The sequence below is a fragment of the Dermacentor variabilis genome, chromosome 7 (genome assembly GCF_050947875.1).
Source record: "Dermacentor variabilis isolate Ectoservices chromosome 7, ASM5094787v1, whole genome shotgun sequence".
Lineage (NCBI taxonomy): Eukaryota > Metazoa > Arthropoda > Arachnida > Ixodida > Ixodidae > Dermacentor > Dermacentor variabilis.
The window spans coordinates 133,726,196-133,798,284 of NC_134574.1; the positions used below are offsets into that span (position 1 = coordinate 133,726,196).

At 44.9% G+C, this 72,089-nt stretch overlaps 1 protein-coding gene across 1 annotated transcript; it reads left to right on the forward strand.

Moving 5' to 3' along the window:
- Positions 1–12,379: 12,379 nt before the first annotated feature.
- On the forward strand, positions 12,380–38,405 carry LOC142587141 (anticoagulant protein rhipilin-1-like). Its single transcript, XM_075698028.1, has 5 exons — positions 12,380–12,529; positions 22,881–23,021; positions 26,168–26,233; positions 33,608–33,793; positions 38,263–38,405. Exons 1-5 carry the CDS (start codon positions 12,469–12,471, stop codon positions 38,322–38,324), a joined length of 516 nt encoding a protein of 171 aa, XP_075554143.1. The 5' UTR covers positions 12,380–12,468; the 3' UTR covers positions 38,325–38,405.
- The last annotated feature ends 33,684 nt before the right edge of the window (positions 38,406–72,089 follow it).

Below are 72,089 nucleotides of genomic sequence, written 5' to 3' on the forward strand. Positions count from 1 at the left end.
GATTTAACTGCCCGTTAAAGAACCCCAGGTGGTCGAAATTTCCGGAGTCCTCCACGGTGTGCCTCATAATCAGAAAGTAGTTTTGGCACGTAAAACCCCATAATTTAATTTAGTATTATGTGTGTGTGATTCCTAGCCCAACTCACGAGATGCCGAAAGAAAGCATCGCACAGTGATGTATCGAAGCATTGTCGTAGTAAGTTTGATAATACTACTGAATTGTAACTAATATATTAAAATTATGTAACTCTGTATTTTGTATTTGCAGCTCCATTTTTTCAGACCTGCCACACCATAGGTGGCTTACAGTAACCGGCTTTGCTTCTCCTTTATTTGAAATGGGATTAAAGAAGGCACAACAAAGTGGATTAGGCGCAGAAGCACGCTTGTTGTAATAATTCAAAACACAACTTATCCTAATGCAGTGTTGTTCAGGAAGATTTGTATTACACCTGGAACCAGAATGGTCAAAAGCAAGGCCTGCTTTTACATACAACCTTTGGCGGAAAAGTTCCAGAAAACTTTCTTTTTCTTTCTGAGTTTTGTATATTAAAAAGCAACAATTGTTCTTTTTTTACGCTGTGTGGTATGCCTTCTTACTCTACATCACCTTGGCCATGTTTCCGCGCCAACTCACTAGGTGGCAGGGCTGTACTTAGCAACACATTGTTCGTGGTATTGTTGTATTGGTTGAGGTGACACAACAGATGCCGATTGTAAGCAAAGAGGGAACATGAAGTTCTGGGTTAAGCTCGGGAAAATGCCAAGTGAAACATGGAACATGATTAAGCAAGCATACGCAGGCGAGGCACCTTCAAGATGTTGTGTTTTCGAGTGGCACAAACGGTATCGTGAAGGCAGGGATTCAGTGCAGGACGATCCCACAGGGCTGGTCGCGGCCTACAGTACATACCAATGGAAACATACAGCATATAAGGCAGTTATCGCAAGAACATCGTAGTGTAACTGTGCGTATGATATCAGAAGAAGTCAATTTGAACGCGATGTGTGTCATAAAATATGACGCGAAAATTTATAGAAACGGAAACTTTAAACCAAAAATCGTCCCTCACTCACTAACAGATGAAAAGAAAGAGGAGAGACGACCAATTTGTGCTGAACTAGTGGATAGAGGCTGACGTGATTCCACATTTGTGTCAAAAATTATTGCAAGGTTTGAAAGTTTGCGCTAACAGTATGATCCTCACAAGAAGCGTCAAAGCGCTGATGGCGGAGTCATGGATCACCAGCCTCAAAAAAAGTCAAATGAAAACCTTCGGGAACAAAGACAATGGTTGTCACATTCATTGATAGTTAATGATTGGTTTACCATGAGTATGTTCCTTCAGGTCAAACTGTGAATCAAACTCTTAACATCAATGTCTTTCGAGAATTCGAGGTTGCCGCCCTGATTTGTGGCATTCTCAGGACTAGTTCGCACTGCCTGAAAATGGAAGTGGAAGACCCCATACTGCTTTATTTGTTAAAGGGTATCTGGCCAGACAATCTGTTATTGCCATTTCATATCCACCATATTCACCCGACATCTCGCCGAGTGATATTTTTTTTTTGTTTCAGCGAGTGAAAAGGCAACTGAAAGGAAAGCTTCATCAAGATATCGCTGACATCCAACGGGCTGGAACAAACGAGCTTACAAGTATCGCAATTGCAGAGTTCCCTGCTCGGTTCCAAGAACTCCACAAACGTTGGAAATTGTGTTTAGATAGCCAAGGGGACTACATTTATAGGTGCTAGAATCAATACTTGGTAAGGGCAATTTTTTTGCTACGTTTGTTCTCGAACATTTGTGAAAAAGACTGTAGCTCTGTGTTTCTTGGGTGGAATTGACTAATCTGGTACTATCGTACGTTTTGGCTATTTCTTACCCAAAAAGCTGCAACGCTAAGAGTGTAGCCGAAGTTGCAGCGCACTTACGTCAGGGCGCTATATCACAGCAACCGGGAAACAAAGCTAGGAAAAAACGACAAGAAAAAAAGGAGCACGATGAATTGATAGCATGATCACATTTCACGCATCTTTTTTTGAGGCTACGTTGTCACGGCAATCATTGCATCCCATTCTTTGACAACTTCTTTATACGGGCATCTTCCGCGCTGTGGACATTCGCCACCAGTGTATGAAATATCAACAGTGTATTGAAATATCAAACGTAGAAAGCAGACCGTTATATGTGGCCTTTTTGACATTACATGAGCCTATGATAACGTAGACCACAACATTTGGTGGGATATTATGGAACTGGAAGGCTTAGGTGACGATTGTCTACAGCTTTTGAGAGAGATTCGCCTAGAAAATACCATTTGCGTTGAATGGGAAGGGTTGAGGAATGAGGAGAAAGTTCATATCAACAAGGGATTGAGGCAGGGGTGCCCTTTATCCCCACTGCTGTTTATGATACACATGGTGAGGATGGAGAAGGCACTCGAAGGAAGTAATATTGGTTTTAATCTCTCTTACAAACAGGCGGGTGCAGTAGTAGAGCAGCAGCTTTCAGGTTTATTTTATGCGGGCGATATTGTGTTGCTAGATAACAAGCAAAGTGATTTGCAACGTCTGGCTAATATCTGGACGTCCGGACAGGTAGGCAAGAATGTAAGTATGAAATTTAGTGTTAGAAAACCAGCTGTTATGGTATTCAATGAAAACAGTGAACAGACAGTGGTGATACTGGGCCAGCAAATACCTCGTGTAACAGAATATAAATACCTTCGTATATGGATAAACGAAGGCAATAGATGTATGGAAACAAGGGAAAAAAACAACAGGGAAGGCGAAGAGAAATGCAACCATAATGGAAGCACAGAGCGCTATGGGGATACAATAGGTACGAGGTGCACCGAGGTATATGTAAAGGTGTAACGTTTTCAAGACTTACTTTTGGAAATGCAGTTGCTCGCTTTAAATCAGAGGTACAATCAGGACTCGAAGTGAACCAAAGGTCAGCGGTCGCCTCGCATTGGGCCCTCAAGGGAAGACTACAAATGAAGCTGTGCAGGCTGATATGGGCTGAACTAGTTTTGAAGTGAGGGAAGCTCCCATTAAAGTTGAGTACTAAGAACGACTGAGGAATATGGAAGAAAGTAAATGGGCTGGGAGGGTGTTGAGGTATCTGAGGTATCTGAAGCGGAAAGTCAGAGAGGCCGAAATAATCTCATGGGTGGCGCCAATGGAAAATAAGCCTGCCATGAGTAACTACGTAAGAGGAAAAAACGAAACCAGGAAAGAAACAATTTATGATAACTCAAAGGGAAGCTCATTACTTTTCGAAGCGAGATCGGGATGCCTTAGATCACGCACCTATAAAGCGAGATATAAGAAGGAAGAAGACGGATCTGCTCGCTGCGGTAAAGCTAGAGAAATTATGGGGCATGTTTTATTAGAATGTGAAGATGTCTAACCAGCGGTCGATTTAGGCACCACTGGCCTCCTTGAAGCCCTTGGGTTCAGCGAGAACAATGGAACAATAAACATGTCCGCAATAGGGATTAGTAAGAAGCGATTGGAGGAGTGGTGAAGTAAAAGTGAGAAAATGACAAAGAACGGAAACGTACAAAAGCACAGCCCGCAATAGGGGATCAAAAAATTTGGTTGTGGGAGTTCATAATGTTTTTTTATTGTTTAACCTATATACGTAGGACATTAGGGAGTATAATAGCAAGAGCTTGGTGGCGCAATTCACCGCCTTGTTCCAAAGGGCACACTCATAACATCCATCCATCCATCCATTCATCCATCCATCCATCCATCCATCCATCCATCCATCCATCCATCCAGCACATTCGCGCATTCGTCACAGTTAGAGCAATAGAAGAGACGCCATTAGAGAGTGAATAAAATATTTTTTCTGTACTAATTAAGCAAGTAAAGATAAGGTAAAACTGCATAACTAGTTGTCATTACCTCAAGGCTGGGTCAGCGGCACCGGTATTTTCATAGGAATGGCACATGACCACAGTGTATTGCCCATGCAGGGCTGTTGCAATGCACTGCATGGGCCCAATATCGGGTCTTTCTGCACGCGTGTCGTCTACGTTGCTGGGTGACGAAGTCGACTAGCACCAAGTGACAACTAAACGCGCGCTTTTATCGCACAGATTCGTCACGAAGGAAGGGAAAGCAATAGAAGCTGACATACAAATAAAAAATCAGAAAGAATCTTTGCCTGCCGACACTGCCAAATATATTACAGAAAGCGTCGCTGCCTAACCTTCATAAGTGCACGCTTAGATTAAAGCACATCGACGTCGTATGAGCGTTCAGCGCATCTTCTTGACATCTTGACATCCGGTAATGTAACGTCCCAATGACGTTCCGCACGAAGTCAAGAGTTTGCTTTCAAGACTATGCATACCACACTCTCACAGAGATGAAATGCAGGATGGTGCTTGCAACTGAATTTCGGAACCTGTTATTAAATCGAAGATGAAGATGTGATAGCACAGAGCCTCTAACTACCGTGTCCGCCATAGCCCATGCGATGACTTACTAAAGTAAGGCCAATCGTCTCCATCAGCACAGTTATCAAACTAATCGTCTCCATCAGCATAGTTATCAACGTGAACGCTTCTCTTATTTACAAGTTTAATAGAAACACCCGTTCGAATGGCTTTAGGAATACTGCCGGAGCACTGCACGCAATACACACAACGGTTCAACATTTCACATTGTTTAGGCTCAAATCAGTCCAAGTCATCGATCTTATTCCACCGACGCATCGTAATTTTCCATGGGCATCACCGCACGTATATAGTACCAAGCCAATGGGGGGTATCCATGTGCTAGTAGAGGCCGTTCTGTAAGCATTCGAACGCCGCATCGCAGGACAAAGCTTACCTGGGTCAGGAGTAACACTGCGGGATGACACCGGGCGGATTTTTCAAGTAAAACATCCTAAGTCACTGAAGCAGCGTAGAGGTGAGCACGACGACATGCCGGTATATGAGCTTTAGATGAACGTAAACATGGCAGTTTCACATATAGGAGCAAATTCTGTAGTTGTCACCCGAACGCTACAATCAGCGCTTTCTTACGGCACACAAAAGCTCAGCCGCTTTGTCCAAACACTTTTCTTGTGTCGTGTGCTCCTGTCATGTCGTGTCCTGTAGAGTGTGTGTGTGTGTGTGGGGGGGGGGTGGCAAAGTTACCACTAATGTGCTATCGGGCCCATCGCCTATTCACTATAAATAGGGAAATAATATAGGCCTCAAGAAAGCACAGATAATTGCCCCGATATGAGGTGGTACTTTACTTGATGCTATTCTTTTCAAACCAAACCACTCGCCAGCAGATTGCATCAGTGAAAGGCAGGCGTCACGTCACATTCTATATATTGGATTGAAGTCCGCATTATTACCTTAGCCTAATTTTATCTATTACATGACGCTTCAAGGTCACATGGATCTTTGTACTCTATTAGAGTTGACCAAACCAACAATTTTGATTGCTGAAAAGCTATCCGCACAGAGGTGTACTCGTAAGCTTTTCCTTAGCATGGTTGGCTACCAGAGGGTTCATGCGACGATTAATCTTTTCATTGATAAGGTGCGTTTTATAGCACAGCTACAGCCTTGCTCGAGAATTCCACGTACTTTCGTAATCTGGGGGGTATGCGATTTCAGTCGCCATGCGATATTTTGATATGTTATCACAATGATGTCTCATTTTGTGCGTGTCATAGACACGTTTGCCGTCCATCGTATACATGAGGCACACTGCGGGCTGCAGTATGAGCAATACCACGTGTGCATACACTGCAGTGTTGAGTCTTAGTACTGAAATGAAACAATCAGCAATATAATGGAAGGATAAGGCTAACAGCACGCATCGTACAGTTTTGATCTAACTTTATGTTTTGTGAATCGACTTGCGCTCTCTTTAGGCGCAATTGCTCAAGCTCCCACCTGTGCTACCGTTGCAAACATGCGTGTTGCGCGTGGTGCGCAACTAATGGCGCCACTTCAAACGTCGTTCTACTGAAGTGAGCGAAAACAGTCGCCTTTGAGGTGTGTTGCGCTGCAGCTGGCATAGCTGCAATTTCATTCGTTTGCTCGCGCATCAATTGCATGATGACATAGGAAGGCGATCTGAAGTTACTCTCTAGTTGATTTTTTCGAGTAATAATTCTAGGCATTTCACCTTTTGAAGCTAATATAAGTTAGAACTTTATTGTGCGTTCAATGAAACCGTGACCTTCGAAGCTGCGGTTTTATGAATGGCTGAGTCAATTGACGAGAGTCTCTAGTGCTTTAGAATAGAAGCAAGATTTGAGGCTCATTCGCGTAATTCAGCACCTAAATGGCGTCACTGTATTTGAATGGAAAATCTAAACTTCACTTATTTCATTGACTTCCTGCTACATAGCCAATCTTGCTGACGAAAAAGATTGAATAATTTAATTGGCAAGCCATTGCTCTAGAACTACTGCTAGTTTGTAAACGCTTTGTTGGGTGTCGCAATCGTCAGACGTGCTTTACCCTATCTTCCTGGAAAAAATCTCAGTATCACTTTTCAGAGCAATAATTTAGAGTTAGCCTCGACTGGCATGATAATACGTTCTAGGCACTCTAGCAATCACAAATATATTCGTAAGGCATCACTTTGTCAAAGTCAGAATAAAAATGTCTTATTGAGCGAGAAGAAACCTGCAAATTAAGGAGTTTCTGAGACAGACATGGCGCGTTCCTTTTAAAACAGTTTGTGATCTCCTCAGCGTTTCTTAAAACTTCAACTACTGGTTTCGAGTGCTAGAAAACCCAACCTACTAAATTGTCTTAGTTTGCAAATACAGATGACACGGTTACCTAGCTAAATAGATTGAACGCCGTTCACGGAAATGTCTGTCCGCAGTTAAACCCTAGTTTTGTAGCACTATAATACTTAACCGCACCGCTGAGAAGCGAATTCAAACCTCCGCGTAAGAAGCGGCGTGCGCTAAGCCGACGAATTTCAGAAGAGGTCGAGCTGAGGGTAGAACGCAAGTTTTTGCGTGGTGTTCGTCAGCACATTGCAACTTTGTCTCCCGAGAAAAGGCGCGATAACCAAGGCATGAAAAAGAAAAACGACAGGAGCGCAGGCAAGCAACTGAATTTTATTTTCATAAACAAACATATGTACAATAGCACAACCGCACACACCATTGCACGCACAAAGACTTACGGCTAAATAATCCATCTTTAAGATACGCAGCATCACGGATGGCCTGGGCATGTGCATGTCAGCGAATCTGAAAATAATGAACGCATCTGGAAATCTCCTGCGGAGAGTTATATTTGTGCTATACATATTTGTGCTATACATATTTGTGCTATACATATTTGTGTCTGAGAAAATGCGCTCGCTAGTCTGCACTCGTTTCGGGTTTCTTCCTCGTCCCTTATTTATAGCGCCATTCTTCGTTAGTATAGAATACCAAGTCGCCAAGCATTCAATACTCCGAACCGCTGAAATCATGTAGTGGAACCGTCCGCGGCAAACATTATAATGTAGACAAGGATGAGAGTTTGTCTATTGTCTGGTACTACAGGTCGCTGATTACCGTAAATTCAACGTATGTGCGGCTTTAACATCACTTTTTTTTGCTAAAGCTTCATAAGCACTTATCCTAAGTGGAAAAAAGCATGAAATGCCCTTAAACTTGGGTCATGACAATCAGCTACACGATTCGTTTTCACAATTTTCTATTGCTTGTGAGCGCGTTTGGCTTGTATCGTGCCAGATCATTTAGCGACGTTGATCCGTGACTAACCTAATGCGACATGGCTGCCAAATGCTACATTGTGTCGCAATACCGCTGGAGCACTGAATGCATTACAGCCCCACATCGTACACCTAATTTCTTGAAGCCCGCATCACACATCCCTAGAGGTATGGCTAAAGCTTTCTGTGGCAGTCAAGTTGAAGCGCCGGCGATCAACAGAGATTGCGACCTACCCCACAGGGAGCTTTCGACATGGAAAACACCGTATTACCACGCTTGATGGTAAGCTAAAACCCAATACTGCAGTTCATCGCCCAAGACGGTTGGAAATCTACATATTATTATTTGACCACATTAACATAGCAGTGTTGACAAGACAGCCGCGCTGTAGAAGAACGAGTACACAATGATTGCTAACTGAAGTGTCCCGGAGCCCTCCACAGAAATCGTAATTCCGACAGCAAGTCTACTCGATTTGTCGCGGAGTAGTGCTCGAGAATGTTTGGTATAATTTAATATTAGCTTGTAGTCTCACTGCACTCTTAAAAATGTAGTAGTGCAGTCGAGGGACACCTCAAGCAGCATAAACTCCCGGCAGGAGAGTCCCCCCGCTGGTATCACGTGCAAGATATCAGTCTATGATATCCCGCAGATTTTTGAGCCTAATAGCAATATTTCAATTAGGTAGAAATGACCGCTTCAAATTTGCCTTTTTTTTACAGAACTTTCTCATTGTTTGAGTGAATTATACGGCGTCGCAAAGTTTCCATACGCAGCCTCCAAAGGCGAAAGTGAACACGACACATGTCGCAACTATACGACAACTGTTGTTTTGTTGCTTCTGTGGCATTACCGCCTTTACGTGACGAGTGGCGGTGCTGTGTGAACAGCGCGGCTACCGGGTACACAAGAAGCAGCCAGGTACTCACCACGCAGTTATTATGCGCTTGCAATTAAAGCCGTCCGAAATGCTATGTGTATATGGCAGCGTCTCGCCAAAAACGTCGCGCTAGTTATGGGATGTGGTGAGTATTGCCCAATAATTTGTGCCATTCATGGTAGACGAAGCTTTTGTACAGCTGATTCCCCCAGTTAGCAATAGCGTAAAATCAAATTTACTACCTAAATTTATTTAATGGGAGGCCGTAACAATATCCTAGTGAAATCGATCGCTCAAGAAGTAGGTATGTGAAACAAAATGTCTTTGTTCAATCATTGTAATACTGGGAATTCAAAGGTCATTTCAATGCAACCACGTTCATAAAGTTTCATTGTCAAACTGAAAAGTAGTGCCAGAAAGAAAGAGTGCAAGAGTAAAGAGATAGAACATCATTTACTTAAACACACAAATATATGCCAACTTTAAAAAACAAGAACTTTTCTATACTGTAGCTAGAAACTTTTGCTAGGGGATAGAGCCACAAACAAAAGAATTTGATCGTCAAACATGCGTAGGCTCACGAGCAGCAAATTTATCACCCTCTTCATCTTCTGAAGAAGGACGGTCTTCACGCTATCACTTAAATAAACTTCAAGAAGTAGGGCAAGGGTCACGACAAAAAGGGTTACCGCACATTCTCGCTGGCCTGAGAAGGAATTAATACAACAGGCTGCTTAACAAGGCGAAAATTGGTATCGCCCAAGAAACTGAAGAAGGAACATTGCGTCGATCAATAGCTTCTTCAGCATAAGTTTGAGCAAAAATATCTTTTTAAGACCATCGAAAAACCAACAAGCACGTCTTGAGACTGCCTCTCTAATTTGATAAAATGACGCAAACATTTTAATTCGTGGCGTGCCAAATGGCAAGAGCAGTAAAGGAATATTAGTGACTTTTTTTTTCTAAGAAGAGGTCAAATTTATTTCAAAACGGACGTTTTCTTTTTCTAGCAATAGGTCACTAGCAATATTTCTTGTGGTGCTTCGGGCTTTTGAAATCCCAAGGAGTTAATGTTTGGACTATGAGGGGAGTCAATACATTGTGATGTGGATAAGCTGCGGTCATATTCAACGTAGATATCTTGTAGGTGCTATGGACAACGCCATGATTTAGCTAAAACAATTTGTTTGCAGTTCAACTCCTCCGAAAGTTACAGCCATTTATCCAGCTCGTACGCTTCCAATCGAAATTCTTTTACATCAAAGGCGCTATAACGTAAAGCTATTCCAATTCCGCAATCATTCCTCTGCGATTGGTCGAAAACATTTTTGGACCACCCCCATTTCACCTGTCCCTCACGCGACGTCACAAAAACCGCGAGAACTGATATGACGTGTACACTGATTATGCATGCTTAGAACTAACAAAAGAAAAATAGTTATTTCTAATTCGACACCTTTTCGCCATTAAACCTCGGCTATTTGTCAAACGTTTAAGGGCTGTATCCACTTCACCAGCCTGTCACGCGACGTGACAGGCAACAGCGAAAACTCGTCGCGTCAAAGGGACGTGTACTGGTTACAGATGCAATATTGTGCCGAAGAAAACAGATTTTTTTTTTCTGAATAGGCGCAGGCTGCCCCGTTGCCAAAGCATTAAATGATGGCTGCCGCCGATCGCTCAGGCACTGGCTAGACGCACCTGCCGGAGAGCATGGGTTTACTTCCATACAATAAAACTTTCTGCGTCGCCGCGTAACGTTTTCGAGCAATTTCGGCACGTTTACGACCTCGCTATACCAATCCTTCTTTGCTGAGGATCCGTTTTGGTGCATTCTTAACCTTCCGTTGCACGCCGCCGCGATTTCTGACGAGCCGCCGCAAGCTAAGTAAGAGAAAGCGGACCAATCGCAGACGCCGGCACCACCCTCTTCATCCGGTCATGTATATTCAATGCACTGGCTCGGCGCCATCCAATCCTCCTCCACTTGAGCATGCTCCTCGCCTCTTGTCAGGCAATTTGCTAACACAAGCCACTCAGTGTAGGCAATGATATTCGTTTCTAAAGCAAGCAAAAGTGACATCCTGTGAACAAGCAGAGCGTTTGATTGGTTTGTTCAGGCAACGGTGTGGGTAACCTTCCGATGCTTGCGTCCACGGTTACGTAATATTGACGTCAGAGGATTGGAATAAAAACATATTTGAACAATTTTACGTTATAGGGCCCCAGAATCCAGCCACTAGCTGTCACGCCAAAGAAAATAGAGCATCGGCTCCAAAGAAAATTGAGACAAAGGAACCCGGCTGTATGCAGGGCTCATTACATGACGCGTTTTGTGATCAGAATATGATGTACATCTGTTTTGTTTCTATGTTATCGACGTTAGCGTCTACATTCATCATAAGGTATGTTCAGCCTGAATTTTGGATGTAAGATTAGGTAGTTTTGCTGTTTGATTACTTATGCTATCATAAAATATATATATATCTAGACTTCCAAATGTAACGCCAGTAATCTAGGACTACAATTTCCGCTTTAATATCATAAGATTTTTCTGTTATACGGAATCATACCTTTGGTTCCAAGCACATTGGTATTGCTGATTGGGGTGATTTGATCTTGACTCAGATGATTTTCGCAACGGCTGTGCTATGATTAAGAATAATCCGGATTTTTTTGCTAGGCAGACATGAAATAGCTATTCTACAATTTAATTAGCCACTCCAGCACAAGCCGTAAAGAGAAAAATTCCAAAGAGTAATCGAGAATTGTTTCTTGACCTGTATGTCACAATTGTTAGTGTAAGGAATGTTCTCCCATTCGCGTAACCCTCTAAGAAACCGAAACTGTTACATTGTATGCTCGCTGTGATAGTATCAAAGTTCGCTGAAAGCAGCAAAAACTGAAGATATTGAGTATGTGTAATTTTACAACAAAGAAATTTCCGAATTCTCGGGACAACGCTTCGAAAAAAAAGATATCAAGTCATACGTACATGGATTGAATAAAACTTTTTAAGAAAGTCATGGCAACATGGCCACTCCTATAGACTTATAAATCAAGGCCTCACTCTAGCAAAACAAACTTCTTACGCCACCATAAAACTGAATTCCGTATTGTCCTCCTGCGAAATGGCACATATCCACAGTGGAAGTACTCATAATAACGACATGATAAAGGCATTTTGAAGAAACAATATACTGTCGATAAAATCAAACGCCTGGCTTAAATTCGAATTTTATAATTAGCTATAGAAGAAACATATTGATCATGTAATATCCATTAGCTTTATTATAAATTCGTCATTACATCTGTACGTCCCTACGTGACTATGCTATGAGAAAGGCATGCGCGTTCAGGTGCATAACCCCATCAGCATCATTGTCGTAGGGCACCTGTCGTAATAAATATAGCACTCGCACTTCAGGCCTCGAGGAAGAGCAGCAGTTTGATTTGTTGTATGTATTTTTCTTTTACTGTTTTGCTTATATTAATGAAGATTCGGCTTTGAACTGAAGGTCATCTTATACTTTTTAGGGGGTACCATAACACTGACAATTGCATCACGTACACCATAAAAAAACATCGTACAGAAAGACATAACAATGTTTCAGTGCACTGCGTGTACCGCCGCATCCATCAACGTTTTCTCAGGAATACCTACGCTTGCACCATCTTCAGGGACCTTCACATGTCTGCGTCGATGTAGTTATTCACCTGTCACCGGTGCTCCATAAGTTGAGCAGGCAGAGCTGTGGCACGTTGTCCGCCGATAAATGGGTTTGGTTGAAGCGTGGTACGCATTTATTATAAAGTTCTAAGAAATCGCTCGTCTCTGAAACAGCCTATTCCGGGGCCAAGGCCGACGACAATGAGATTTTTCCAATATGCTCTCCTGGCCTGCTTCATCTTCGGCGTAATTGCCGAGGAGGGTAAGGTTTCACGATTATTTTGTATGTAGCATGAAGCTACAGTTTTTTTAGGGAATGTTTTAATCGCGGACATGCGTAGGGGGAAAAGCTCTTGAATTTGCGGTGAATAAATAAATATTTCAGCTCTTTCAAAATTTATCCCATTGGTCTAGGCCCTTCGCATTTTACTACAAATTAGTGGAATGACATACACAAGACAAAAAGGGCTTCAAGCTAGAGGAATAGTTTAATAAAACAACTACAAAAAAGTAACACTTACTTTACACCTTGAGTTTGGTGTCGTTATCGCTGGATTAAGAGAGCTATTTCGAAGCTCTTGCTATTTCTGCAAACTTATAGGCTGCATAGGTAAAGCGCAGCTATTCACAGCGTCTTTACAGGAGGTATTTAGAGACCTGAATTGGGGAGAAATGGGGATAAGAGTTAATGGCGAATACCTTGGTAACTTGCGATTCACTGATGCTATTGCTTTGCTAAGTAACTCAGGGGACTAATTGCAATGCATGCTCACTGACCTGGAGACGCAAAGTCGAAGGGTGGGCCTAAAAATTAATCTGCAGACAACTAAAGTAATGTTTAACAGTCTCGGAAGGGAACAGCACTTTACGATAGGTAGTGAGGCATTGGAAGTGGCAAAGGAATACATCTACTTAGGACAGGTAGTACCTGCGCATCCGGATCATGAGACTGAAATAATCAGAAGAATAATAATGGGCTGCGATGCGTTTGGCAGGCATTCTCAGATCATGAACTGCAGGTTGCCATTATACCTCAAGAGAAAAGTTTATAACAGCAGTGCCTTACGAGTACTCACGTACGGGGCAGTAACTTGGAGGCTTACGAAAAAGGTTCTACTTAAATTGAGGACGACGCAACGAGCTATGGAAAGAAGAATGATAGGTGTAACGTTAAGGGATAAGAAAAGAGCAAATTGGGTGAGGGAACAAACGCGAGTTAATGACATCTTAGTTGAAATCAAGAAAAAAAATTGGCATGGGCAGGACACGTGATGAGGAGGGAAGATAACCGATGGTCATTAAGAGTTACGGAATGGATTCCGAGGGAAGGGAACCGCAGCAGAGGGCGGCAGAAAGTTAGGTGGGCGGATGAGATTAAGAAGTTTGCAGAGACGACATGGCCACACTTAGTACATGACCGGGGTAGTTCGAGAAGTATGGGAGAGGCCTTTCCCATGCAGTGGGCGTAACCAGGATGATGATGATGATGACGACGACAATGATGATGATGATGGTTATGGTGATGATGATGATGCTGATGTTAAAGCACGCAACATAAAGCTTATGAACGTAGCATTTCAACATATTTATATTCCTATACCACAACTTCACCGGTACTCAAATTTCAGTTAAAAATTTGTGTCATTTATTGCTGCCAGCATTGGTTTTGTTTTACCTCTTCTTGAATTTCGCCCGCTTATATCTTGCGTGTCGAATTTAAATTATTTATTGAGTTGTAGTACTACTTAGGCGCCATAAAGCTATAGATCCTTAAAGGGACACTAAATGTTACTATTAAGTCAACGTAAACTGTTGAAATACCATCACAGAAACCTCGAAACGCTTGTTTCGTGCCAAGGAGAGACTTATTTTAAGAGAAAATGCGTTCTGAAGCGTCCGCGTACCTCTAGCGCAGTTCAAATCGCCCGCCCTCCGATCGAGGAGTACTGACATCATGGTGTCATAGTGACGTTGCGCCATCGGTGAGTAGAACGGCGTCCGCAGACGGCGCTACGGCTTTTCTGCGCAAAACGCGAACGCGCGGCCAGAAACAGAGCCAAGACAGAGCCGACAGTAGAGCGAAAGCGGGAGTATGGTGGCTAGCGGAAGGAGAAACGAATTACGTCCCACATTACGTCCCACGGCACACGGAGAGTCCGTTTTCGTTAAACTATAGGCTGCGGCGAGCTCGCAGTGTGGTCGGCGTGGTCTGTGAGAAGCGACGAGCCTTTTCGCACTCGCAACAGGGCATAAAAATGTGCGAATCGACGCAAAACTCGGCCTAGAAACGTGCTTCGCCACAGCCAGGGCTCAATACGACCCAAGCTGGCACGACCCAGATGTTGTTTCCCGCACCGCCACCAGGCGCCGCTACTATACCTCAAACTCCAGCGCAAGACGCCCATAAGCTGGTACTTCATTCTATGACGCTAACTTCGACGCTCGTCGCAATGGACCCTGACACCTACAGATTGGCTCGCGATGGTGGGCTCAACTTCAGCGATTTGAGCACCGGCGAGCGCGACATGCTGCTGAGGGCTCGCACTGCCGGCGTCGTTGCGTACTACGACGGCGGCCTCGACACCGGCTCTCCGGAGCGGGAAAGCAACGAGGGCTTCCCGCGACATCACATGGACGTGGCATTTTCGCTGCTTGTTCCAAATGAAAGTTTCGCGAGCCAGCAGAACCCTCACAGCACGACGCGATAACGAAACTACTGAAACTCCAAAGCGTGCGCGGCGCAGAGTCGAGCGAAAACGAAACCTTTCGAACACCCATATTACTGAAGGGTAACGTCAAAATGTTATTTTTTCTTAGAATCGAATAGACGTAGACAAGTAGCATTTTCTTCCGTCTTATAATCGAATGAAATGATATTTTTAATACGAGTAGTTGAGTATTAGTAACAGAAATTATGAGGAGTCCTTTCGTCATCGGGCTAGTACCGGAATGTCGCTGGGGGGTCTCAAATCGTGTCATGCATTTACCTCAATTTCTCGGTTACTAAAGCTCTGTTCGCGATTATATTGACGCCTTAGACGTTCTAGAACATTGCTCTACCACTTTAACTTGAGTTTCTGGTAACCTTTAGTGTCCCTTTAAGAAATTGATATCGTCAATGCATGCGAACTGCATGAACCTGTGCTTTAGGTAATTTCCCGTGTCATGTAAAAATTTAGGCGTTTGGTAAAAGAAGGCAAACTATACTTTGAAATATTCCTCGGGAAGAAAAAAACAACTTTACACCGGCTCAATGTTTCCCCAATATTTCTAGCATGGCACGAACGTAAGCGTAAATAAAAACTTCGCCAAAAATCATGCTGCTGAATAAAAAATGGATAACTTATTTTTCTTTCTGCAGTGAAGTTACATTAGACATATAATTGCATTCATTGTTCTCGAGCTATTCCTTCATTTTTTCATGCAGCGGTGACGCAATATATTTTCATTATCTGCATATTTATAAAAAAGAATGCATTATAAGAAATTCTAAATTGTTTAACGAAGCTGTAGTTTGTGTGAAGAACATTTTCAGGTTTACATATCATGCAGCACGGCGGTCAATTTTTAATGAAAGTGCAGAATTTCTTTTTTCTTTGCGTAAGTCTTTCTGCCCATTCGATTGCCGTCGTGGAGAAAGTTTGTATGTAATGACGCAACAAAGAATTCATACACTATTTCAATAGACATATTTTTCTTTGAGACAACATATATCCAAGTCCTGTACTCTAATAATATTTACAACCAAATATTTACTTACTCTTAGGCGAATGATTTGCCCAAGCAAAATACGCCATCTCTGTTGCTTGCCGTTACTTTCCTGAAAGCTTTTTTCTCCCAGCTTTCCTGTGAAGAACGTTGCGAACGTACGCAGATGGTGCTCATTTCGCAGACAGGCAATGATGATGATGATGTGTGTTATTTTGTGGCGCAAGGGCCAGGTTTGGCCAAAGAGCGCCATGACAAGTGGTAGCGTTAACGATGTATTATGAAAGATGTGACTTGGCTGTAAAGTGGCCTAAAAATAGTCGCTGTAAAGTGCGTAAAATCTACGTTCTATAAAATTATGGCGATGACTATGAACATTAAAATCCATCGTAAAAGAATGATGCATTGTTTAAAATATGCGAGATGTTAAATTGGTTACAGCACTACTGCCTCACCCGAGCCCTTGAACCACAAGGGCCTAGAGGCATGTGCTATTCTAAATAACTATCGCAGCGGCATCCTCTGGAGAGAGGAAGCGCTACGAACGTGTGGGGCTAATAACATGCAACACAACATCTTTCAAAAAACCTAGGACGGCGCTGGTGTCAAAGAGTGGTTCTGGACCTAGTAACATAACAGGATGAAGGGGGATGTGGTGGCGGTATGCTAAGAGAAAATGTTTTTTTCTTTCGGATTCGGCTTCCCGACACTCCAGTAGGACGTGGAGGACGGTCAGCCTTTCCCCGCATCTACCACAGGTTGGAGGCTCGTTTCCCGTGAGTAAAAAGTTATGTGTGCCAAAAGTGTGTCCTATTCTTAGACGGCAGAATAGGACATCTGTCCGGCGGGATTTTGTTACAGGAGGCCAGAAACCTAAATGTGGCTTTATTACATGCAGTTTATTATTTATTTCTTCGTCCCACATGCGTTGCCAGTGGTTTCGTAGTTTCCTTCTTAAGAAAGGCTTCAGGTCTGTGACAGGGACCGAAGCAGTAGAGTTAACTGCATGCAATGAGATTGATGTGGCCATCTGGTCGGCTAGAACGTTTCCCTCGATGCCCCTATGTCCAGGCACCCAGCATACGATCACATGTTGGTTAGATATATATGATTTGCACAGTGCGGAGTAGAGTTCATTAAATACTGGATTTTTGTGATTTCGGAAAGACATCAAGGCCTTCACAACACTGAGGGAGTCCGTGTATATAACTGATTTCGGGAGTTGTGATTTATTTATATGTTTCACGGCCGACAGGAGTGCGTAGGCCTCAGCCGTAAAGATGCTAGTTTCCGGATGCAGTACGTCGGATTCCGAGAAGGATGGACCGACGGCTGCATAGGACACCCCGTCGTGTGACTTTGATGCGTCTGTGTAGAACTCCGTGCAGGAGTATTTGTGCTGGAGTTCCCGGAAATGCATTAGGATTTCAATCTCTGGAGCATGCTTTGTGACTTCCACGAAAGATATATCACATTGTATGAGCTGCCACTCCCAAGGAGGTAGCAGCTTGGCTGGATGCATTAGGCGAAGCTCGAGGAGTGGAACGTGCATTTCTTCACTAAGTTCCCTCACACGCAGCGAGAAAGGCTGTCTTACGGAGGGACGATTGCGAAAGAGAGTAGCATATGTCATGTCATTAATGGTATTAAAACAGGGATGCTGAGGATTTGAGTGGACTTTCAGAAAATATGTATGGCTGATGTATGTTCTCTGCAGATGAAGTGACCACTCATTTGATTCTACATATAAACTTTGTATGGGACTCGTTCTGAAAGCGCCAGTGGCCAGTCGGATTCCTAGATGGTGCACAGGGTCTAGCATCTTTAGTGCGCTCGGGGCGGCAGAGTGATAAATCACGGCACCATAGTCTAGTCGCGATCGAATGAGGCTTTTATATAGATTCATTAAACACTTCCTGTCACTACCCCACGTAGTCTGGGACAGAAGTTTCATTATGTTCATTGTTTTCAGACATTTTTCTTTAAGATATTTAATGTGGGGGACGAAAGTGAATCTGTAGTCAAGTATGACACCTAGAAATTTGTGTTCTTTGTTTACAGGTATCTGTTGTCCACGCAGTTCTATGCAAGGATCTGGGATAAGTCCTCTCTTTCTTGTAAAAAGAACACAAGAGCTTTTGTTAGGATTGATCTTAAACCCATTCTTGTCTGCCCACATTGACACTTTGTTCAGGCCATGCTGTACCTGTCTCTCGCAGACTGTGAGGTTACAAGATTTGAAAGCTATTTGAATGTCGTCCACGTAGACAGAGTAAAAGATGGCGGGTGGTAGTGAAGCACGAAGCGTGTTCATCTTCACGATAAATAGGGTGCAGCTGAGCACGCCTCCTTGGGGTACACCCGTTTCTTGCGTAAAAGGACGTGAGAGTGCATTGCCGACTTTTACCCGGAAGGTACGATTTGACAGATAGCTTTTTATTGTATTAAACATATTACCGTGGATGCCCATTTCTGACAGGTCTCTTAAGATTCCGTAACGCCACGTTGTGTCATACGCCTTTTCCATATCGAGAAATACCGATAGGAAGAACTGTTTATGTATAAATGCGTCCCGGATATTCCCTTCAACACGCACGAGATGATCGGTTGTGGAGAGCCCTTCTCGGAAGCCGCACTGATAAGGATCAAGCATTTTGCTCTGTTCAAGGAAATGAATGAGTCGCCGATTTATCATTTTTTCGAACACCTTACAAATGCAACTTGTGAGGGCTATCGGGCGGTAACTTGCCACTGAGGAAGGGTCTTTGCCTTTTTTCAAAACAGGGACTACAATGGCTTCCTTCCACGCGGTTGGAAGGTACCCTGCATCCCAGATGGTGTTGAAAAGTGTGAGTAGTGTAACCTGCGTGTCATTGTGTAAGTTTTTGAGCATTTCATACATGATTCTATCAGATCCTGGTGCGGAACTCTTGCATGCGCTCAAGGCAGCTTTCAACTCGGCAGCACTAAAAGGACAATTGTACGGTTCATTCTTTCGGCATTTATTGATGAGTGGCTTGCATTCTTCTATTTGTTTATATTTTAGGAAGGATTGCGAATAATGATTTGAGCTTGATACACTCTCAAAGTGCTCCCCAAGTGAGTTGGCCTGGTCTTGCAGTGAATCGCCCTGTGTGTTTACCAGGGGGACTGAGTATGTTTGCCTACCTCTAATCCTATTAACTCTGTTCCAGGCTTTGGCCTCATCCCTAAACGAGTTAATACTCGATAGATACTTTTGCCAGCTTTCTCTTCTGGCCTGTCGGCGGGTTCTCCTACCTTGGGATTTTACTTTTTTAATGTTTACAAGATTTTCTGCAGTGGGCGAAGCGCGTAGCATCTCCCACGCTTTGTTCTGATTCCTACGTGCGATTCTGCATTCATGGTTCCACCACGGGACATGCCGTTTGCATGCCGAGCCGCTTATTTCACGTATGCATTTAGATGCACCATCTATTATAAAGGCTGTGAAGTACTCCACAGCCGCATCAATTTCTAAAGAAGACATGTCGTCCCATGATATACTAGTTAAGTTTCGGAACCTCTCCCAGTCTGCTGTGTCTATATTCCACCTAGGAGCGTGTGGTGGATATTCATTTTCTTTAGGTGATCTTAGCAGTATAGGGAAGTGGTCGCTGCCGTAAGGGTTGTCGGCAACTTCCCATTCAAGTTCAGGCAGTACAGACGGGGAGACTATGCTTAGGTCTATGGAAGAATAGGTTCTATTTGCAAGAGAGTAATATGTGTGTTCCTTTTTATTCAACAGACAAGCACCAGAAGAAAAGAGGAACTGTTCGAGAAGACGTCCTCGCGCATCTATACGAGGGTCGCCCCACAGGTAGTTATGTGCATTGAAATCGCCAAGAACAACGTAGGGTTCTGGCAATTCATCAATAAAGGACTGAAATTCATGTTTGCTTAGTTTATAATGTGGGGGTATATAAAGTGAGCAAATAGTGATAAGCTTGTTTAGCAGAATGACTCGAACCGCCACTGCCTCAAGGGCCGTTCGTAGCTGCAAACGTTGACAGGCTATGCTTTTTTGAATTATAATTGCAACACCGCCCGATGATGCGAGAGCATCATCGCGATCTTTGCGAATAGTAACGTGTTGTCGAAGAAAATTTGTGTGTTTTGGTTTTAAGTGTGTTTCCTGTAAACACAGCACTTTCGGATTGTGTTTATGGATAAGTTCTTGCACATCATCGAGATTCCTAAGAAGACCTCTGACATTCCATTGAATGATTTGTGTATCCATATTTAAAGAAAAATTTGTGCTGTGTTTACGGAAATTGAGGTGATGCCGCTTAGGTTACAGAGCTCTTTCGAGGCCCTGTAACGGGGGTTCTGCCCTTTCTGGAGCGTTCGAGGGAGCCTCGCCGCTCCTTAGGCGCTTGGTGCGCCTTGAGAATAGGTGTAGTGTCCATTGCCTCTTGTGAGGCGCCGGACACCTGCTCTTGCGAGCGAGAAGTTTCCCGAGAGGGTCCCGCCTTGGAGGGCAAGACCCCTGCGCCCACCAGCCCGGAGGTCGATGGGGCACCCTGCGGGATTTGGCTGCGCCGGCTGTTGCCAGCGCTGGGAGGGGCCGGGGAGATTGGGGCACCCTCTGCTGCGCCCACCTTCGGGGTCGATGGTCCCCCCTGCTCTGTTGACGGAGCAGCGCTAGCTGCGACCGCCGCGGGGGCAGATGGCGTAACTGCCGACTCACTGCTTGTGGGTCGGACAGCCGCCGGAGGCCTTTGTGACGCTGCCCCCTTACGCGCCACATCGGCAAAGCTGCTCTTAGACAGGTATGACACCCGCCTCCGTGCCTCTTTGAAAGTGATATTTTCTTTTACTTTTATGGTCACAATTTCTTTTTCTTTTTTCCAGGACGGGCAGGCGCGCGAGTATGCGGCATGCTCGCCATCACAGTTGACACAGTGTGGGGTGTTCTGGCACGTTTCGGAGGAATGTTCATTGTCACTGCACTTGGCACAAGTCAGCCGGCCTCGACAGTTCTGTGAACTGTGGCCGAAACGTTGGCACTTAAAGCATCTGAGAGGATTGGGAACGTATGGTCGAACACGAAGTTTGATATAACCAGCCTCGATGGACTCGGGAAGTACACTTGAGCCGAAAGTGAGTATCAGGTGTTTCGTCTTGATCTCTTTTCCATCTCGCCTCATCTTAATTCGTTTAACATTTATAACATTCTGGTCACTGAAGCCCTCCAAGAGTTCAGCCTCAGTGAGCTCCATCAAGTCATCGTCAGAGACAACACCACGGGTGGTGTTCATCGTGCGGTGCGGGGTTATAATTATCTGGGTTTCCCCAAATGACACTAGTGTTGACAATTTTTCATATTGTTTTTGATCGCGGAGCTCCAAGAGGAGATCCCCGCTTGCCATCCTCGACGCCTTATAGCCAGGACCAAAGGCTTCAGTCAATGACTTCGAAACAAGGAAGGGTGAGATAGTTCTTACTGGTTTATCTGGTTTTGCAGAATGGATAACATGGAAACGCGGGAACGATTCTTTTTGGCGGCCAAAAAATTGAAAGACTTCATCGGTGCGCCCTCTTTTCTGAGAGCGATCAGGTAGTGAAGGGAAGGAAGTAGCCATGTGTGGACGTGTAGTTTTCGGCAGCAACGCCAGCCACCCACCATGGAGTCCAACAAGGGGACGCTGCAGGGCCTGAAAAACAGGGCCTCCAAACGCCAGCTGTACGTTGCCACTATAACCCAATATGACATAACCAAGGTTGGCTACTCACACAAGGTTAACCCTTGCTGCCAAGAAGGTCGGAAGTAATAAAGAAATGAGAAGGAGACAGGAAAGGCGGAAAGTAAGGGAAAGACGAAGGTAATAGGGAGAGAGAGACAGGAAAAGGCAACTACCGATTTCCCCCGGGTGGGTCAGTCCGGGGGTGCCGTCTACGTGAAGCAGAGGCCAAAGGGGTGTGTTGCCTCCGCCGGGGGGCCTTAAAGGTCCGAACACCCAGCATCGGCTCAACCCCCAGGATCCCCTTTTCCCCGGACACGGCTGAGCCGCGCACGGCTACACGCGGGAGGGTCCAACCCTCGTGTGCTCGGGTACGTGGTGTCGCAACACACCAAACGCCTGCTGACGCAGACGCCCCTGCGGGGCGCAGACAGGCAAGGCACGCGATATAGATGATTATTATTTTTTGCCGACAAGGTAAGCCCCAACAGGTGAAAATTGATTTGTCGACTCTGTGCAGTCAAAGATGCAACGTACACAAGCGATGAACGAAGTCTTTCGGTTAAAGCCCTTTTTTTTCTTCAGGCCTTCAGGAATAATTAAATTGAGAATATTTTGTTCGAAAGCATCACTTCCCGGTGAGCAGCAAAACTGGATGAAGGATTTTTTCGGATATGAAAGGAAGTGGCCCAAAGCAAGTCCAGCCAAATTATCACATGCAATGTGCCATGAGGGCGCCCGTCGACGACTGAACCAGCCGCTCGAAGCGCATCCATGGACGACGTTGCACTAATGAACTTAAAGAATCATTTCATGGGTTTTGTGTGTCTAAGCTACGATGGGATCATGAGGCATGCCGGCGTCGGGGATTCCGCAGATTTCGGCAGCCTGGGGATCTTTACCGTGCACGTTCACGATCACAACAGGTGAAGTTTGCCCGTGTAAAAAAATGCAAATAAATACCTAAAATACAACGAATTGTAATACGCTATAAATAATACGTGAGGATAAATATATTTTACTTTATTGGAAAGATTAAAAACCTTCAATAATGAATATTTTCAGTGAGTGGCTTTAGGCACAAAAAGTACGATAAGTAGAGAATCCTTCCGTTTAGCCACGTATTTTCGCCTGAGGGGCTGGCACCTTGTTTTTCAGAATAACAATCAGCAGGTACAACATGCAGTCTTGTATTCATTATAGACGAAGAAGACGAAAATGGAGGGGCTGATGGTGGCTCTTTCAATGCGAAGCTTCAAGGCGGGCCCAATAAAGCGCCCAATCCTGCAGGAAATCCTGCCGAGGAAAGTCCTACCGAGTCGGCTAAGCCACCAGGAAATATTGGTAAGCGCTCATCCCAATTACCTTTGTATACCATGATACTTCAGCCTATATAAAGAAGAACACAGCACAGGGCGTCGCCATTTCATGCATTAGTTATGGAAGGCTCCCCCATTTGTAGCATTGGAGCCATCGGCGTTAGCATGGAATTGAGAAGTTGTCGTAATTCCGAGCTTAACATGGAATAAAATCAAGTATCATCAGGTTTTCAAAAATTGTGTTGTTTGGTTAAATCGCATTCGGTAAACTATTCAACTTCAATGATAACATATGATACAAAATTTGCCTATTCGGATTAATAAACGCCTCTTCGCACCTAATCATACTTACATTTATTCCGAATTTTTTTTTATGGCGGGTGTAGTTAGACCTATTCGTCAAGCTTCGTATGATCTGCGCTAGTGGTGCCTCGCCAGCTTTATTTGTGGCGGAAATACAAAGCAAGGTCTTCGCTTCTACAAACATCTAGGAAGGCAAGATCTAGTGGCGGTTGTTTAATGATATTCCCAAAATGTTGCTGAAAATCAACTTGGAGTACAGCAAAAGCTACGAGGTGCACAAAAACATTGTCACGTACTCCGTGTGCTTCCTATAGTACGCACTAGTGCACCATTTCGTGTTTCGGTGATGGTTATATTAGATATACATTGGCTTAGTATTGTCAGCCGCTGTATAAATGTTTGAAGGCTGAAACGTCCTAAATAACTGTTTCTTGATTGTGCTTTTTTCGCAAACAAAGAAGTGACGGTCACGTTGTAACCCCCATCAATGTTGTCCCTCTCGAACCTTGCTTGTTGTAGACCACGTTTACAATATCCGCGGTAAAATGTTTTCGAATGAGCAGTGAAATTACAAGCGACTTCCTCACGGTTAGCTTAAAATGATGGTTTGCGAATTTCTTTGTTGCGACGCGGGGCACTTGGTTGGTTACGAGCAGAAAAACATCGCTAAACATCAGGACGAAGAGAGGGACGTAGACCATAGCGCTGACTAACAACCAAGTGTCTTTATTCTTTTAGTCAGCACATATATATTCTACCACTATCACGAAGCACACAAAAGCAACAGAAATTCGGCATGCGCAAGGGAAATAAATTGCAATGAATGAAATAGGAAGGCTAGCTCCACTGTCTAGACTGATCAGCCACCAAAGAAAAAAATTGCACAAATAGAAACAAGAGGAACAAAAATAAATAAACAAACAAACCCACGCTTTTTCCTTTTAAAGTGAACCTTTATTTGCCTACAGTTTCTTCGCTTCGCTTCAGTCAGTAAATCGGTCGGTCGCTGGTTGTCTTGTCACCAAGTAGAATTCTCTACAATCTTGGCAAGAAATTTTCAAAAAACGAGCAAAAAAAAAACAAAAACTGGCTGACACGCTCCTTGGGCGTTCCCCCGTTGTGTATATGTTCCATGTATGCGAATCATCTTCGTCAACACGCAATCATAATCACTATGAACTAGTTGGTGTTCGTGCAAGAAAATTATACGTGTGATCGCTTCCAAAATATACTGTTGCTGTTTTTTTCATACACATACGAAAAGTGATAGTGGCTTGCTAGTTAAAGCATCAGTCTGATGCGTTGTGGGATAGAGTTTGAAATTGTGCCTCTCGACACGCACCTGCTTTTTAAAGGGGGCGAAAAAATCTATTTTGCGAGAAACCCACAGACCGATATAGGTGAAATCACGGGATTATAGGTGAAGAAAGCTTCGATTTACTAGGCATTGCAGTATCCACAGCTCAGTTACTACGGGCGTATAGTTCTATTTAACGTGAACTGGCATTGTGCACCTGTCAATATATTAACGTAAAAAATTAAAGAAGGTTAACAAAATTACCAACCATGTTTTTTTAGGAGCGCCTAGAAAAAGCACTCTGAAAATTTCTTACTTGATAAGCGTACTGCATACTTACGATTGATTAGGAGAAAGCGTTTGATTCAGTCGAAACTTCAGCACTCATGGAGGCGTTACGGAATCAGGGGGTAGACAAGCCACATGTAAAAATACTGAAAGATATCTATAGCGACTCCAAAGCTACCGTAGTCCTACATAAAGAAAGCAACAAAATCCCAATAAAGAAAGGCGTCAGGCAAAGAGATACGATCTCCCCAATGCTATTCACAGCGTGTTTACAGGAGATATTGAGAGACCTGGATTGGGAAGAATTGGGGATAAAAATTATTGCAGAATACCTTAGTAACTTGCGATTCGCTGATGATATTGCCTTGTTTAGTAACTCAAGGGACAAAGTGCAATGCATGCTCACTGACCTGGATAGACAAAGCAGAGCGGTGGGTCTAAAAATTAATCTGGAGAATACTAAAGTAATGTCTAAAAGTCTCGGAAGAGAACAGCAGTTTACGATAAGTACCGAGGCACTGGAAGTGGTAAGTGAATAAATATTCTTAGGGAAGGTAGTCACCGCGGATCCGGATCGTGAGATTGAAATAATCAGAAGAATAAGAATGGGCTAGGGTACGTTTGGCAGGCATTCCCAGATGATGAACAGCAGCTTGCCATTATCCCTCAAGAGAAAAGTGTATAACAGCTGTGTCTTAGCAGTACTCACGTACGGGCAGAAATCTGGAGGCTTACGAAAAGCGTTCTGCTTAAATTGAGGACGACGCAACGAGATACGGAATGTAGAATGATGGGTGTGACGTTAAGGGATAAGCAAAGAGCAGATTGGTGGAGGGACAAACGCGAGTTAATGACATCTTAGTTGAAATCAAGAAAAAAGATATGGAGGGGGGGGGGCATGGGCAGCGCACCTAATGAGGAGGGAAGATAACCGACGGTCATTAAGGGTTACGGACTGGATTCCAAGGGATGGGAAGCGTAGCAGGGGCGGCAGAAATTTAGGTGGGCGGATGAGATTAAGAAGTTTGCAGGGACATGGCCACAATTAGTACATGACCGGGGTAGTTGGCGAAGTATGGGAGAGGCCTTTGCCCTGCAGTGGGCGTAACCAGGCTGATGATGATGATCATGATGATGATGATGATGATAGTTCAGAAACCAAAAACGGGAAACCCTGATTAATACGTTTATAAATATTTGATCGCTCTTTTTCGTACACCATCGAGCTACTTGTATTTCACAAATGCTAAAGTGAACACGCTTTTTTCTTGCATCCAAAACAGGAGAAATCCGTCCGGAGCAAACGGGTGCGAATGGCACTACTGGGATAAAGCAGCAACGCGGTAAGGGTAAGTGCCCACAAAGGCAATCCCGCTCCAAAGCAGTTGTAAATCCTGCCAATGAACAGAATTCAATACAATGCTTCTTGTAATTCCCATAAATTATTTGTGTGCCTTTGTAGTCAGGCTTCTATGTGAACACTTCTATGCGAAGGCACGCACAAAGAAGTCACGGTTTAGGCACAAAAGTGAAACTGATACCGACAACGAAGTAGACGACAGAACTTTGGGTTGGAAACAAGTAATTCAAGCAAACTACTCACCATTGGTATTCTCTGGCGTTCTGGAATTACATCATCAATTGCACCATTTTGGCGAAACATACTGCTCTACATTTCTTACGTACGCTCGTAAATAGAATACGAATTAACGATGTGGGACTCTTACCAGACTATAGAAATGAATAAATTGGAGGCAGTGCAAGAATGCTACGCCGAATTTCTTTTTATTAACTACTATAGAACGGCCATCAATAGAATATAAAGTCATTCTCAAATAAAGATAGTGAGAAATGATTGCAGTTTGTGAAGGTGGATAAGCAGCGAAGCTCCTGAGCACACCTCATCGGTGGTTATCGTCGCGAGTGGTATGCAAACACATTGTCATCTAACCTCTGCTGTTAAATGCGTCCGCGGCGTAAAACAATGCATGGCTCATACCGCCTTAAGCAATGCTTCATACCGTCGTAAATAAAAAAAAAATTAGGCTGCCTCCCCCCTACGACAACCGAAAAGAAATTAGCTTCTCCGCATCGGACTGTAAGACAGCTCACAAGACAACGTGAGAAAAGTATTAACTCCAAGAAATCCTGCAGCCATCGCCGTCAAGCGAATGGGCAACACAACACACGTCATTGTACTGTTCGACTGATTCAAGGTCCCAAGCTACGTGAGACACCGTGCGGCGTTGTTGCGGTGTACGCTATACAAGAAGCAACTGGACATGTGCTACCAATGTGGACGATTAGAACACAGAGCGGATGTGTGTCCTAAGCCCGACGAGAAGATTTGCCGAATATGCGGGATGGCGGACCCTCCCAAAAAGCATGAATGCAATGCTAAGTATCAACAATGCTACATGGATCACCCTACAGCAGATCGAGAATGCAAGGCAAGACGCCAGATCCCCTTCCTGGCGAAGAAACGTCGCTAGCAAAGAATTAAACAAGAAAGAGACAAAGAATAAGAAAACTACGCAATCCAAGATGAGCCGCAAAGCCTAAGCGTTCTAAACAATCGGCAGGAACCCCCTTCGAAACCTTCGAAAGAAGGGTGTAGCAGAACCAGGTCCAGGAGTAGAGCCAGGTTCAAGGCCAAGGAAACCCGGAGTTCTGAAGGCATAACGGCAACAGCAACAGTGAGCTGTGCAGGGGCGGTCAAGGGGAAGCACGCCAAGGCGGAAGCTGTAGCTAATCATAAAATAGAGCAAAAGCTGGCACAGCTAAAGCAAGTCGTTGCCGCAACGAAACAACAAATGATAGTATTGATTGAGGAGAATTAGAGGTTAAAGGAAGAAGTTCACAAACAGCAAGTTTAAAAACGAAAATAGAGCGAAGATACAACAAACACAATGGCGAGCGAGATTATGAATATGGTAGAAAACAACGATACTCCTCAACTTAAGCGCAAGACCGCCGAGATTCCTGAGGACAACGAGAGCAAACCCAAGCAAATCAACACCACAAGCATAAGAAAGGAAAATCTAGAAGAATTTGAACACAGACTTGAGAAAAGATAGAAGAGCGAATGAGCCAGATGAAATAATCGATTAAGGCGGCCATGGTTAGCATAGTTGCACAACAACTACAACACGTACAGTAACATCTTGAGAATATAAAAGCAAGAGTAACGAGGTTAGAATATAGAATGGACGCTTTAGCCCCTGCAAAGGAAATAGAAACAGTCCAGGCAACTCCCAAGTCTTCCTTACTGCTGAAGCCGTCATCTAATATCACAGCATAATCATGGACAGGCAAAGAAAAATAGGTATACCATAGGCTTATAGAATTGCAGAAGTTACAGAAATAAAAAGGTGAATCTGTATTAATACGTATAAACTGGAGACCAGCCAGACGTAACAATTCTAAAAGAGACGAATGGCCTCGCGGTACTATCAGGACACCAACCCATAGGCAATGCCGTAGGAGAAAACAATACCCTTACCACCATAGTCAGAAGAGATCATATGGTTGTACAACATGATACATCAGTCACAGACCTAGAAAACATAGTAATTGAAATTATACCACCAAGGAAGACAAATAATAGTGTGTTTATTGTAAACGTACACAGCAGTCCAAAGTTCAAGAAACACAGATTCTTAACACTACTCCAACGCACGTTCAGCGTAGCAGGTGACCGGAAGGGGATAATAGCTGGAGGCTTAAATGCCGCACTCACCAGGTGGGGGTACAAGTACATCCACACCAAAGGCAAAAATCTATGGCTTGACTCCAAACACGACGGTTGGGAGTCGAGCCAACTCTACTAAAATTAGACGATTGGGTCAAATTCAGGAAAATAATGGAAAAGAGAACATAGAAACCTATACAGATATTGATCAGGGGACAGCCAACCTAAAGGAGGGCATCTCCAAATCAACGCAATTGATCCCACAAGAGGCTGAGCTAGAAATGAGACAGCAGGCTCTCGCACTTGTGGGAGGCCAAACAAGGGCTGCAGAAACGATGGAAAACGCAGAAACATAACAACGGATTAAGGAAGAACATAGCCCTACTAAACAAAGAAATAGAACAATATTCACAACAGCTCCTAACATGAAAATGGGAGGAACTATGTACGCAGATGGATGAGCAACTGAGCACGAGCAAGACGGGGAGGTTACTCAAATATCTCCTTTACCCAGAGGAAGCAAAAACGGTGCACAAGAAAAACATACACAAGAGCCTGTACGCGTATAAAGACACACAGCAAGAATTCTTTAAAGAGGTCGAACTGAAATACATATCGCAGGTATTTCCGTGTATTCCATCCGAATGCCAGGGGGAACAGAACTCCGACCTCACAGAAGTGTTTAGCGAAGCATAAATAACAGAAGTCGTGCACAAACTCAACAACAACTCGGCACCGGGCCCAGACGCCCTCACAAACAAGACACTCGGAAACCTAGACGACGCGTCCATGGGCAAATTCTATGGGCAAATTCAAATTCAATCAACGAGCGCTGGAAACAAGGAAAGATACCGCAGCAGTGGAAGACGACACGAGTCCTCTTAATACGAAAGCCTGGCAAACAACTACAACTCGAGAATCTAAGACCCATATTGTTAACTTCCTGCGCGGTCAAACTAATGGGGCAGGCCTTCCTCGTGAGGCTCACCAACTTCATAGAAGACGATGATTAACTCCAAAACACGATGATAGTATTCCGAAGAAACCTGCTTACACAAGACGCCATGCTGCACCTGAAGCACCAAGTAGTAGACGAACCAGGGAGATCGACTCGAGCTATCCTCGGGCTAGATCTCAAGAAGGCATTCGACAATGTGGCACACAAAACCATACCGACGTAGTAGTTCTGCGGAAATCCGCAAGGCGGAGAGAAGTAATGAATAAAGGGAAAATTAGACATCCACCCGTCCGTGGCAACTGCTGAAAGGAAAAGAGTTTCCTTTTGAGCAATTGCTACGAACGGGTGGATGTCTGATTTTCCCTTTATTCGCAAAACCATACTGCACAATATCCCCAACCATACGTACGAAACACATACACATATCAAACTTCTTAACAGACAGAGAAGCTAAAATCACGGTTGGAGATCCGCCGTCCAAGAAAGTACCTATTGGCAACGCAGGCATACCGCAGGGATCCGTTATATCGCATACGCTCTTTAACCTGGATCTCATTGGTCGTCCTAGCAAATTACAAAGAATCAAAGGACTTCACCACACAATCCATGCAGACGACATCATGCCATGGATAAACGATGATGGAGATGGATCCATTGAACAGTGACCACAAGAAGCAATTGAAACAGTCGAGGAATAGCTAGAACACAGAGGTCTGAAATGCTTGGCCGAAAAATCTGAGCTGTTGATGTGCATACCAACACTAAAGGAGAGATGTCCGAAGAATCACAGCACACAAGCCTAGACACAGACGCAACTCATGACCCAAGATGGACAACCCATACCCAAGGTCGAGGAGATAAGGGTGTTGGGAATGATCATGGAAGACAAGGGCACCAATGGAGAAACCATTCGCAAAATCGAAGCCATAGTTTTTCAGACGACCAGATTGATCCAGGGAATTACGAGCAGACACGAGGGAATGAAAGAAGCAATCGTCATGAGAATCATCCAGGCGTTCGTCATAAGTCAGATAACCTATTCGTCGGCATACCACAGATGGTGAGGCGCAGAAGAGAAGCTGGGCGGCCTGATTCGGAAGTTATATAAACAAGCGATTGGACTCATGCTAAGCACGGGCATCGCGAAACTCCTAGAGCTGGGACTGCGTAACGCGCTAGAGGAGATAACAGAAGCGCAACGTAGAGCACAATACGAACGCCTTTCCAAGACGATGGTGGGCAGACGCATCCTGGATAAATTAGGGATCTGCTACCACACACAACACGGAGATAAACGGGACACACCCAAGGAAATAAGAACCAAACTCACGGTAACCCCATTACCCAAGAATATGCATCCTGCACAGCACGAGGGCAGGAGAAAAAGCAAGGCAAAGAACATGGCGAAGAACTACGGAAGAAACTAGGACGCGCTCCTTCGAGACGCTGCACGAAACAAACACAAACGCAGCTTTGTCGCAGCAGTACTTAACCATTACAAAAAATGCTGCACTAGCTTTACTATAAACACGACCATCATCGAAACGGCTGATGTAGCGGCTATAGCGTTAGCCATAGCACAAACCAACATATACTAATAATCAGTGATTCCCAGACAACAGTACGCAATTTCGCGAATGGCCGCATCTCAGCTGAGGCGCTAAATATTTTCATAAAAGGCAAAACAACAAGAGAAGACAGATGCGTCAAAATCCTATGGATAGCAGACAACCACACGAGTCAACGGGAGAGGACAACCCTAACGCGGGGCAGACAACGTAGCTCGAGGACTCACTTTTCTAGCTACGACAAAGGTAGACCACTCCACAGGGCCCTCCGAGGTATGGGAATTGGAAGACAGAATGACCAGGTTCAATGGCATCACCAATCATAAGAAGATGGAAAGATGCACTCATCCACCAACTCATCCACAACTCAGTAGATCGCAAGCTGTCCAGTAGCGGCGGCTACAAATCAAATCATACGAGAATACCATACTAATGCACGCTGTTTATCCAGACATATATACAAGAGATAGATGCAAAGTGTACGGCACCAGAGCCACACTAGAACACATGCTATGAGAATGCCATGGACTAATACAGGACAATGAGAGCGAAGTCTTCATCGACAGCCTGGGCACGCGATGGCAGGCTGCGCTGCTCATCTCGAAGCTGGAAGACCAACTTTTGGCAATCCAGTAGGGTAAGGAAGCCTTAGAACTCTTCGCCGTTACCTGGGCGGGTGCCCCAGACCACTAACTCGCCGGACGCGAATACTTCTGATTCGAAATAGTTGTTTCACTCACTCACTCTACGCTGGAATGATGAGCGACAACGGTGGAAGAAGACGACGACGCCGAACGTGGCGAGCAAAGGCACGAGCACGTGCGAGCGGTTGCACCGAGGACGCAAACAAGCTATCTGTGGAAGGAAACGATGGTAATCAAGCCATTGCTGGTGATTATAGTTGATTATGATGATACTGCTACGCCTTTAAACAATGAGCGGCAACGAAGCCAGCTGTGAAAGGAGGCAATGACGACGAACGCGTGAGCAGTGGCACGAGCGCTTTGGCGCGGTATATATATATATATATATATATATATATATATATATATATATATATATATATATATACTAAGGAGGGCACAATGGCAACTACTTGTAGTGTATAGTTAAAATAAAGGAATGGAAGTGAAAGTGGATGTAAAACTACTGGCCGCCGGTCATTTTCACTTATTCATAATTTAATTTTAACTACAACAGGAGGTAATTTCTCCTATGCAGTCCTTGGTGTAATTAATTTTTGGCTTCTCATAATGAAAGTAATGAGGAACTTACAAAAACGACAAACAAAAAATCGCTCTCCCTCCATTTTCTTTCTTCTCGTTCATCACATAGCGAGGCTCTTGAATTCGGCACTTTTAACACTTTCAGGTAGCATGTGTGGGTTTATGGGCCAGTTACCTACACCCAGAAATTTCACGTAGAAGTCACGCCTGCAGCAAACAGGTGGTTTCACATCGTCCACCAAAGGCATGAGTGGCGGCGCTCGCTAATAATTTCAGGATTCAGATCAGATAAGCCTTAATACCATAGAAAGTGTATGGGAAAAGAAAGCGGCGGTATCTCTGTTATTAAGAGCATCGCCCATGTAAGCCGGATTCGTATTCCACCTGCAGCGAGTTGTTCATTTAACGCACTTTAATTTCCACCTATTTATCACGTCATTATTAAATTAGGAAGTGCAGATGATTTCGCCTATGCGGTCCTTGGTGTCATTGATGGCTTCTGATGACATGGCTAATAAAGTTCGGGCCATCTTGATTTCCTTTCTTCTCGTTCAAATATATGCATAATATTGCCACCCTAGCCACTTCTCCCTACATTTTGCTAGAGTTATTTATATTGTAACGTCGTGGCCATCCCTTTAAGAACAATAGATTCAAACAGAAAAATCAATGAGATTAGTATACATTTTAGAACGTCGCTTTTCTGTGTATCAGTATATTGGATCCTCGTCTCTTGGAAAACACTGTACCTCATACATTGCTGAGTTTTTGCATCATAGTATATTTCCATCTCAATGCTTTGTGTTTACATGGTATAATATTGTACTTCATTCTACTTTTCTGAAGTGCCGTCTGGGCACTTCTTTAAAATGCTTTTATTGCCCATGAATCTATTTATCCCACTGCCCGTTGCCTCTGAAATGTATGTCTATACCTGAGGTTAAATATGAAAATGAAATAGATATACTGCGAAGAAATATTTACCACACAAGGAGAAATCCTCAAAGACATTATGACTGACTAGCAGAAGTATAGTGCAAAACGCTGTAAGCATGAATATACACAGATGTTTTTGATTTACATAAGTTGATACATAAATATAGAGTACATTGTATTGAAGTGATCGCGTCTGCAGCCTCACAATTGTGAATGTGCAACACCGAATATCACATTTGCCAGTAACATCTGTTGCTTTATTTATAATGAAACTAGCTGAGAAACTCAAAAACATATTTGTATGAGAAAAACTAAATTTTAAAATAGCATGTTCGTTGTTTCAGGCTGGAGGTCACGACGGTCAAGATGCTCATTTACGCCGGAACAGACGAATTGCGCGGGTTCTCGTTTCCTTCCCAGGTGGTGGTTTAACCCACAAACCCAAATGTGCCAATCATTCCAATTTCCAGTATGTGGCGCTAAAGCTGCCGCGTTTTTAACATGCAAGTCGTGTATGCAGCGCTGCCTAAGTAAGTACCCGTTCATTCTGGAAAGTTGTTTTTTCTTATAAGTGCCGCAAAATTAAACGTCCTTGTCTATGAGTAAGTGCTTTTTACTTGGATGCGTACGGCCACCAAACTGACGGCTTTGCGGCATGGATAAGCACCTTTACAGTAAGCAAGTCTTGGTCGAGAGCGATGTGACTATATATAAGCGAACATTGGGGGATCTCAATGGAAAAAGAAGAACCTACGCGTGCCAATAACGCACACACAAAATAAAGTCATGCAGGTTGAACGTACGTGTCCATGCGCAGAAAACCTTTGCTGAAGTGTTTAATCAATTGCTAGTAATTTGCCCATTTGATTCCTGTGCCTTTGGCTTAAACTTGCACGCGCATGTCTTTTCGCTCACCCATGCTATCCAACGGGGCAAATATTTGACTTATATTGAATTATATATAACGGATATATAGCACTCCACAGTCACCACAGTCCTCCATAAAGAAAGCAACAAAATCCCAATAAAGGAAGGCGTCAGAAAGGGAGGTACGATCTCTCCAATGCTGTTCACAGGGTGTTTACAGGAGGTATTCAGAGACCTTGATTGGGAAGAATTGGGGATAAGAGTTAATGGAGAATACCTTAGTAACTTGCGATTCGCTGATGATATTGCCTTGCTTAGTAACTCAGGGGACCAATTGCGATATATGCTTACTAACCTGGAGAGGCAAAGCAGAAGGGTGGGTCTAAAAATCAATCTGCAGAAAACTAAACTAATGCTTAACAGTCTCGGAAGAGAACAGAAGTTTACGACAGGTAGCGAGGCACTGAAAGTGGTCAGGGAATACATCTACTTAGGGCAGGTAGTGACCGCGGATCCGGATCATAAGACTAAAATAATCAGGAGAATAAGAATGGGCTTGGGTGCGTTCGGCAGCCATTTTGTGTATAACAGCTGTGTCTTGCCAGTACTCACCTATGGGGCAGACACCTGGAGGCTTATGCAAAGGGTGCTACTTAAATTGAGGACGACGCGACGAGCTATGGAAAGAAGAATGATGGGTGTAACGTTAAGGGATAAGAAAAGAGCAGATTGGGTGAGGGAACAAAGGCGAGTTAATTACATCTTAGTTGAAATCAAGAAAGAGAAATGGGGGGGGGCATGGGTAGGGCATGTAATTAAGAGGGAAGATAACCGATGGTCATTAAGGGTTACGGACTGGATTCCAAGAAAAGGGAAGCGTAGCAGGGCGGGGGGGGGGCAGAAAGTTAGGTGGGCGGATGAGATTAGGAAGTTTGCGGGGACAACATGGCCATAATTAGCGTATGACCATGGTAGCTGGAGCAGTGTAGGAGAAGCCTTAACCCTGCTGTGCGCGTAGCCAGGCTGCTGCTGCTGCTGCTACTGCTGCTGCTGATGATGATCATAATGATGGCGATTTATATACTTATATTGACGTGACTTTCGTCATTCTTTCTTATTTTCAATGTACCGCCAGTCTTTCGCCATTTGTGGGTTTGGCTATAGCTAAGCGGATTATACTCCCCAACAACACCCAGCGATCATCTCTAACGCCTTCTTGGCGTTGGCACGATATGTGCCACCCGATTCCTGTTTGATCCCTGACTGTGGGATTGGTGAATAATCGACGATCAGCGGTAGATAACCAACACGCGGATATGCCTCTAGGCGGTTCCCTTGTTATAGGTGCGTCACCATGGTATGCAAATCATCATCATAATTAACATGTGGGCATACTTCTAAGCTTATCAACGCTGTGGATGTGCGACACAGTATTTAAATCATATTCATCATCAACACGTGGTGAAAATCGCAAGGAACTAGTTGTTGGCGAAATATGCAGCGACCTTATTAAGGCCAGTCGCTCGTTCTGAGTGTGTGCCATAGTGTGAGAATCATAATCAAAGTCTACAGGCCGACATGCATCTTGGGTGATCTCCCGTTTAGAGTGTGTGCCATATTAGGTAAAACATAATCATCAACATGCAGCGCTCAAGGGTTTAGTTGGCGGAGGCACAATACGTCCCACCCATTTCTTGAACAGGCATCCGTTGTGGTTACGTGCTACAGTATGAATATCATCATCATGATCAATAGACGAACATGCTCCTAAGGTGGATTCCCCGTCATGGGTATGTTGCCATAGTGTGTACATTGTAATCATCAACTCGCCGCGATCATTTGAAAAAAAAAGTAGTTGGTGCTGGCAGGAGAAAAGTATTGTGGCCTACTGGTTAGAGCATTGGTTTCCTCGACTGTGTGGCTAACACTAGGATCCCGGCACAGGACGCGCATCCCTTATTTAATAGTCAGGAAGAACACACCTGGCGAGAACCCAATCGGTGACCGACAAATCTACGAGCCCATGCGTAATCAAGCGATAATTTGGAATGAAAGCTTTGCTCGAATAAAACAACGAAGCCATGCACACAGTAACCGAATACTCCTTAAGTTTTCTTTGTTTTCCGTAATCTATCACACGTCGATAAGCATGAGGTACATCGATTAAGATCTAATTTCACTATTTCAACAATACACCTCGAGACAACGAGACCTACATCTTTTGTTGAGTCCTTAGGAGAAAATTCATCAACGACTCTGGACAATACGAAGGCATGTTGTACGAACTTTGCATTCAAAGTCAAAGTGAAAGTGTTTATTCAGGCAACGTATGGTACAGTTGCGCACCAAAAGGCATGTGGATGCCTGATGCCTGATGCCTGCACCCTTCTTGCTCCCATTCGAGAGCACAAGACATTTAGCGCAGAAAATAAACACTAAACGAGATGGAAATACAGGGTGGTTGGTAACATTGAAACGGGAGTTAGTTCATATTGAACATTGATGTACAATTGGGAAAAATACTGTAAGAAGCAACAGAAAAAACAAAACAATAGAAGTGGACATGCCTGCAGTGACAATAGATACATAGTGATGTTATTTTTGAAAGCTTTGAATGATTTACTTTCCCTGATAATGATTACAGCAGGATGCTGATCGTTTAAAAAACTGGAAATTCTGTAGCCAAGTTTCTGGCTACAGAAAGAAAGTTTCTGGATTTCAGATAGAAAACATCAGATTTAGTACACACTTTCCAAAACTAGGCAATAGTTCGATTTTATTAGTTTAGTATAGATTGTTGTCATTAGAAAGTTTTCGAAAGAATATTTTGATAAGGGTTTTATATGTTTGCACAATTTACATATGGTCACGGTATGTTTGCATTTTTGTATATCAAGTTCCTGTTGGATATAGAACTTGGAAAACGAAAGTTTTCTAGCAAGTGTCAAAGTAAGTAGGCTGCTCGAGTGACGGATTTCAATTGCGAGTAGATAACTCGTAAGTCTGCGCATTGTTGCGAAATTGAATTCGCCGTTGTATTTTACTGATCGACATACTCAAGTTTTTTTTCTAAATGTAACCATGAGGTGCCTTACTGTAACGAATTCAAACCCACTTTGGCCAATGTATATTCAAATTAATTAATATGCGATTGCATGGCCGACTGCAGCAAGAAAAGAAAAATGTGAATATGGGTTTTGTCAGTGCGCTTAGAGATCGAAAGCAAGGCTTGCCACTAAAATCTTGTTGAGGCTGCGTCTTGTAATGGATACCATTGTAAACATTTTGTTCTTGTGAAAGAAAAGCACCAAAAATGTAGCCACTTTCCTCAACGCATTGTAGATTTTACCGCGGCGCTGCAAGGGCACAAGTATTCCTCAATAAAAAATGGAGGCGTGTTTCGCAATATCGAAACAATTTCGAAACAAATTTTGTTCTGCAATTTTCACTGAACAGGAGCCTGGAAACATTTACCCTCTCGCACGACGCATTCTAATGGAATGAAGTTGTTGGGTGCCAATACAAGATATATAATAGTGAATAGTACCGTTATTCTGTCCGCTTTCTTTTTTTCTGCCAGAACAAAATCATACTTTGGGTTAGTCATCGATGTGACACTAATGCAACCCTGATAGACACCCTTTGGTGAATTATTTCTGCTCCAGGAAGTAAACGCTGATTAGAAGCAAAAATACATGGTACTAAATTCGCACAAGATAAAATGGTGCTGTAGATATTCACAATTCAAGAAAAAAAATGAACAAGACGTCAGATATAAGCACGCACATCGACACTCAATATCACAATATTACATGCAGTTGCATGAAACGACAATGCGTTTATTTTTTTTAATGGTCGCAACATTATCGTGTGGATTATGTTATGAAACTAGTGGTCAAATTATTTTGGCGGTAGCTAAGCAAATTCAAGTTGTATGCACCACCACATGCAACCCGTCACGCATATGAAACTATTTACCTAAGCGGAAAAAAGTCTTATCGCATTATTTGCAAAGTTGTCTTCCCTTAGTGTATGCCTCATATCAGCAAAACTTGCGTCGATTTCGGCGATACATGATAACATTGTAATTGTCTGCCAAAACATGTGTATGATTAAACGTTGTTTTTTTTAGAAGATAAAAAGGGTCAAGCAAAGACGAACTGGATAAAAAAGGTCTGTCCGAAAAAATCCTAAATGTGGACTTCTGAAGAAAAGGCTCGCAAATGCCACGTGCTTCGCCTACATTTGCAAGAAAACTGGAACAAGAATAAAAACATGAACCAGAGCGATGATTCAAATATTCTCTCTTTTTTTCGCATCCTCCTGAACTATTTTATGCGCCGATTACACAGGAACTATTCCTGGTACTAAACCTATAATAAAGTATTTGGGAAATGCTTTAAAGTACTCTGAATACACCACATGTTAGATGCAGTTTTGAGCTCACATGGGCTCAGAATTTATATAAACCATGTGGAATTTTTGTTGTAATTTGAAGTGCACTTTTCAGCAACTAAGCAATAATCTTTAATAAGTTCGACGCTTCGGCATTATCACTCATGAATGGTTTTAGTGATATGTAGCAAACTTTTGTGAAAATGTTAAAAAATCTTGAGAACTGGAATCAGGTTTTGACTATGAATATGAATAAAATTTCTAAAATGACCATGTGGAGCCGTTTTTTACAACCACTACCAAAATCAATGAATTAGGCAGACAAGGTAGTCAATGGGAGACGGGCCGCAACATAGACTAATTAGAAGGCGACCGCACGTTTAATGCGGATGAGTTGGGTGCAGCTCCTTCTATCGCAAGTTGACTTCGCCAGCACCTCATAAATCCTACGTTTCTATTATTCATAAATGTTTTTTTTCCTTATGCATTTGCTGACTTCGTTCTTTTCAGCTTGTCATTGGGTTATAACATTTCCTGATATGAGTATATACTTATTGCACGCAAGTTGCTTTATTTCTCATTCTACACTATGTAATCGCAGCGAGAATTCTACATCTCCAAGCGCTTGAGGAACACTTAAAATCATGGTAAATGCAATCAGTCGTCACTTACAGCGCATACATAGACAAGGGACAAAAAAGGACGCCGGAGACAACCGCTGCCTTCGTCTATGTATGTGCTGTAAGTGACAATTTATACCATGGAATACCAACTAGCCCGTACCCAAACTTTGCTTCAGTATGATAAATGCGGCAGGAAACGCGGAGAATGCCTTGGCACGCCGAGGGCTAGCCGACTGATGCAATCACTGTACTTGGTCTATAATGAAAGCATTGTGTCGTTCAAGGGAGGGGTTGAGTACCTGAGAGTTACACTGGATCAAAAATGGTCAAGTCTAACAGCTGGCTTGCCTTCGCAGTCCCCAGCAGCTGGAAAGAGAAGATACTACAACCTCCCACTGGGCTAAGCGTATTTTATTGTGTTTGGCCTTCAACCGCAATACGCCAAAGTGTAGTTTGTGAAAAAATTTCTGTAGTGCTACTTTCAGTCGTACAGTATAGTCTGACGTCTCAGTGCACTGGATTATGACGCTCTGCCTTATAGTACATCATCACCAAAGACCCTACATGGCCTACGTTCCCTACATGACCAAAATTCGTCCACGAAGTGCGCCTTCAAGAAGGTTTTGAAGCTTGGGAACTCTGCAACCGTTTGATCTTTTGTTTGCCTTGTAATTATTTCTTTAAATGTACTTGTTTGATATATTTCGATTTCATATAACTGCAGGAACGGAACAATGATTTTCGAAGACGAATGCAATGTTATCCGTACAACGTCTCATTGCTTTGGCGGTTAACACCTTCCACCGAATTATTACGGTTATTCGGTTATCCAATGGTGCAACACACGCCTAGCTAGTTTACGTAAACGCAGCATGAAGTGTACTACTTCACGCCGCGCAATATCGCGCCAAAAATTTATTGAAACTACTTTCTTCGCAATTACTCACCGAGAAATAATGCCAACAAGCACTTTATATTCTGCTGAGAAAGCACTGCCTATGCAAAGTACCTAAGCACTGCTCGGTACATGTAGACCGAAATTGCATTTCGACTGCTCTCTGACTAGCGGCAGTGTGCTTCATCTCCTCGCATACACGAAAGTGCTTTACAAGCGAGCGATTCAAGAATTTCACCTTAGTCGCTAGGTTCTGATCATGATCTACAGATATTTTAACATTTTAAACCTGCATACTTCCCTTCTTTCTATGTTTTTATGCTTCCCTGCTATTTTATGCAGTCGCTTTCGATGCGTCATAAATTAAGACCGTGCTTCCCGACCCCTCTCATCTTTTTCCCAAATAAACAGTAAATTTGCACTCGTTTGCGTTGCTTTCTTATTAGCATTCTATTTGATATTGCGCTTTATTTAATTGGGAGACCTAGTCAACTAGCTCAATTAGCCAGCGAACCCACTAGGGAGGTGTTTTCTAGCCGATCTTATTTGAAAGTGTGCAGAAGCTACTAATAATTATGAAGAATGTTTTTCTTCGCCAAATCATGAAGGCAAGGCATGAGGACATGCTATATTTTAGCGCTGTCGCAGTAAAACATGTGACAAAACTCTAGCAATGTCCCAAAATATCAGACCATCTTGCTTGAAATCATTAGCGTGAAAAACAAAGTATGCAATAGTGATGGCTAACCATTAAAAGACCAATGGAAACACATTAAAGGCAGCATGTGTTATGCGCGTGCGGCCTGCAGTGACACCGATATGGATGCCGATGTTGTGTTTCGTGCATTGGGTAACTGCATAGAAATCCCAGCTTGTTGACACCACCGGAACTCCAGAAACATGGTGAAACAAGGGTAGTTTAAATCATCACCTCTATTTAAAATAATAAAGAGAAGTGTTTTTGCGCTTCTTTTTCTTGTTGTTCTGAAATTGCACATATTATTGATAACGTGTTTTCTTTTGCCTTCGTGTTTTGATGACTACTATAACTACGTTTGTTAGTTTTGTACAGAACACTTGGACATCCAAAGGGACATGAATAGAAACTGCTTACGAATATTTTCGTAAATTTTCAAGAATACTTATTTTGTAAGTAAACTTCAATAAGTATTGTCACTGTATTTTTTTTCTCAACATGTCATCACTTGTGATCATCTTTGAACACCATTATTATTTCAGAAACGAAGATTAGCAGGTTCTACATTTCGGTATCAAAATCTAGCTAATTCTAGTTATTAACCAATAAATCATGGCACCAGAGAACTCAAAGGGTATATAGTTTACTCTATCCAATCGTTCAATTACAAAGCAGCGTGCGTAGTTGCGTTGTTGCGGCCCATGTGTTGCTTTGTTCGTATGAGTCACATATACCACAAGAACTATATTTTTTTTACATCGAAGCTGTTAAGAGATAGTTCTCTCAGGATTGTGTCTGTCTGTAGACACAAAATCTCAAAGATAGTGCAATGCCAGGCTGACTCGCGGCGGAGGTGGAACCGGCGTTCAGCACTCCTCATACGTGAGACAATCACGAAGCTAATACAACACCGGGCCGATCCGCGGCAGAAAGAAAATTGGGTTTTACGGGTCAAAACCACTTTCTGATTATGAGACACACCGTAGTGGGGGACTCTGGAAAATTTGACCAACTGGGGTGCTTTAACATGCACCTAAATCTAACTTCAACGGTGTTTTCGCATTTCGCCCACATAGAAATGCGGCCGCCGTGGCCGGGGTTCGATCCCGCACCCGCGGCGGAAGTGCAGTTCACCATTAGGTTCGCCGGTCATCGTTCGTCACTGAGTGGAAGGGCACTGACTTCAAAATTCTTTTAGGGGGGGGGGGAGGAGCACTTAAATCTTTTTATCGCTGTCATGGCGACGTCCTCATGATCGTTAAGGCTGTAGTTATCTTTTATACACCGTCGTATCTCTTACTGTGATCGTCTGCATGCCATGCCTGACGCAACGCCGCCGTGTTCTTCCTACCATAGTCGCCATTATCGTAATTATACGGCATATCTTAGGGGTAGCAAATGAAGTGAAGGTAGGGGAGGACAATCTGAGACACGTGTGGAATTAAAAAAATTGCTGCTCTTCACGGTTGCTGAAAGAAAAAGGTCTTTTAGAAAAGAATTTTTAATTATGTGGAAATACTGATTTCGCGGTACTGGTTGAAAAAAAAAAGCCAGCTGATCATTTTTCTATCTGCTATTGAAAAGGGGAGGCAATTGTTAACCTATGCAGCAGCACTATGGTTGAAAGAACTGATACAAGAAGAAAATTCCAAGCAACTTAAAGACAGGTAAGAAGAAACATTCCCTTTTCTGCTTTAGCACAAGTCACAATAGCAGTAAAGTGCACGCAAATGCAGCAATGCCTTATAGAATTGTCCCCCTTGTACAGGCAAGGTTTTCAGATTCAAGTGCTCTGCTAAGCGCGTCGAAAAGGTGACCCAGTCCTTTAAATTTTTTAGTGTTCGCCAAGTATTAGTAATGACATTCGCAGAAACGACAGAGCATTAGCTACACTACCACGCCTTCTACTCTGGTATGCCAGTCAACAAAATATATGCGTACTCTTTCGGTGGATTTCGATTTCGCATCAGGAGAAATGTTGATTTACTGAAGGTACTGCATTTGCATTTCTTACGATGTTTATGGCCTCTACGGGAATTACACGACATGCCATACAAAACTGGATAACGGTAACAAGTTCTCATAACAAAGTTTGAAAGTGTTGTCCGAAGGTGGACAATCGCACCTGATAGCAATATTTAGCATTTCCTTGCGATTCTTTGACGATGTACGAATAATACGTGGACACGACAGAGCACGAGAAACAACTGCTGTTGCGCAGTGGGTAGCCTATATGTCAATCTTTCGACAATACAATACAAGCCGGCGACAGCTTCGTTGTCGCGTGGAAGGGGCGCGAGGCGCACAATCGCCGCACATGTACGCATTGGGAAATATGGTTTTGTCAAGAGATATGCCCCACGCATACATCGCGAATATTCCCTCTTTCTTCGCCATGCTTGCGCTGGGATTTGTGTAGCTTGTGAGCATAAAGATATTACCAGCAAACAATAGCATCAGGGGGAGCAACTGAGATTATGATGAAGCGAGTTGCGCAGTATCTCCAGACAGGCGCAGGACCTCCAGGGGCATTCCAGATGGTTCAATGGCTGGGGGCCGCTAAGGCCAGAGAATGCCTGGGGAACTGTTCGCACGGAAAACCAAAACTCCGCAATAGCGCACAAATGACCTTACGCGCCCAAATCCTGAGCCATCCCACATTCCACCTTTGGCACCGCACTGCCCGTTTAGTGTCTTGGGGCGCCTGCAAAGGTTTACAAAAAATGGCATGGCGTTTGTACACATTACTCGCGCAGATGCAAATGGTCATACCTCTACATGAAGCATGATTGTGAAGGCACAGGTTCGCCACGCCGTTGTGCTTCCCGTACTATCCGCGCGGCGGTGATGCACTCACGGGACTTGCACTTTGAGCATGTGTACGAATACACAACCGGAGACAGTGTCCTAGCGGGTATCAAGCGTTTCACAATGCTTGCCCAAAGCAGAACCGGACCAGCTACGTTACAGGTGTCGTACCTCGATGGCGCATGGTGCCTTCCATGTAGAAACCGTCGGCGTTACTTTAGCGTCCAGTAAAATGACTAGCTTGACTTACCTTAACAGTTACTCTCAGTTTCCTTGAAATCACTGTGCTTGCAAAGGTGGGATATGGACACAGCTCCTAAATATGCACGCTAATGTCCGGGCTCGCACACCGCTCATGCCCGCAGCAGAAGCCAGAGTGCTGCCTGGCTCCGGCAGAGACGATTAGGTAGAGCGTGATGGGATGGAATGCAGGAGTGCTCTGAACGGAATGCAGGGCAATTCCGAAGGGATCTACATAGTCTATATGTTAAGCTTGTTTGACAGAGTTGATCTTGCAAGCCGCTACTAAGCTTGTGTAACAGCGCCAAATTCTCACATTTTATCGGGATGAATTCATTATTCAGCGAACAATACTAGCTTTTATATAAATTTTACGGGGAAATCTGAAGCATCCGCAAGCCTGTCAGGGTATAACCATTGGCCAGAAAAAGTTCATCTAAGCCCATTTGAATTCCCGGCTATCACATTTGGTACATTAGCCAGCAATCACATATTTCTCCGGACTTGCAAAATGACGAGCTTTTACTTACTAGCCAGGAAATAATAATAATAATAATATTTGGGGTTTTACGTGCCAAAACCACTTTCTGATTATGAGGCACGCCGTAGTGGAGGACTCAGGAAATTTTGACCACCTGGGGTTCTTTAACGTGCACCTAAATCTAAGCACACGGGTGTTTTCGCATTTCGCCCCCATCGAAATGCGGCCGCCGTGGCCGGGATTCGATCCCGCGACCTCGTGCTCAGCAGCCCAACACCATAGCCACTGAGCAACCACGGCGGGTGAGCCAGGAAATAATAGCGATAACAAGGTAAATGTGAATAATTCAAATGGGGAAAATTATACTTTTCTGATGTGCGTGAAAGATAAAAGATGCAGTGTAAGGGAAAGGAAGATCTGATATATTTAGGATGATTTGTATTTTCAATTACCTGTTGTCTACATCTCCAATACCTTGTGTAAGACATTAGCGAATAACACCGAAGTAGATAGACATCTGCTATACAAAGCTCTGGCAAACCTAGCGGCATATCAGAAAAAAATGTGTTACTTTACACAGCTTCTGTGTAAATTATTTCGTGTGGCAATCTATGACCAGAACTGAGCCTTGTGCCAACAAAAAATCCATAATTATCACTACCTTTGACCATGTACAGCTAAGCAAGACACTATAACGACTTTCGTGTTAGTATCTTCGTTTACTGAGCATTCCCTCGCTTCGGAATTGTATATGTAGCTTTCAGTGATTCCGGGCCCATTTGTGACATAACCGTTTAAGAATGCCTACACACAATAAACGCCAGGCATGACTGAAGCACGTACTTTTCTCATGGGCCTTAAGTGCATAGGCTATTTCCTTACTAACTGTGGCGTCGTTGTGCGCACGACAGCTTGCTTTTTATATGTAGGCGCTACCACTGCTCAATATTTTTTGATAAAGTTATATCGCGGCCCTTCATTTTAATTATAAAATAATTTATAATTCCCTTCCTGATTCTATAATGAGAAACCTGATTTGCTGTTCACACTTACCTCCCAAGCTTAGTCACTTCTTTCGTTCTACTTTGTGTGCTTTTTGAGGACACTCCTGAAATATATTTTTTCTTGATGCTCAGAAAAAAAAAGAAATGAAGCGCCGGTAACGAAAGTTCAAGGAAAAGTGAAAAATACTTGCTAGCTGCTGTATGGGCACATACATCATCACGTTGAAAGCTGCAATATCAGCTTGGAAAGATAGACTTTTAGAAATATATTTGTGTTTTTTTTGCTGATTCATGAATAATAGAAGGAGACAGCTGCAAACATTCGTATAGCTCATAAATATACATTTGTATTTTATTTATTAAAAATGTATGAGGAATAGAAGGCAAACTATGGAAGCTGTGCAGTAGCTCACAGGAAAACATTCAGATAAATGCAGAACTCGCTTTCTCGCATTGAACACGGCTTTGGATTTAGAAACACGGGATGAAATACTTCCTCTACGTTTTTATTATGTGCTTGCTCGTGGGCCTTAATATTCTAGAAGGTAAGTTCGGACGGCTATTACAGGCCATAATTCACAGCAATCATTCATCTGCTGTATAAGTTGTGTTTCAGGGGCAGGGCGGGGGGGGGGAGGGTCGATACCTAAATTTTTGATTTTGCGTCATAACTAAAGGATATTGTTGGTATTTATCGCGCGATGCATATTGTCTTTTATCTTCATACGTTAGTAAAAAGAGTGTTCTAAGTAGTACAGAAGAATATTGCCTCTTGGGCAATACATGAAATCAAAACACATCACTTTCAGAGTTAGCTTCATGACCTAAAATCAGTAGCTCTGTATATGGTGCTCCCAATGCACAACAGATAATGTCGATATAGTACAATGCTCGCTATATTTTGTGTAGTAACGTTATGAACAATTCGCTAGTCAACGGCACCGCACTCCCTTCAACTATCTAAGTTAGATTCTGAGTCACTCGTAGAAACTGCCACTTGGAGTGGTGGCTCCAAGTGGCAGTTTCCAAGAATAAGATATAGTCTACGTGAGCCTGAGTAACGGAGTATGGATCTGCGTAGGGAGCTCGCGCCTATGAGCTGTAAACTGGAAGGTTTGCATTAAGTAAGATAAAGCGTAAATACATACGGTCTTATATTTGTTTTATTACAGGTAGTAGAAGTATCATTTCAAAAGAAATTATGGGGTTTTACGTTAGAAAACCATTTTCTGATTATAGGCACGCCGTAGTGGAGGACTCCGAAAATTTGGACCAACGGGGGATCTTTAACGTGCACCTAAATCCACATGGGTGTTTTTGCATTTCGCCCCCATCGAAATGAGGTCGCCGTGGCCGGGATTCGATCCGGCGACCTCGTGCTCAGCAGCCCAACAGCATAGCCACTGAGCATTCACGGCGGGTAAGCACCATTCAGGAAGCATATATCCACGAAATGATGTAGACATTCTACGTTCGTTTGCAATGAGTGTGTTCCGCACGATGCGGTGAGTAGGTGCAGCCCAAGTGCGACGATCCTAAATGAACATTTTGTGCGAGCAATACTCCTAGCCTCGAAAGGCTGTCAGCAGGAGTGGGGTACAAGATGCATAAATACATAGTACAGACATTACATGTCTTGCATAGCGTCGCTCGCGCAATTATATATATATATATATATATATATATATATATATATATATATATATATATATATATATATATATATATATATATATATATATATATATATATTGTATTGGGTAATTGGCATGTGGCACAGTGCGGACTGCCACCGCTGCGCCGCGAGACCCAAGCTCGGGCTGTTGATGCGAAGCGCTAGGACTCGTGATCTAGAGGTACTTGCGGTCTCTCGAACGAGCTGCAATAAACCCCACTTCATTTGGTGGAGCTGCGGGATAACCTTGAAAACTGGAACTCTGAAGCCGGACGCTACCGACTGCTGCGACCGTGCCTGACGAAACTATCCAGGAAGATGCACCATAGCCTCCGACAGTCACCGTTTCCAGTGCATTGCCCCAGCGTGATTCTGTCATCTTTAGCGGCACCGATGATCATGACGTGGAAGATTGGTTGTCATCTTACGAACGGGTGTGCCAGCATAACAAGTCGGACGCCGTCCCCAGGTTGCACAACGTGCTGTTTTACTTAACCGGCGTCGCGAACCTCTGGTTCCGAAACCACGCACACGATTTCAAATCCTGGAGGAGATTCAAGACAAGTTTCATAGAAGTGTTCGGGCGCCCCGCTGTGCGCAAGCTTTGCGCAGAACAACGCTTCCGGGGGCGCGCGCAACATCACGGTGACACGTTCACAAGTTACATCGAAGATGTCATTGACCTGTGTAAGCGCATGAATCCGTCAATGGCGGAACAGGACAAGATAAAACACATTATGAAAGGCATTGATGAGGACGCATTTCAAATGTTGTTAGCGAAGGATCCGCGTAAAGTGGCCGAAGTTATCAATTTGTGCCAAAGTTTTGACGAGCTACAGAAACAACGTATCTTAGCTCGGCGCCCATTGCCTACGGAAGATTCGTTAGCAGCATTGGTTATTGGCGACAACCCCACAACTTTGCTGATGTAAATAAAATAATTTGTGCGCAAGCAGGTCTATTTGTGCGCAAGCAGGTATATTTTGCCGACAACGGAGAAGCCTTCTCAATATTTGGCTCCAGCGATCCGACAGGAAATTCAAGAGCAAGTGACCGAAACTCTTCCACCTCCATGTCCGCCGGCTCCCGTGGCCGCGCCTCTGACGTATGCTGAAGCCGCTGCACGGGCCCCTCGTCGGCCGGGATTCTCTCCTCCGACTTCAGCGCCTCTCCAGCCGGTGTTCTCTCATCCGCCTTCGCCTCGCCAGCCGGTGGCTCCCTTTTTCAGCGCACAGCAGCAAGGTACAAATCCTTAGCGCACTGCTGACAACCGCCCAATATGCTATGCCTGCGGTACACCGGGACATGTAGCGCGCTTCTGCCGCCGGCGCTTGCCGGCTTTCGTGGGCACCACGCGACCGCCTAGCTCCGGCTTCCGACCATTCCGTATGCCTCAGCGACCACCGCCGAAGTCTACGCTGCTGACGACATACCAGCACCGCAGTCACAGCTCTACAGTACTCGTCGCTCGCCTTCCCCTCGTCGGCGCTCACTCTCACCTATGCGTCGTAGGCCCAGTGCCAGTACTACTGAGGCGGAAAATTGATTTACGCAGTTCCTGAGGCATGAACTCCGTGATCGTCAGAACATCAAATTCCTCGCTTTTCCCCCGCTAACGTTATTGAAGTGTCCGTTGATGGCATCAAATGTCTTGCGCTCGTCGATACAGGTGCTGCTGTATCCGTGATTAGTGAGAAACTCTGCCGTGAATTACGGAAAGTGACCAGGATGCCTTCGGTACTATTGCTTAGAACAGCCAGTGCACAACAAGTTCAGCCAGTCGCGATGCACACTTCCAGGGTGCTGATTCGATACACTTTGTATTCGATTGATTTCTTTGTGTTAACTTGTCGCTACCACGATGTGAGTCTCGGTTGGGATTTTCTGTCGCGCCATCACGCCGTCATTGACTGAGCTGGTGCTGAGGTTCAGTTGTCTGTTCTGTGCGATTTGCCATCTCACGACTTTCAAGTTCAGGATGTTACCAGGATCTGTGTAGCTTCAGATACTGACCTTCCCCCTCACAGCGCGGTATGTGTCCCTCTTTCATGCGCATCGCTTGCCGAAGCGACAGTCATGTTTTCACCCACTGCCGTCTTCATTCGCCGCCAGCCTATATTGTTACCTTTCTCCCTCCTCACAGTTCACCATGGGGCTGCAGAAATACTGATTTCTAACCCAAATTCGTACACTTTGGCTTTGCACTCCGGCGAGACTATTCGTACCATCCAGATGTGGACGCTGACGTTATTGTGCATTTCGCTGTTCCCGACGACGTGGATACTGCCAACGTAACAGCACTGGCACCCCATGTGCCATCTAACCGAGTGTCACCGGATGTTTTTTGTCGCTCTATTGCAGATGACCTCGAGCCGACATAACGTGAGCGGCTTATTGCTCTTTTAAATGATTTTCACGCCTCTTTTGGCTGCAACCAAGCATCATTAGGCCGCACAAGTACCGTCTCTCACCACATTGATACGGCACATCACGCACCATTACGCCAGCGTCCGTACCGCATGTCATCCACCGAGCGTCGTGTCATCGCCGAGCAAGTTGAAGACATGCTTGAACGTGGTGTTATCAAGCCATCCTACAGCCCTTGGTCGTCTGCTGTAGTACTCATTAAGAAAAAAAGATTGTTCGATTCGTTTCTGTGTGGACTATCGTCGCCTCAACAACATTACACGAAAAGTTGTCTATCCTCTACCGCACATAGATGACACCCTGGATTGTCTTCACGGTGCCGCATTCTTTTCTTCTTTGGACTTGCGATCGGGCTATTGGCAAGTGCCAGTGGATGAATCCGACCGCTCGAAGACAGCTTTCATTACGCCTGATGGCCAGTATGAGTTTACAGTAATGCCATTCGGCCTCTGCAATGCACCCGCGACATTCGAAAGGATGATGGACAATATCCTACGAGGGCTCAAATGGAAGACGTGCTTGTGTTATTTAAACGACGTAGTACTTTTCTTCCCTGATTTCACCACTCACCTCTCTCGTCTACGCGAAGTCCTTACTTGCCTTACCACCGCCGGCCTTCAACTTAACTTGAAAAAATGCTGCTTCGGAGCCCGCCAGCTGACCATACTTGGACATGTCGTGTCCAAAGACGGCGTCCTTCCAGACCCTGACAAACTTCGTGCTCTCGCAGAATTTCCGCGGCTGACTATAGTGGAAGAGCTCCGAAGTTTGGTTGGTCTTTGCTCTTATTTTCGACGCTTTGTGCGCAATTTTGCCTGCATCATCGCTCCCCTGACGAAGCTCCTGGCTGGCCCTGGTGACCTTTGCGACTCGACTCTGGCATGTGACCAAGCCTTCACCACTTTGCGTCGTCTGCTTACCTCACCGCCTATTCTACGCCACTACGACCCGAGTGCACCAACTGAAGTTCATACCGACGCCAGCGGCGTTGGTCTTGGAGCCGTCCTTGCTCAACGGAAGCCTGGCTTTCCAGAATATGTGGTTGCATATGCGAGTCGTGCTCTCACGAAGTCAGCATGCAATTATTCTGTCACGGAAAAAGTATATTTGGCTATAGTTTGGGCCTTAAACAAATTTCGCCCTTACTTGTACGGCCGTCCGTTCACGTTGTGACAGACCACCACGCACTCTGCTGGCTTGCGTCACTGAAAGACCCGTCGGGGCGTTTTGGACGTTGGGTTCTTCGGCTCCAAGAATTTGACATTCGCGTCATTTATCGATCCGGGCGCCAATATTCTGATGCAGGTGCGCTCTCCCGTTCGCCCATGCGATCCGACGAAACGCCACCTTCATCCATAGAGTGCCCGGTTGCTACGCTTGCTGTTACTGACATGCCGTCTAAACAGAGAAAAGATCCGTGGATTGTGTCTGCCATTGACATTCTTAGCAGTTCATCAACGTCTACATGCCCTCGAGCCCTTCGTCGCCAAGCCACCCACTTCGTGCTACGGGACGCCATCTTGTACCGCCGAAACTATCAGCCAGACGGTCGCAAATAGCTGCTAGTCATCCCTCGCCATTTTCATTCCGACGTATGCTCGTATTTCCATGCAGATCCAAAACAAGCTCATGCTGTCGTCCTGAAAACCACGAGCGGCACCGCCAGCGGTACTACTGGCGCGGCATGTATTCTTATGTCCGCAAATACATTCGCTCATGCGTAGCCTGTCAGCGACGCAAGACATCTTCTCATACGACAGGCCCTCTGCAACCTTTACCGTATCCTGCACGTCCTTTTGATCGGGTTGGCACTGACCTTTATGGGCCTCTTCTATGCAATGCTAACAGAAATCGTTGGATAATTTTCGTAGTAGACCACCTCACAAGATATGCTGAAACTGCTGCACTTGCTACGGCTGCTGCTCGCGACGTCGCCGCATTCATCTTACGACATTTCATATTACGACACGGCGCACCGCGAGAACTGCTCAGTGACCGAGGCCCTGTCTTCTTGTCCGAAGTTATTAATGAGCTACTCACCGTGTGCCGCGCTATTCACCGCATCACTACGGCGTATCACCCACAAACGAACAGTCTAACGAAACGATTCAACCGCACTCTTGGGGACATGCTCACTATGTATGTTGCGTCTGATCATTCCAACTGGGACGATATCCTCACTTTTGTGACGTACGCGTACAATACCACCGTTCAGGCTACCGCAGGCTTCTCACCATTTTTCCTTCTTTATGGACGTGAACGATCCACTACCCTCGACACCGTACTACAATATCACCAGGATGCCTCTGAATTCACCCCTCTTTCCGAAGTTGCGCGCCATGCTGAAGAGTGCCGCCAACTGGCTCGCTCGTTCACGTCGGATACCCAAGGAATCCACAATAATCGCCACGACCACGATCAGCCCACACAGACCTTCGCCGTGGACTCTCACATCTGGCTTCGGCTGCCCTTCCAAGCTCCAGGCCTTAGCCCAAAGCTTGCTCCGAGATATTAAGGTCCGTACCGGATCGTCGCGTGTACTTCGCCTGTGAATTATGTGGTCGAACCGGTGACGCCATCTTCGGACAAACGCCGTCGTGGCCGCGAGACCATTCACGTCAGGCGCCTGAAGCCGTACCACGACCCCCGTATCGTACCATCACCTTAGGTCACCAGGATGGCTCCTCTTCGCCGCGGGCGAAGTTTTAGTGGGTAATATGCATATGGCACAGTGCGGACTACCACCGCTGCGGCGCCAGACCCAAGCTCGGCCTGCTGATGCGAAGCGCTAGGACTCGTGATCTAGAGCTACCTGCGATCCCTCGAACGAGCTGCAATAAACCCCATGTCAATATATATATATATACTAGGACTAGTTTCCTCTACACATACAAGGCAACAAAGGACATTTTTACATCTAATGGAGAAAACCAACAAAAGAACTAGTGTTTTCTGGCTCACTAAATTGTCCACCGGTGAGCCTTCAGGGCTGAAACGAAGGCAGCCGAAGACAAGCGTACCGCAAGGGTGGCTGGAAGTATGTGCCATTCTCGCACCGTTCGTGGAAAGAACGAATATTTAAAGACACCGTTTCCACAATAAAATTCTCGCAGTTTTTTCGGGGTAGTGAGAGCGTGTAATTCGTTTGGTGACAGACTGAACGGAATCGTCTTTTGTTGTTCCTATTTTATTGTGATTGACTAGCTACAGGTACTGCAAACGATCAGCACGGTGCCGGACTGTAAAGAATCCAGTTCAGCCTTCTCACCAAAGCACTAGCAGATGTGCGCCAAAAGTATCTATTGTAAATATATTTGACCAATTTCCTTTGAAATATTGTCCAACTGGATATTATTTTCTTTCCTGTACGGGTCCCACACTATTGACGCATATCTTATTATTGGTGGCATAAACGTTTTATTTTCATCAGTTTATTACCTTGTGGAGCCTGTAGCAGTGTTTGTCTTGGGTACTCAAGTTTGCTTACTGCTTTTTTATTGATATAAGCAATATGCTCGTTCCATCAAAAACCCGAGGTAAATTTGACCCCTGAATGCTTATAAAGTTTTCCTTCAGATAATAGGTTTCCATTTAAAATGTAATCAAATTGCAATGGTAAAGCTTTTCTAGTAATTCTCATGAGAACTGAATTTCTTTGGTTAATTTTCATTTGTCCCCAGGTCTCGCATCACTTTTCCATGTGATGAAGTGCTTGATTTAATTGGAACTGGTCGTGATGGTTATGAATATTGTGGCAATTTATGCAGTCATCTGCGAGTAGCCTAATTTTGGCCAATACTTGAATAAAAATGGCATTTATCTCACGATCCACATGGGTTCGTGAACAAGGGAGGGCTCGAGGCACCCTCCATTAGACGGACGCTCCGCAGCGTGGTGGTGCTGAACGACTACTGACCGCCGAGCAGCGTGCTCGTCAGTGTTTATTGCAGTGCGGTGACCAATGTTGCCTGCCGAGCTTGGCAGGCCACCGAGCCTGGCGGCGAACGAACATTATGCCTGAGGGGGCGTCACAAGCTTGCTACACCCCCTTACCCCCAGTTTGTTTGTTAAATAAAAGAAACAAACGTCATGTTCATAGCACAATGGTCTTGCCTTCGCCCCATCCAAGTCGACGGTGCCTGCTACCGAGGCGAGTAAAAGTCCAGTGGCCTCCGCCGTCGAGTACTCCGCCTGGGCAACGGTGCTGACGGGCTGGGTGTGGCACCACCGTGTGCTGCCTGGACCAGCCTCGCTCCATCCGGAGGGTCCGTAGTGGTTGGCCTTGTGAGTGGTGCCGGGCTCGACACCGGTCCAACGGGTGCCGCACCACTGGCAGCGGTTGCCGTCTGGTGCGGGGACGAGCAGCTGGTGCTGCCGCTAATCCTCCTGCAGGTTGGAACTCAGAAGTGGCAGTCGAGGGTGCTGGCCAGGTCCCGAGGCGAGGCCTGACATGGTCGGCATGTCTGTGCCACATGGCCCCGTCTGGCACGAGGACGAGCAGGAATGAGAAGCTGGCAGGAGACACCACCTGTCCGGCAGACAAGGGTGAGCCAAGACGGAAATTCCAGGCGAAAACTGGAGCCCCCGACTCTGGCAAAAGCCCTCTTGCTCAGCAGTCAGCTTCTGCTACAGCTGCTTCAAGAGCACTGTGGATCGGAGGTGCGGATGCACGACATCCAAGGGTGTCTTTGACCATCCGACCCAGCAGGAGCTCACAAGGAGCACGGCCAATGACATCGTGCGGCATGGTCCAGAACTGAAACAGTATCCGGGCAATCTGCGTCCTGAAACCCCCGTCTGGCTCTTCTTGAGATTGTCTTTGATGGTTTGCACCACCCGCTCGGCTGCACCATTTGAAGCAGGGGGGTACGGCGGAACCATCAGCCGACGCATTCGGTTCTTCGTCAGCCAGGCCAGGTACTCTGTGCTGGTTAAAGCAGGACCATTGTCCGACACCCTGACATCCGGCAACACCTGGGCGGCGAAAACCTGTCGTAGGTCGCGCCTGTTTGTGGAGTGGTGACAGGTATAGAACATCCACCCACTTCGAAAACGTGTCCACCACAACGAGGAAGAAATGGCCCGTGAAGGGTCCCCCAAAATCCACATGTAGGCGGAACCAAGGTCTGTGGGAACGGCCAGGGGGGATTTCCACATGACACGAGGCTCGCTGATGCTCCTGGCAGATTTGGCAGCTCTGCTCCAAGTGAGCCTGGTCCTGCTCCAAGTGAGCCTTGTGTCCTGGTCCAGGCCAGGCCACCAAACATGGGACAGGGCCACCAGCTTGGTCTTTTCTACGCCAGGATGACCCGCGCAGCAACTACAGGACCCTGAACCAGATACATTGTGGGATCACCACCCTAGAACCCCACAGTAGGCAGCCCTGCTGCAAGCTCCGCTCAGCGGCCTTGTGGCTATATGCTTGCTGCACCAATTCCTCTCCACGGGACACCGCCTTGACCACCTGAGACAGGACAGGGTCCCGGCTGATCGCTTGAGATACCGCAGATCTGGAGAGCACCTCCGGGTACGCGTGCTCCAGCATGAACACTTCAGCAGGTTCTGGAATAGCATCAGGCACTTCTGGCAGGGGCAGGCAACTTTGTGCAGGTTCTGCAAGTGGTCCCCGTCGTCACTCTCAGTAACCAGGATGTTGTCCAAGTACACTGCCACGTGCCTCATGCTCTTGAAGAGGTTGTCCATCTCCTTCTTGAATATGACCGGGGCTGAGGACACGTCAAAGTGTAAGCGCCTATACTGGAAGAATCCCAAAGTTGTAGATAATGTGACATACTTCCGGGAGGCATCCTGGAGCACCAGCGGCTAGTAAGCGTTTCTCAGCTCGAGCTTGGTAAACTTCTGCCCACCGAACAATGCTGACCAGAGATCTTCAATGCGGGGGAGCGGATACTTGTCGACAGTAGTGACGGGGTTGATGGTAAGCTTCAAATCCCCGCAGATCCTGACACTGCCGTCCGCATGAGCACTGGTACGATGGGAGCAGCCCATTTAGATGTCTTGACAGGCACCAGGATGCCCTCTCGCTGTAACAGTTGCAGCTCCTGGGTGACCCCGTCCTTCAGGGCGAACGGCAGTGGGCGGGGCCTGAAAAAACCTGGCCGGGCTCCCTCAGGTACATAGATGCCAGCCGTCGTGCCGGCAAATGACCCCACCCCTGGCTGGAAGAGGGACTTGAACTCGGTGAGAAGGCTGGGGACGTCTTTCACCACATACATACTGGCTTCCTGGTACTCTGGCAGAAAAACGCCAGTGCATGAATCGAGTTTCGGCCCAGCAGCGTCGCGACGACCCCTTCGTTAAGTAAAGGGGAAGGGTTACCCCCTGCCGCCAAAGCGAATGCTGGCCTATGCCTGACCATGGACTTGGGAGAGTTGCCCTGAGTAGCGGCGCAGCATCACGCCCGAAGCCTCGACGGACACACCGGGGAAAGTAGGCTAGAAAGGTCTCACGGCCATTACTGACACGCTGGCCCCTGTGTCCAGCTCCATGGAAAAGGGGTGCCCGCCGATTTCGACGGTCAGCATATACGGTGGCACAGACCACGGTACAAAGCCTTGTGCCACGTGCCGAAACTCGGCGGGTTCTCTGCCAAGACGTGTAGCCTGGCCGCGTAAGAACTTGAGCATGTTGCCACACGCTTCCGCTGCATACCATTGCGGCGGCTACCCTGCCCGCGGGCTTGTGTGTTTCCTGGGCTTGAATCAGGCTGCTGCTGCTGTTTGCTGTTCGTCCTCCCCCTTCGGTATGCACGTGCCAGGTTCCCAGTTTTCCCGCACGTAAAGCATTGTGCTTGAGAGAACTGGCACTGTGAGGGGGAGTGGGCCCCGCCACAGCGACCGCAGGCACTGCCTTTTGTCGCCAACTCGTTGACCGCCGCTTCCGCCGACGGTGAGCCAGTCGCACGGGAAATCTCTCCGGCGTCCTGGGCGGCATCTTCCATTGCCAGCGCTGCCTTCACGGCGTCGTCCAGCGAGGGGTCGGGAAGCTCCAGGAGTCGTGTCTGCATGTCGGGGTTGTTGATGCCGCAGAAGAAACGGTCCCGGAGTAGCAAGTCCAGCTGGTCCCCGAAAACGCAGGCACTCGCTAACCCTCGTAGCGCAGCAGCAAACTGCCCGAGGATCTCTCCTTCCCGGCGGCTCCGATTGTTGAAGCGGAAACGCTCCATTAGTGTGGATGGTGCTGGTTCGAAATGCGAGTGCAGTATGGCGAGCAGCTAACCCAGCGTCTTAACATTCGGCGTGGCTGGCTTGAAAAGGTCGAGCAAGAGGCTGAAGAGGTGGTTCCCGCAGCTGGCCAGGAAAATGTGCCGCTGTTTGGCCTCGGGTGTGTCGTTTGCCCGGAAGAACACGTGGGATTGCTCCTCGTAAATTTGCCAGGCAGACCCATCTCCCTCGAACGGCTTGAGCCTTCCGTACAGCGGCATGTCGGCAGCAGCGGCGGGCGGTGTTTCGCCGCTCGACTATTAATTGAGCTTGCGATAATGACTTTTTAAATATTATGCATAGGTACTTCAAACGCCACTGAGCGTGCCTAATAAGAAAAGCGTTGGATGTGCCATCAAGTCCCGGGGTTTTCTTTGAGTCCAAGTTTAGCAACAGTGACAGCACACCATGCTCAGACAAAGAAATGTCATTAACAGGTAGAATATTAATTATAGAAGGAAAGGACGGTTAGCTACCATTGATGCACGCGTTCTAGGTTGCTGTCGCACTAGCCAAAATATAGGTTTTTAGGGTTTTGATTCGAAACTTGCATTTTCTTTTAAATTTCTAGTGAAATAATTCCAGGCCAATATGAAGTAATGCAAGCAGAGATAACTTTCTTTATCGAAGCATAAGGACCGCTATAATTGAACACTAGAGGAAGCGGTTATATAGACGTACTCACGAACTTCACGAAAACAGCTCGGTACAGGAAAGGAGAGAGAAATGAGGGCCGAAGAGAGAGTGCCGTCATATCCACGTGATAGAGCTGCGGCCGAAGTAGTGTACATGAAAACGCCCCATATGTTTCGCCTTTTGACTGCAATCATTCACGTCATTTTGTAGATGTGACTGAAATACTGAACCGTCTGTTTTGCATCCTTTAAAATCAACTATACGCCATGAACGGGCTCACCTCACAAAACGATTGCGACTTATCCTCTACTATTATTACATCGCGCTGTAAAAACGCTCCATAATGAAAGATGCGCTTGCATCCTGTGTTTCATCCTACCAGATACTATTGTGGCTAGCACAATAGTGGTCCTGACAATGTAGCTTTCAAAAGTTCTTGCGATATCTATTATTGATTTCTTTTTTGGTTATTGCATACGTGGAAAATTCAGTACAGAAATGCTATTCAATGGGCACATTATTTTAACTAGTATAATAATACATGTGTTAAACCATATTTATCTCATGTTTACTACGGTTTCAAGACAGTGTACCATCACTTGCGGGACCTATACTACATAAGGAATTTATGATGGGTAAAGCTCAAACCTCTTTTAAGAATTCAAAAGTCTCTTCTTTCTTCTGTGTTCTTCCAGGGCGAGGCATGGGAGGATGTTCGAAGAAGCCAAAAACTGGAAATTGTGTAGGGAAAAAGACGTGGTATTATGACGCGAGAACAGGAAAATGCAATGCTGCTTTGTTAGGGTTATGTGCTAAACGGAAGGACATGAATAGTTATCCGACATGCGAAGAGTGCCTCAAGAGATGCGCTGGTAAACTGAGTAAGTGAAATTGCGGAATCCTCGCAAGTTTGTTAGTGTTGATTTTTCGTATCTACAAGGAAACCTTTTTTTCTCTAGTGTTCCTCTAGTCTTCTTCTTTTTCTATAATACTAATACGTTTGTTATGGCAGTTTTTTTAGAAGCGTGGCCAATTTGGGTAGCTGTGAGAGAAATTTTTCAAAAATATGTAGCTGCACATTTATTACGCATTACTTGCGTCTTGACGACGAAAAAAATGGCTACGATCTTTCGCGGGGATAGTTTCTTCGTTTTTTCCCATGTGGTTGATGTGACATATCTATGGTTTCCCACCAGAAAAAAAGCTGGCACGAACGCCTGTACAAAAATGGTATTTAATAAACACAAAACCCGGTCCAGCCTTGCCTTGTAGGCAAAGATGGCTTAATCCTCACCCAATGTGTCGGCCAGCCCACATCTAGTGGAAGCCTGGCAGAACTTCAGGCAACGTCAGGCTAATACCAATCAAATGCGGCAGTCAATGTTGGCAAAGCACTGCTTCCAAGATTTCTAGCTATTTTATACGAATCGCGCATATTTTTACTTTACTGCTGAGCATGGATACTTCTGCATTAATTACTGCATTTTTTCCTGTCTCTAGACCGTGGAGAATAAAGCTCTTCATACAGGATGCAAACACGTTTAAGACATATTAGTCATACTGGACAAAACTACCATTTGCAGCGTGCCGAATATTACGGTTTCTTTCTCAATCAGCAATATATTCGAACGCTGATTTGGAAACTTAATGATAAGTATTCATTCTAAGACCTTCAGAATACTTACTAAAGCGCTGATCCTATAGTTTGTGGATGAACCGAAACAGGGAAAGGAGCACAGGGTTAGTCTTAGCAGGGACGAGTCGTCTGCGCTGACTTAGCGATTCCTCCGCAGCCACTCGTGTGACATCTCAGTTACACATCTCTGTCCACGATTCTTGCTTGCTGGTTCGGAAGACTGTCAGCAACATATACTAACTCAGAGAACTAGAATTTCTCGCGCGTCCTCATTCTGGAGCACGTAACATGTGAAACAACTAACACTTGCAGCAATTTAAAACACTCATCCCACGGTAGTACAAAATAAACAATTTTCCATGCAGCTCACAACGTTTTTAATTAAAGCAGCTCAGATATAATATTGGTGTTGGTATTCCCAGGTACCTCCGCAAAATTTGTCTAGTTTTTTTCGTCCTTTTAAGAGTGTACTCGATAGAATTTCATATTTGTTTCTGAAAGCATAATTCGTGAGCCCAAAGGTAATTGAGTCCTCAATTATAATTATAGAGCCAAAATATTTATATGCCTTTCTCCCCAACTTATTTTCACTGAACAAATTTTCAGAGGCTCAACAAATTCAAAAGGCCTGCATCCTTCGTGCCTAAACTTCGGGAAAAAACATGGAAGCGGAGAAGACCCCTCCCATCGAGTAAAAAAATTGGCCTGGAGAAAAATTTACGCAAGTAACAATAAAAGAAAGTAAACAGTGTGTTTGAATTCACAAAATCTGGATGATCATCTGGAAAAAAAAAGACGGAAGCGAAGAAGGCCCCTTCCATCGAGTCAATATACTGGCCTGGAGATAAATTTATGCAAGTAACAATAAAAGAGAGGTAAACAGTGTGAGTGCGTTCACAAAATCTGGATCATCATCTGGCATTTGCACTTTTTGAATTCATTTATTTACCTAGCTATAAAACTACTACTAATAAACAAACCACAGAAGTGCATTTATAGACTTGCAATAGGTTAGTAAACGTAGGAATTCAAGAAGAAGAAGAAATTGACATATTTTAAGTGCTATCGGTATGATGGAAGCAAAACAAATTGCAATGCCAGCGGCAATGCGTTACAGTGCCGGAACAATACGTTGTAGTAATGAATGTACACGTCAACAATGTTCACAGGTGGTAGTTTCTCTAGATTTACGGAAATCAGTTTCCGCGATAATTAAAGCGTCTCGATAATGCGAACAGCGCTGGCGAAGTCGATTACGCAAAGTGGCCGTCTGAAATCGTTTTCTTTGTAGTATAGTGCAGTCCACCGCTGAACATGATCAAGGCTAATTCAAATACAACAGAGCTGCAACGTTGATAGTTACATGTTTCTTGATCTATCTGTTTTGTTGAGGGTACAAGGATGCTCTTTGATAAAATGCAAAGCCGTAAACTCCTGCTGTTGAATATTCGCCCAAGCTCTGCCTGTTCAGCATGTTCATCCTAGAACAAAAAAAAACGCGATTTCCGAAGGCGACGAAAGCAAGATGAAGTAGCTCAGTGAAAAGCTCACAATATGGGGACGCAGGTCATAGCTTCCCTTATGGCACTCTTAAACCACAAACAGGCGACCAATTCACCTTACAAGCGAAAGGCAGCATCGGCCATGATATTACGTGCACATCCGCATGTAGAATTCTTGCCGCTGCACCAGCGAAATCAGCGCCAGAAAACCGCATATTACCCCCGGCCTATTCCTCTTTCGGAGCGCGGAAGCCACACCCTCGACGACGTGCTAGCATTGTACGTCTTGGTTTAATTTCCGACATGGTTGCATACGTAAACATTGCCTGGAAGTTATACTGCAATAAAAGATAAAAAGTACACAAAGACGGTGCCATTGAGGCTGTTTACTAGCGGTAACATTTATCACTGTGTTACCAAATATCAGTGGCAAAGACGTCTTGATGTCACTATTTACCTCTAGCGCATCCAAGAAGCCCGACAGCTTGACCGAATACGTATCAACATACAGTAAACAACGGATTATTGGAACGACAATGCCCAACGGCGCACGTGAGATATCGGCACGGAAGCCGTGTCTGGTTTGGACGCCAATACACTAATGCGGGGTGAGATGCAGCTGTAACGCTACTTTGTTCATTAGACACAGTTTGATATTTTATCGCACTAGTAAGCGATGTTCTAGCCGATCACCTTTAGCAGTAGCGGCGGCAGCACGCACGGCTTATATTCGTTCGCCTAGTACACCGTTCTCCCTCGCTTATACAGACTACAGAGAACTGTGCCAATTCAATTCAAACATTTTCTTTTGTTACATGATTTCCCTTCTTATTCCCCCTGCTACTTCGTCAATGTGGGCAACACCCTTGAGTACATTAGATGAGTTATTACTAATTATTTCCCCTAAATGTAAGGAGGTTTCAAACGCAGACATATCCAGCGTTGCTGAAGGTGAATTGCACAACATTTAGAGCAGAAATGTCATTATAGAAAAGCTGCAGGCTATCTATTTAGTAACAAGGCAGGAGGACTTGAGGAACTGTCTGTCGTACAAGGGAAAAACGCACGAATCTTAACAAAAAAAGAAAACAGAGGCATAAACGGACACCGACAGCGTTGTGTGTCTCTGTGTATATATTGATTTCGTCAAACAACGAGATCCTACAATTAGAGCCGAGCTGACTAATGCCTGCGAGGAAAAACTAAGGCAACAAAATTGTCATTCCCATTGCGTAAGAGCAGAACCAGTGTGTTCTATAAGAAAAAAGCAAATTACTCTTTCGCTTACAACACAAAGCTCTGATGACAATTGAGAATCATCAGAAAGATATACTAAGTAAGGGCAGTAGTTTTCCAAGCCGTATAAATCGCATCATTTATTTGCTTCCTAACTAACAAACATGTCGGACGCGCACAGGCAAACATGAACAGTTCTCACATGATGGAAGCCGACACTCGCTCGCAGAATGCTGGCGTGTTGAAGAATAGAACCAGCCGTGACAGAGCACTTTGAGCTGCCTATAGCTTTAACGCGGCTTCTATACATTAAATTACACGACCTCCAACACTAGGTGTCCGACGCAGAGCCGCACCCCGCAAAGTAGTGGCGGTCGGGCTGGCGCGCTCCTGCTCCACCGGTTACCTCCCCAATTTGCGTTCGGTCTTCTTCCTTCCCAAATACCTTCTGTGCACAACACTGCTCAAGCGGAAAGTGCATGGAGATTTGAATGGCTCAGTGTAGGCGACATGTAGACATAATTTCTAGGTAATGATGTGGCTTACGGCAAGGCACGGATGGAGTCCCTATGGTGATACTCTCAAGCGAGAGGGTGCAGATGCCTCAAGAAATATATGGCGACAACTGAGTACAGATCGTGTATTAAGGTTAAAAATGGAAACTTAAGAGATTTCTCCGATGAGTAAATAAAGGATGTCACCTATTTACATTGTTCTTCAACCTTTAGTTTTAGAGAATAGATGAATGAGTGGGAAATAATATAATATAATAATATAATAGTATAATAGTATATAATAATATACTAGGATACTTCAATTATTTGCTGCTGGCAAAACAGTGAGTTCCTCGGCTAATGCTTGCACATAACGCAGTATCTAGTGCCCAATCCAGGGGACTTACGGAGGCTTGCAAACACCTATATCAATGAAGTTATCAATACAATTCTACGGTCAGCATGTTGCCGTTAGTGAATAAGGTAAGTGCCTAGAACAGCGCGCATTGCGAAAACAGCGGTAAAATTGTTGGTAAAACATATGTTATGATAAAGCTGAGCGATCCTTTGAGGGAAAATTAATTATTATACTGACAAAACCCTCGCATTGAAATCTATGTGATGAGATGCTTTTGTGACGCGGGTATACAGGTATACATGATGGAAAACTATACATTTTCTATACAGAGCATTGCACCTTCACAAATACGTGACCGGTTGGCGAGTAGGCAAAGCGCGACTTACGCGACCACCTCCAGGATCAGCCTACTTAGGTTTGACACTGTCTCCTAGGTCAGCTTGAGTTAATCAGCGAGAAACCGACCGTCAGAATGAGCGGACTGCGGGAAAAAGAAAAATAGGTTTGCTGCAATAACTAATTCACGCAAATGCGTGAATTTTTTGCAGTGCAAATATTTAGGTGAGATTTTATTTTGCCTCACTGCCAAATTGTATAGAGAAAACAGCAGGCGAATGACACGCGTGTAGGAGTACTACAGATAGGGTTACATGTGCAGGCAATTTTATTTGAGTGCAGCCTTGTGTATGAGCTATTCAGTGACACAGCAGCAGCAGCCCATAGCACAAGTCTCATGCTTTCAGATAGAATCACAAAGAATATCTGCTTATCAAACGCCAGGGCGGCCAGACCAAAAGAGTCCAGGAAATCTACAACGGCCGAACAATTTGATGTTCGCGAGGCTTAGCCAATGCTTAAAGAGAGCAAGAAACCCAATTTTCGATCAAAATCTGTATTCTGCGAGGTAATCCTTGCGCATTCAGTAACACGTTGACGAATAGTTAGCGCATTCGAGCGAGCACGCAGGTAATGACTGAACGGTTCATACTACAACCGAACGGCGTAACAGTCGAGCAACAGTTGCACGCTCGCGAGCCTTGACGTCACAACCTGCATGCTTACCGAGCGAGCATGTACGTTCCGGCGAAGAATCGTTTTTCCAGCTGTGCGCGCATGCGGGAAACATCTGCTTTGCTCAGCTTGCCGTTGCAATTTTTCGACTTCCAGCGGCTGAAACAATGCTACCGCGGGGCCTATGTGGCACTACAGGGGCCAGGGCTAACGGAGGCAACAGTGCTCCACATCGTACTTATGAGGAAGCTTCAGCTAGGGTGCTCCTATCCAAATAAATTTAAAAGGAGAATTCGTGTTTCTCTGCAAGCACTGCACCAAATTTGACGAGGGTTGTTGCATTTAAAAGAAAAACTTGAAATCTAGTGACGGTTCGTTTCGAATTTTGGATTTATGTCATGAATGTTTTATTAAAGATTGGCAAAAATCTAAAATTTTCAGAAAACGAAGCTATCATGTTTACAGCTATGTAACTCAGCAAAGCAAAATAATAATGCAATTCTTTGAGTTGTACCTAATAGAACATCTAATGCGGTCAAAATTGATATCTTACACATGACCCTAAAAAAATTAGTATTCTGTATATATAGCTATTGCAGAATCCTCGCACACAAGGTAACAAATTCACGTAAGGTGTAACATGACAAATTCAATTTGTCCGCTCTGAATGATCGAATGGATGCTGTATACAGAACCGCAATATGCATCAGAACCGCGCTCTTGACGCAAAGCTATTAACTTGTAAACTATGTTTTGAAACTTTCGAATTTTTGAAAATCTTTTGAGCAAAATTCAGGCTTAGTAAATTCACGCAAAACTCAAGCTAAAGCTTCCTCTTAAGAGGAAGCTTTAGCTCGAGCCCAATTCTGACGCGGCCTATGCAAATATATGAAGACCGCAATAAATTTTTTTAGAGAACCCTTGGACTGATGTTAATGAAATTTGACGCATTTGACAGGAAAAGTTAAATTCTATTGACTGTTCGAAGCGGAATTTCAATTTAGGGCGCAATTTAAAAAAAACAGATTTTCGAAAATTTGAAAGTTTGAAAAAATAGAAGAGCAAAGTGCACAAAAAATAATAACTCTAAATCAAGAATAGATATCATGCTTCTGTAAATGGAATCCATGAGATCATTCAAAGCGGACAAATTCCATATGTAAACTTATAGCTTAAGTGAATTCATTACGTTGTTTACAAGCGGTCTGCAAAAGCTGTATTTTCATATTACCAAAATTGTTGTGGTTCATGTGCAACACATCAATTTTGTCCTCTTTAGATGTACTATTACACACAGTTCCCAGAATTGAGATATCCTTCTTTTATTGATGAGTTACAGAGTTGTAAACTTCATAGTTTTGTTTTCTGAAAACTTGCTATTTCCTCCATTTTTTATAAAAGATCCACAACATAATTCAAAAATTCGATACCAACAGTCACTAGATTTTAAGGTTTTTTTTTAATGCAAATGCATTGGTGGCGTGGTTGCCGAGAAAACCTAATTTGCCTCTTACATGTATTTAGATAAGACCTCCTAAGCTAAAGCTTCCTCTTAAAAGGAAGCTTTAGCTCGGGCCCAACTCCTGCGCGGCCTGATCAAATACATGTAAAACGCACAAGCATTTTTTGAAATAACCCCTGGACCGATTTTAATAAAAGTTCTTGCATTAGAGAGAGAAATTTAAATTCTAGTGACTGTTGGAAGAAAAAGTTAGATTTATGGCGTGAATTGTGTTAGAAATATTTTCCAAAATTTGTGAGTTTGAAAATAATAGGAGCACGAAGTTTATAAGTTAATATCTCTGCATCAAGAACATATATTTTGGTTCTGTAAACGGCATCCATTAGTCATATGACTGACGCCAGACATGGACGACGAACGAAGAACGTTTATTGAACAGTACGCAGGAATATATATAGGCCCGAGAGGCGTGATAACGCAGCACGGAATCTTGGTTCTTTCAAGACCGCGATGATGCCACAACACCGCGTCGCGCTATAGCAATTAGATGACTCTAAGCGGAGAAATTGCATTTGTCAGTTTACACCTTACGTGAATTTGTTACCTTGTGTACGAGGGTTCTGCAAAAGCTGTATATACACAATACTAAGTTTTTTTAGGTTCATGTGCAAGGTATAAATTTTGTCCGCTTTAGATGTTCTATTAGGTACAACTCAAATAATTGCATTATCATTTTCCTTTGCTGAGCTACAGAGCTGTAAACATGATAGCTTCGTTTTCTGAAAATGTTCGATTTTTGCCAATCTTTAATAAAACATTCACGACATAAATCCAAAATTAGAAACCAGCAATCACTAGATTTTAAGTTTTTTCTTTTAAATGTATTAAATCTTGTCAAATTCGATGCAGTGACTGCACGAAAAAAACGAATTCGCCTTTTACATGTATTAAGATAGGAGCACCCGAGCTAACGCTTCCTTTTAAAGGGACGCTAAATGTTACTGTGAAGTCAAGTTCAAGTAATAAAGCAATGTTCTAGAACGTCTAAGGCGTCAATATAATCGCGAACAGAGCTTTAGTAACCGCATAATTGAGGTAAACGCATCACACGATTTGAGACCCGCCAGCGACATTCCGGTACCAGCCCGATGATGGAGGCACTCCTCACCATAATTTTTGTCACTAGTACTCATCTACTCGTTTTAAAACGATCATTTCGTTAGGTTATAAGACGGAAGAAAATGCTACTTGTCTACTTCTGTTCGATTCTAAGAAAAAATAACATTTTTTCGTTGCCCTTCAGTAGCACGGGTGGTCGAAAAGTTTTGTTTTCACTCGACTCTGCGCCGCGCGCACTTTAGAGTTTCAGTTGTTTATCGCGTCATGCTGCTCTTCTTCTGCTGGCTCGCGAAACTTGCATTTGGAACAAGCAACGAGAATGGCACGTCCATGTGATGTCGTGGGATGCGCGAACGGTCCGCGGAACTTCGTCAAGGGCAGTTGCAGCGGCGAAGCCAATGTTACTTATCATTGTGGGCCGAGTGAACCTCTCCGTTAGAAGTGGTTAAGAGCCGTACGTCTACCATAGACGCGCTGTGGTACGTCTACCACAGCGCGTCTACCACAGAGCCGAAAAATCGCATAGTGTGCTCGCTGCACTATCTTCCAGAGGATTACTGAAGTCGTGTGGAGTGCCTTTCAAAGCAACGCTTTCTCGTAGCGCTGTTCCGTTGGGCTTGCCTGCATTCTGCGAAGCGCAAGAACTGCAGGCCGTAAGTGCGGCATTTGGTTTTCACGAAGGAAATGCTTCAAATGTGCGAATATGTACAGCCATGACGTACAGTTGCCGTCGAAGTAGTTAACAACGACGCCGGCAGCGTAAGCCCTCAGCAGCAGGTGACATTCATCATTGCTTAAATCGCTGAAGTCGAGCCCAGCATCGCGAGCCAATCTGTCGTTGTCAGGGTGGTTCATTGCAACGAGGGTCAAAGTCGGTGTCATGAAATAAAGAACCAGCTTATTATCGCGCGCTTTCCCTTCCGCTAGTCCCCATAGTTGCGCTTTCGCGCTGCTGTCAGCTCTGTCCTGGCTTTGTTTCTGGCCGCGCGTTTGCGTTTTGCGCAGAAAAGCCGTAGCGCCATCTCCGGGTGCCGTTTTACTCACCGACGGTGCAACGTCATTACGAGACCATGACGTCACCACGACGTCGGAGGGCGGGCGATTGGAACTGCGACAGAGGTACGTGGACGCTTCAGAACGCATTTTCTTTTAAAATAAGTCTCTCCTTCGAATGAAACAAGCGTTTCGAGGTTTCTGGGATGGTATTTCAGCAGTCAACGTTGACTTAACATTAACCTTTTGTGTCCCTTTAAGGTTCCCCATTTGCCCCTTAAGAGGAAGGCTTTGGAGATGAATGTGGGCTGGAACGACTGGCGCTCATCTGACGCTTATGCATAGTTTGCAGGACACTTCACGCCTGACAGCTACAGATGCGATTTGCACCTGCTCGCCGAGTTTGGAATACTCGTGAAAAAGCTCCGGCTGCGGCCAGGCCCAATGCCGACCGTGTTTGAGCACCGATCAATCTGGCAGGCAGTGCCCCCGCCAAATGTTAGCCTTGCTAGTTTTTTGCCAATATGGGGTGCAATAAAGTGAGTTCAAGTAAAGGTTCAGCCAAAGCGTACATCGCGCTAAATCGTTGACTCGCAGATACATGTGCGCAGGCATTTTTTGCATATGCCGCACACACCTGCAGAGTAAAAAAAAAGAGAACTGGTGGAAAGGTGTGGCAGCTCAAGAATGTCGCAGTTTTGTTGAGTACTTATCCGAGAGACATGCGTGCACGCCAAGAAACAATCTACGTGCGTAAGAATTTGCATTTTGCGAAGTAGCACCGTACTTCCTCTACCCTAAAGGCTGGCTAAGCGGTGCTGCACGCATGAAATAACAGAAAGGCATCAGCAGCATTTCGCGCAAGACAAATATGGCCATCTTAGGTTTTCCCATTTATATAGAAAAAAAAAGTTAAAGGGATGCACGCGCCAAAACCACTTTCTGATTATGAGGTACGCCGTAATGGAGGACCGCAGAAATTTCGACTACCTGGGGTTCTTTAACGTGCACCTAAATCTAAGTACACAGGTGTTCTCGCATTTCGCCCCCATCGAAATGGGGCTACCGTGGCCAGGATTCGATCCAGCAACCTCGTGCTCAGCAGCCCAACACCATAACCACTGAGCAACCACGGCGGGTTCCCATTTATACTAGTCGAGGGTGCACAAGGAGACGTATGAAAATATGACACTCATCTAGCAAAGCCTTGGAAAGAATTGAATCGAAAAAAAAGTGTGAAAGATATGGCCAGCATGCACTACACTCTATTATTAAGGGATTGTTGCTCTTACAATTTTTATTAAATGTTATTTAATTATTTATTCATTTATTACACGTTAAATGCCGCTAAGCACTGTGTAATGGAGCATCACGTATGCTAAGAACGCATGCGGGTAGCACGTTACAAAATGCTGAATGTGTATTAGGGAAACGGTACAACTTTTCTACTGTTACATCTGAAATCTGAGCAGAGAATACCTGTTCAATATATGTATGATCTTTATTAGCCTATTGAGATGTTTCGAAAGGGAAAGGTGTGCCTTATACAGGAAACAATAATTGTTGCTTAAACAGTGCATGAAGTTTTGGCAGTTTTGATATTGTAAATATCACCTGTATGACAAAAGGGGACGAACGATTTCACCTGAGGCGTATGCTATGTACTGCTTCATTTAGCCTTGTTAGTTTGCAAATTTGTATAGAGAAAAATGCTAGAAATCGCTAAATTTAAGAAGACGAAATTATCAAGTTTCCATCTTTGTAACTCATTATAGAAAAACTACATCACAATTGTGTAAACTGCATTTAACAATAGACTGGAAGCACCAAAACTGTTTTCATATACGTCCTTTCGAAAAATACAATTATTATTTAAGTAGGCTTTTCGAGAAACGCTGGTGAACACTAAACTCGCGTACGCTATACATTATTGTATGAACATTGCCCGATGTAAATTCTCGACCCCATGCAGCTTACAGAATACATCAGTTGCGCTTTCAGGTTTAAGGTTTTGGAAACTTCGTGTTTCTATCTTTATAAGGTTACTTATTTTCGGTAAACTCTGCAAAAAAAATGCCATACCCTACTTTAGAACTCTTCTTCCTAAAGGCACTAGAGCTACTGAATTGGCCATGGAGTTCTTTCATAAAAGCAGTTCTCCTTTTTACGTGCATTTGAATAAGGCGGAACGGCGTTGGCCCCGATTTAAAGCTTTCCTTTGCGTCTTCATATTGACACGCAATATTTATTATGCCTGTATTCTGTAAAAAGCGTTACACACGACTAGTGAATGCCAGCTGAAAACAACGCATATAACGTGAAATGTAGATCAAAATTTCGATGCTGATAAATGGTTCACTTCAAGTGGCCTACTGCGTTTGCGGTCTATGCTATGCGGCTTTTCCAATTGTGCAAGATGTCTGCTCCACAACCAAAACCATAGAGACGGATCTACAGACAGACAAAATGGATAGCAGGCTAGCGCACCTTCTCGAGGCTAAGCAATCACTTCTCGAGAGGTGGAAAAGCCAACGCTTGAATCGCAAGCTCAGAAAAAAGATAGCCGAGATCAACAAGCAGATCGACGAGCACTGCCAAGCCCTGTCTAGGCAGCAATGGGACGACATTTGCAATTCAATTGATGGGCAGATGCGCACGGGAGGGAAGTGGAATCTTCTCAAACACTTGCTCGACGACTCCGGCACCAAGTCAAACCAGAGAAGTGTCCTCGCTAAAGCGCTCCACGAAGCCAAGAAGTCGTCTTCGGAAAAGGACATGCTGGAGATGCTGGCTAAGAAGTACCTACCGCTCAAAACTGTGGCCGATGAGGCGGCATACCCAGTATACAAAGGGAAGCCGAACTCCGCGCTGGACGAACCTTTCAAAATCAGTGAAATCCGCCGCGCCCTACACGACCTCAACGGTAGGTCAGGTGGCCGAGCACGCAATCCATAACAGAATTGCCGAGTATATCGAGACCAACGACCTTTTCCCTCACAACATGATAGGTTTCAGGCCAGGCCTCTCCACCCAGGACGCCATGAAGCTTATCAAGATCCAAATCTTGGAACGCTGCACTCGGGACACGAGAGCCATCCTTGGTTTGGACCTGGAGAAGGCCTTTGATAACATCCGTCACGAGTTCGTTCTCGACGCCATCTCCAAACTCAACCTGGGCTCGTCCTTCCATGCCTTCGTCAGGTCTTTCTTGAACAAACGATGCGCCATCCTCAAGGCTGGAGATTTGGAATCGGAGAAAATGGAGCTGAGCAGAAGAGGCACCCCCCAGGGGTCAGTCATCTCACCACTCCTCTTCAACATCGCAATGGTCGACCTCTCAAGGTATCTAGGCAAGGTCCAGGGCATCGGTCACACGATCTACGCAGACGACATCACTGTCTGGTGCGCGGGTGGCAGTGACGGTCAAGTCGAAGCCGCTCTCCAAGAAGCTGTCGACACTACAGAGCGTTTTCTAACCGACACGGGACTCCGGTGCTCCCCGAAGAAATCGGAGCTCCTACTCTACAGCCCAAGTAGAAAGGGCCGCAAGCCACAGAACTGGAAACCCCCCTCTGAAATTCACATTAATCTCTACACCAATTGCGGAGATCCCATTCCCAAAGTCGCGTCCATTCGAATCTTGGGAATGACACTCGAAGGGGCGGGCTCGAATAACATCACCATTCAAAAACTAGCAAAAAAGACGGACAGCGTCATCGGTCTAATCAGGCGGGTAGCTAACAGAAGGAGAGGCCATAGCGAAGAGAATCTGTTAAGGCTAGTCCACGCTTTCTTGTTGTGCCATTTTACGTACGTAGCGGCCATGCACGTCTGGAAGAGGGCCGAGCGAGACAAGCTAAATGCCATGATAAGGAGGGGGATCAAGAGCGCGCTCGGACTACCCAACTACACACGCACCGACCGACTCCTGCAGTTGGGTATTCATAATACCCTGGAAGAGATTGCAGAAGCACAAGAAAGGGCACAGATTCTCAGGCTCTCGGGCACCAGGGCGGGCAGACGACTCCTAACTGAGATGGGCGTCTCCCCGGCCACTGTCGAAGATGCCTACCAGGGCCTTCCGAAAGAGCAGAGAGATAACATCATCATATCGCCCGCCCCGCGCAATATGCATCCCCAGCGCAACGTGGAAAGAAGGAAGGCCAGAGCGGTAGCGCTCCTACGCCGCGCAACCGAACTCCCTGGCGGCAGCTGCTTCGTTGACGCGGCCCAGTATGCAAACAGCAACAATTTCACGGTAGTTTCAATCAACCACAGAGGTTCGACCGTTAACGCCGCTTCGGTACGAAGCACGTCGTCGCATGCGGCCGAGCAAGTGGCCATTGCCTTGGCCCTCCTGGACGACGGACATGCCAATATCTTTAGCGACTCCAGGGCAGCCATCCGCGCCTTCAGCGTTGGCGCCGTGTGTAAGGAAGCCTGTCGCATCCTCGAAGGCAAAAGCATCGCCACCCACACTCTCACGTGGTTCCCCGCTCACATGGGATCCATCATGGGAGGCCCCACAAACCTCAACGAGCTGGCCCACTCCAAGGCGCGAGGTCTCGCTTTCCGCGACCATGGAGAACTCCAACGCCGGCCCGCAGTGGTGGAGAATAGAGATCAACCGACCACATACAACGAAATTGCGCAGCACTTTTATCTCGGCAGGAGAGACTTTCCCCTTCCCCACAAGAAGTTAAATAGAGCGCAGGCATTGACCCTCAGATTATTGCAAACAGGTTCATATCCCAACCCGGCTTTATTCCACAAAATTTATCCCGACACCTATGCCACTAGTTCTTGCAGGCACTGCAATGACATCGCTAGCCTAGACCATATGCTCTGGCGTTGCCCCTCGTTACGAGGCACGAAACAAATCAATGTGGACAAGTGGCTCTCCGCTATCAAGAGCCCCGATGCCGGGGCGCAACTATGGGCTGTCCAGAGGGCCCACGATGCGGCGGTCGGGCAAGGCCTGACTGTCCCAACGTGGGAGCGGCCCGCAGCGCGCTGAGTCGCGTACCTCAGGACCTTACTAAAG

Coding starts and splice junctions, on each gene's coding strand:
- LOC142587141 (XM_075698028.1), top strand. CDS start 12,469: ATGAGATTTTTCCAATATGCTCTCCTGGCCTGCTTCATCTTCGGCGTA. Junction 12,530..22,880: donor CGGCGTAATTGCCGAGGAGG/GTAAGGTTTCAC, acceptor TATTCATTATAG/ACGAAGAAGACGAAAATGGA. Junction 26,234..33,607: donor AAAGCAGCAACGCGGTAAGG/GTAAGTGCCCAC, acceptor TCGTTGTTTCAG/GCTGGAGGTCACGACGGTCA.